This window comes from Erpetoichthys calabaricus, chromosome 18 (assembly GCF_900747795.2).
Source record: "Erpetoichthys calabaricus chromosome 18, fErpCal1.3, whole genome shotgun sequence".
Lineage (NCBI taxonomy): Eukaryota > Metazoa > Chordata > Cladistia > Polypteriformes > Polypteridae > Erpetoichthys > Erpetoichthys calabaricus.
This window is the reverse complement of record NC_041411.2, coordinates 14,986,920-15,059,008: the sequence shown is the minus strand read 5'-3', so window position 1 is coordinate 15,059,008 and position 72,089 is coordinate 14,986,920. Positions and strand designations below refer to the sequence as shown.

Genomic DNA, 72,089 nt, shown 5'->3' with positions numbered 1-72,089 from the left:
TTTCAGGAAATGAATGAATGAAATTGAGGTAAATAAGTGATTTATGATGGGATATTCTAGACTTTGCCATATTTTGGAAAAAGAAGGGTACAGAAAAATGAATGAATGGATGAATGAAATTAACAGACATGAAGAAACTAAGCCATACAAAAACAGCAAGGCATGAGAGAAGGTTTTTGGGCATTGAAACAATGAAGAGGTGCATGAAGTGTGGTTATGTTGTCATGTATAAAGAGGAAACTTAAACAGAGTTACTTCAACATGTGGGATTAGGACTGTGATGGAACTGCTGTACCTCCAAATGAAAGCAGTGCCAGCATGAGGGTAGGCTTGGCTGGTGCTCCTCATAATATTTTGTTCACAACATTTTGTTATCTCAATGGATGCTCATCATGTCATCATTTGCTCTAGCGCTTTATACAGGAACAGGATGTGGTAGAGTCTTACCCACTTGACCTTCTGTCATCTAAATGAATGCTCATGAATTGCTTTAGGGTTCAATATAGGTGGGGGTGGTGCGGTGAGGGTCTACCCACTTCTTGACATTTTGTCACCTAAATCAATAGCTGTAATATGTTCTAGTGCTCTGGATAGCTATGGGGCCACAAAGACATGTTTGGTCCCCATTTTGCAATCTAAATGAAAGCCTATGGATCAACAGAACAACTCTGTTATTGCTAATGGAGTGGACTAGGAGCTGGGTATTCTCAGTAGTATTGTGCTGGATTGACAGATGAACCAAATTGCCTAGGCACTTTTCCAGACTATTCCATCCCACTTTATCTCCTACCTATAACCAATGAATCAAAAATGTCTCTCAAATTTCCCCCCAATTCAGGTGATGTGCTGCAGAAGATGTTACAGTTGTTTTTTGAAGTCCACTTTTGTGCAGTGGGATTAAATTTACAACTTCCTGTGTGTCTTGGCAATATGCTCAACAATTAATCCGCAGACATGTCTAACAAAATTAACAATGTTTGTTAGGCAGATGGGAAGATCTGGCTGTTATGGAATCTGCCCAATAAGGAAGAGCCAATAAACATTTTCTGCTTTCTTGAGTCAATGTTAGACAGTAATACACTATACATGAATCAATAAATAAATACATACATACATACACTCTGAGGCAACAAGAATCAGGAGAAGTTTAGGGGATTGCATTTTAGATCATTACATCATCCTTAGCAAGACATTAGTAACCAGTTAGTGCTTCTGTTTTGGGTGGACATTATTTTTAGCCAAACAGAACTTGCTATGAGAAATCATGTGAAAATATAAAGAAGAGAAAAAGTAAGAAGAACCGGATGAGGTTAAATAATAGAAAGCAATGCAGGCTCAGCTAACCCTTGTGGGATTTGATCTTTTGCAGCTAAATTAAACATGACACAAGCAACCCCATCCAGACAGTGAAGGATATTGCAACAGTTTAAATGTCAGAAGCACTGCTTCTTTCCAGAGGTGGAGCTAATATATTTTAGATGAAAGACAGCCCATTAATGACGCATTTGTTCAAAATTACTGCATAAAAAAGGTCTACCTGCCTGCCTTTGGGATTCCTCCTATTGTACCTCTGCTTTGAGGTTTTATTTGAGGAAAACTGAGGGCTAATGTTTAATGGTTAGGAAGAAAGATTTCAAAGATTCAGTAAGTTCAGAATTACCATGATCCTCTTGGAAAAAAGTATGGTCTCCAGCTCCTGGAAAATGGGTCAGAATTCCACTCTAATTACTGTCTGTGTCCACGTGGTTTTCTGTCCGGGCAGTCTGGTTTTTCTATCACATTACAAAGATCTGCAGATTAGGTTCATTTCTAACTCTCAATTGACCACGAATGAGTGAATGTGAATTGTGACAGACTAGTGTTCTCTTCAGAACCGGTTCTTGCCTTACACTAAATGCTATTTGAATATGTACATGGGTCTGAAAATGGATTACTGAATGGATGGAATCAGAGACCTCTTGGGGTGAAGAATGGAGACTGAAACACAGCCAACTTACAGCCAAATTCAACATATATATCGATTAATTAGTTTTCTCTAACCCACTTTTCTACTTAGAGTCACGATAATCAAGTATATTCTGATGTACAAATTTGCTTTCATTCTTTCACCCATTTCAGATCCTTAGTTTTCTGATTATTTCATGATTTTTACTCTAATTTTGTCTGGTGCCTTCTGTTCATTTCAGAGTTGTTGCTTAAATCTGTTTGCCAAGTTTTTTTTTCATTAACATTTTTTTACCAACAAGCTGTACTACTGAGCTCAGCAAAATGAAGTTAAAAATATTTAACCTCAGAAGAAACTCATTTAAGAAGAAAAATCAATTACATGAAAAAAAAAAGTTTTGATTGGATGCGCTTCACAGGCATTAGTTCTTGTAAGAAGAAAATTAATTCAATTCTTATCTGGCACTTTATTCAATGAAGGTGCAGAATGACCAAATCTGTGTTATTTTAAATATGAACAGTATCCATGATTATAATTTAATTATTGCAAACATTTTAATTTTTCTACATTACTATATTTACAAATATTCCCGATAGATAGATAGATAGATAGATAGATAGATAGATAGATAGATAGATAGATAGATAGATAGATAGATAGATATTAAATGATACACTACTGGACCCTGGCTGACATGATTCAAGCCCATTTACCCGTCTGTCAGTAGCTTTAAGTGTGGACTTTCATTTCTTTTAAATCCAATTGCTTCCTTTCAGACCAGCATATGCCACTGAATGTCTCTTTCTACTGGATGACCTGCCTCATTTTGCAGATTTCTTGTGGTTTTATTCAACAATCCCACCTTTATGTACCCAGAAGTGCATTTACAGTCTTACTGTCTAACATTATAGCTCATTCTCATGTTAAAAGTCTGCTTTCTTAATAGTTTCATTTTTTCCTTAACCAAGTAATGACAAGAGATAGACAGGCCCTGCTCTCCTGGGGCCTCATGTATAAATGGTGCGTACGCACAAAAATGTTGCATAAGAACGTTTCCACGTACAAATCACGATGTATAAAACCTAAACTTGGCGTAAAGCCATGCACATTTCCATGGTAGCTCATACCCTGTCGTACGCAAGTTCTCCGCTTGGTTTTGCAGACTGGCGGCACCCAGCATCAAGCAGTGCTATTGTTCCTGTGTGGTTATCCTTTCTTTTTTAGATCCACATTCCTGACGCGGCCATATAAATACACTGAAATTAACCGCATATTGTTTATTAGTTTAAGGCATCTGATTGTAATTAACCTGTAACAATATAATGGTCCACAGAATCATCAAACTATTCCAAATACCATAACTGCTTTAGCGTTGTTACTCTCACTGCACCTTCTTCTTCTTCTTTCAGCTGCTCCCATTAGGTTTTGCCACATCGGATCATCTTTTTCCATATTACTCTCACTGCACAACTCAGAGTATTTATATCACTGTATCTGAGTGTGAATCACAGCCGTACAGCAGCTGATCGGAAAGAGAATTATTAGTATACAGCATCAAGCACACGCTGCCTCAGCCATGCTGTCTATTGAACTGCTCTCATATGACAAATGCTTCAGAGCCTTTCCTGTACGGACCTCGCAGTTCAGAAACAGTTTCATCCCAAGAACTCTAAACGTACTCAATCAGTCCATCAAATGCTCCATGTAGAAATGTTTGTACTTATAAGTACAATTACCTCACTGTAAACTTGCAATACAGTTATAATATTGCACAACCTGAGCCACTTTATAAAGCACGTATTTACATATGATGATGATATCATTTTTAAGGTGAAATGCAGCAAAATACTGTATATTTATTATATTATACAGATAAAACGTTAACTACACTGTGCAGCAGCGGTAGCGAGCCGCTGGCGCTCCGTTCACAGATTGTTCCTGCCTCGCGCTGTATTCTTGCTGGTGCTGGCGCGACACTGGAAAGAAAGATGGATAGAATAATTAAACACATACTATGAAGATATTTCCTTAAAAGTTTTGATGAATCAGCGTTCTAAGCTTACAGATGGCTTAACGTCTATTACAGAGCTGATTGTGTGGCGATTGGGTATTTAGAGAAAGAAAAGTAAGGACAGGAATTGGAGGTTAGTATGTTTGAAAGAGACAGTACTGCTACAACAAAGTATTTCATCGAAGGTCTCACACGGCGCAGCAAGCATCTTGCGTGAGACATGAGTAAACACTGCGCCATTGTGTTCCCATGTTTAATAGCATGCTTTAACTCCTGTCATCATGAAAATGATATCACATACACATCTCAGTATTTTAATTATTCAGAGAGTTGTAATATCACAAATGTAATGGATTCTGTGTCCTGTCGGAGGAAGAGAAAGACCGGAAGCACGTAGTGATTCACACACATAGATCACATAGAAGATCAAATACAAAACAAAGCATTTAACATGCTACTTTAGTTACAATGGGATTGAGAAACTAGTAGATTAAACGATTTTAAAGATGAAGTTTATGATGTTCTACTTTAATGACAAAATAAACTACATGACTAAAGTGGAAATTTAGAGATTAAAGTTGACATTTCATGCTTTTTCCCCACTGTGTGCCTTTTTTTTTCTCTGTACCTTAATAAGCTTTCATATGACATTCAGGCGGTGGGCTACGACTCGCCTTTTCACGGCGACTTTGATATGTGACAACTTCTTTTTTATTTCAGGCACTGTGCGACTTTGTGAACGTGAGCTTTCGAGTTTCTCCGACACGCTATGTCACTCGATCAACTTCCTTTTGTTGTTTATACCACTGTTTAAACCAACAAATAGTAAGTTTTTCCTTCCCTCCACTTGGTATTCGCTGAAATTCTTCTATTTTACCTCTTGCTTTTGCCATTGCCTTTTCACAGAAGGCTGAACTTAAGGGCTATTTATATTGATTTGCATATTCAAAGAGACATAATTCTGGGAGAAGTTAGGGCGGGACAGAAGGCGCGTGCACATGTGTTATTTTTTATGCTGACCGGGATTAATGGAGTGGAAGAACATGGAAGTTGGCGTTCACACAGATTTATGCATCTGGATTTTTTTGTGCGTAAGCACATTTTCGCTTTTGTCCGTATGCCATGTTGTAGTGCGAATTCTATGCACGGCGTTATGCATGAGGCCCCTGCTCTGGATAAGTGGGTTGGGGAAAGGGATGGATAGGATGCACTGTATGTCCAGACAAATAGAATTTATAAATATGGAGTACAAAAACAGACAGAGCGAATATCTAAGCCTCAAATTACAGCTGGCAGTGCAAGACTCATAATACATGATTATTATTATTTTTGTATCTTTTGTTTTTATTGCAGTGGAACAGTTTTGCATACTCAGTGAAATGTTATGGGTAGAAGTGTTGTTTGAACCAATGGATAAGCCAGTCAGGTCCTTGCTATACTTACTGTTCTTATTTTGTATTCCTGATACAGTTGAAAATTTTTCATTAGCCTGGATTTGAGGTAACAGAAAAAAAAGTAAAAAAAAAAACTCCTTTGTTCCGTGACATTAATTTTATACTCTCCCTTGGGCCGTTTCCAAGTAAAGCTTTATGTCCTGTGATTACACAAGGTGAATTGCGTTCTATCTGTTTAATGAAATAAATTCTGTGCTTGATGATTCCCGTGGGATTCAGTTACAGCGAACTGCATAATCAGGCATCTGGTCTTGTGCATCCAGAAGAGGAGCAGCGCGGGAGGAATAGGAATTAGGACCTCTGGGCGTCGTTACTGTGGTCCTTCGGTAATTATTGAAATCTTAAGGGGATGCGGTCTGAAAATACCAAAGTCATCTGAGTTCCCATTTTTGGATTTCACTCATCAGGCATCAGTTTTTATCTTTTATTTTATTTTGTGGTTGAGGTGGGTGGGGGTTAGCAGAACGTTTTTTTTCCACATTTTATCTGTTGTTCTAAAAGCCTAAGAAAGCTGATGGAAAGGGGTTGCAAATTATAAAGTCAAGTTAATGTAGAGTGTATAGCTTGTATATGAAAAGAAGTGAACTGTTGAAATAAAACAAATGTCATTATAGAGAAGAATATTGCATTTTATAAAATGGCATACATAGTGAATGCTGCAAATATGCCCATTCACCATATTCGTGGGCTGGAGCTTAGTCCCAGTCTAAAGCAGGAGTCCCACACAACACCATATTAAATTCTTATGAATATGACACACCGGGCCAGTCCTTCTGGTCTCATTGTTGTGACTTGTTTCATGACTACTGACTTCATAAAAAGGTCATTCTACAGTTCCCATACTCACTTCTCCATGCTCTGTTGGCATACCAGGTGACCAATGCCCTGGATTTTCTTGTTAATATCAATTGTCATTTATCTGTTTCTAATACCATTTGACTCACGTAGCTGATAGTGGGTGATGATCACAATGTTTAATGAAGAAAATTAATTCACCATCTGAAGATGTTCTCAGTAACAACTGCATTATGGAGACATAACATAATGCAAAAATAAAAGATTATGGTATAATAAAAAATAAATAATCAATTCATTTTGTGATGTGAATATATACATGCCATTATTTCAAAGCCAGACAGGTCTTAAATATGAACCATTCAATTTTTTTTAGAAATTACCACTATGACTTGAAAATAGTTTATTGTAATACCTACAGTTATGAATGGTACAATGTAATAAACCAAGGAAATTGTTAGTTAGCCACGCAACAGCAGAGTGATCAGCACTCTTGCTTCACAACTCTTGAAGACTGGGTTCAAATGCTGACCTTGTCAAAGAATGTATAAAGGTTGAATGATCTGTGTTACCTGTGTACTCCTAAAAAATATGTGTGTTAGATAAACTGGTGTCTGTGATCTGGCTGGGTAAGTGTGTCCTGTAATCAACTGTGATATCCTATCCATCGTTGGTTTCTGGACTGTCATTTGAATTAACTCGGTTCAACTAATTTAGCATCTTGTCTTGTATGGAACTGATTTAGAACCTTATGGAAATTTTTCATTAGGTATTTTGATAATTTAGTACATGAAAGAAAAAATATTTAATGTAAAAAACAGTTTTGCATCGCATCTCTTGAGTGTGTGTGTTTAGGCCTTAAGATGGACTGACTGGTGCCCTGTTCAGAGTTGTTTTCTGGTTTGTGCACAAAATGGTCCTGAGACACGCTCTGGTCACCAGTTACTGTATTTGGATCAAACTTTTTTATGAATTTTATGTTATTTTATTATACAAGGTCTCAAAATACTTAGAAAGTGAATATGTTGTCTAAAACATTTTTAATAACACGGACACTATTTAAACTAAGTCCAGGAACCAGCTTACCACATGTGATCTTAGTATCTCCTAAAAACTAATTTACAAAATTATACAAATGATTCATTGTGATTAGGATACACTTATGCATGGGGAACAAGATAAAATTATTTTTAAAAAAAATACAGTGACTGTGGCTCTACTCCAAAAAACCAAACAACGCTCTGCTTGTTCCTATGGTGAGTTTCTTGCCTTCAGACTACTAAAATTGTAGAAGATCATCAAGTAAATGTGCCATTGGTATACTTCATTTGTGCTCTTAATCACCACTTACGAGTTTTTTTTTTACTTCAGTCTTTTCCTTTATTTATTTCCTCAGATTTTGATTAGCATTTTATTTAACAGGCAACCAACTGTACCTAAAGAGTCTTTAGTGTAATGTTCTGACTGCTTCGTGCTTCATAAATTCTGCTCCCGTAGTTCTATAAACTCACACCTCAAATCTGGTCAACATGCTTTACATATTTTTCCAAGGTGGGGTGTGGATGGGGGCAGAATTTACATCCTATAAGTAACCCACCAGTTATTATTCCTGACAGTGATATATGGAGGTCTCACTTCATAGCTTTTAAGAATTTAATAACAGAAATCTTATGGGTGTTAGTCTGCAGTGATTTACAGTAATAACTGCAAAGGAATAATGTTGGCCTATTCACAAGCCAGCTCCATCAAGAGGAACTGAAGGCCACAGGATAAAAAAAAGAGTTTCCTACTGAAAAATATGAACTCTTTCCAGGTTCAAACTAAAGCAGCACCAAAGACATTTCACTGATCTTTACCTTTCTTGCTTTATCTTACTTAATGTTAATGCACTATACGTCTACATTATTATTATTATTTCTCCGGATGATATGGTTGTGAATTTGCCCCATTCCCCCAGACTATACTTAAAAATTGTGGCCAGTTACTATCCCCACGTGTTACATAACTAGTTGTACTGCAGTTGTTAAAACACATAAGGAAAGTGTTATGTGTCTGTGCTATATAGGCACTAGATAAATACAAGCTGTTGTTAGTTTTGTGACCCCATGTTCTCCCCATGTTCATGTGAGTTAACTTTGGATATTAACCTAGAAGCAAAGCCATTTCACATTTAAAGCAAAGTTACTGACTGATATTTGCCTTCTGACTGACTACTTCAGGTGTGTAGTCTTGAGAATTGTTTTCCTATGTTTCAGCCTTTGGACCTGGTGAGTGAAAGCTGCTCCTTGCTGGTTTTATTTGGGCAACCCAGGGATATTAATCTTCTGGTGACAAGTTATTTTAACAAGCAGCCAATTTTTCTTCATAAATATTTATTAAGGTGCAATACCAGGCAAAACAATAGGCAGGAAAAGTGCACTTGCATCCACAGTACAATTAACAGCAGCTGCCAAAGCTGATATGCCAGTTTTTACTAGAAGAAGAAAAAACAAGATGAGGCTGGTGTCAGGAATTAGCCTGGCTTAGCTGTTAAATCCTGCCTTCTTCTTCTTTTTTTATCCTGTAAGACGTAAAGAAAAGGCACCTTTTTAAGGTATCGATGTTCAGCATTCTTCTAACTCCTGCTGGAAGGATGTGTCATTTCTCTTTTGAGGCAAAGTATTACACATCCCACATTTCCCAACCCTGCTCCAACTATTTATGCACCCAGATCATTTTTGCTGCTATTCCCTTGGTAGATGTGCTTGATGGATTAGTGTAAAGGATGTTATAATGACTGTCTTGATTTTATTCATCAGTTCATTTTTCGTCTCTACATTTTCATTGTCTTGGGCAGCATCAGGTATAGGTACCAACAGTACAGTATCTATCTATTATACAATAAAACACTAAGGTCTGTCTCTTAGAGAATTCTGACTGGTCAGTTTTACTTTGATGATTTAACTGAAAGAGGGAGTGTGAGACACACAATGAGGAGAAAAGGCATAGGAGGTCTGAGAGAGTGGCCTGTAAAGACAAGAAGTTTAAAAGCAGTTGCCACCGCAAAAATAATGTCCGAGTCTGACAAGCAGGCTTTACAGAACCGTGCTCAAGAGAGGGAGTGCTGGTCAAGAGAAGTGCAAATACACTCAGATCGCAACAGCAACAGATAGAAAAATTTGAAAATATTTGCTATCACCGGTCTTTCAAACAGAAGGCATGGTTTGTAAACAGTAAACTACAAAGCGTTACAACATTGGCATACATAAACACGCACATCAAGGTGACCAAATGATAAATCAGTAATGGATCTCATTAATTACAAATGAATAAAGTAATGATATTATTAATCCATGTTAAATGCTTTCATATTTGTGAGACCAACACACAAGTTTTTAAGGCATTTCTGCTATGCCAAGGCACCACAACCTGACCCTTTCCAGTTACTACCTAATTATGGACAGTTCATTGAGTGGGCCTCTATTGGGGACAAAGACCTTAGCAAACATTCCATTTAAACTTAATGAGCCCTTTTCATAATTCTGCATTCTTTCTTCTGGGAGGCATCATCAACAGGTAAACTCACTTCTGACTAACCAAATCAATAGCAGAATCGTGAAAGAAGAGCTTCTGTGATATTTGTCAATGTTCAAATTCTAAACATAACCATCTTTGCCAGAATTTCAACAGCTTTTCCACTGTTGAAATATTGTACAGATAACAGATCCAAACAATCAAAAGCGATAACAAACCAAATTTTGTATATGCCTTTGCAGCACTTTAAATCTGCTGAGTACATAAAGTTTACATGTTGCCTTTAGATTGATGCTGTGCCTTTTTAACTAGAACAACTTTAGTGTTGTATTGACATGGGAATTGGATTTTGAAAGGGCAAATGTATGTCTTGAAGTCAACATGTGAGAGTCCATGCTGATAGAAAACAGCACAGCAGGTGTCGATGTAACACAACCATGCAACGGCAAATGCTCCTAATCAGTATACATGAGTACATCCTAATGTTATCAAATTATTTATCTCTGACTAACAATATGAACCATATGTTTAAATGCTGTATGTCTGCGTATTTCACGTCAGGAATTTAATAACTCGCATACAACAAACATGACAAAATGTTTATACAACTTCAGAGATTAATGGTCACTAGGAAATCATAGATCAAATATAGTTAATTTAAAAAATTACACCTAATTTACCTTGTTTATTCTATATTACAATATACTGACATCTCTCAAAATTGAGCAAGTTAATGTTAAATATAAAAAAGGTAACCAGAAACTGTTAGCAAACTGACATAAGACAGTTAATAGACTTACCTTAGTGATTTTAAAAGAATTTCTCAACTGAATTTTTTATCACCTCTGTGCAGATTTGACACTTTTGTTATGTAGTGCTTTTCAATAATACTTTACATTAAAAAAACAATTATTGGGCTGTCAAAGTAACTGGAAGTTGATTTACCTATCAAGGCACCAATTCTAAATTTTTTGAAAAACGATAATTGAATGCATATATAACAATAATGGTCATATCCAATATTCATACAAAATGGACTACAGGTTCCAAAACTCTTAGAAATCTGCACTGTCTAACAAGCTAAAGGAATAAAGTAACTGCCAAAAGGGCATCTCATTCCCAAAAGTAAACAGAACTGGACACAATAACTCATAAGCATACCCTTTTCTGATATTTATGTATAGAAAAGAAATATTTTTTTTGTGAGAACATTTGGAAGACATTTTGTAATTAAATGCAATGTGCCCCCACCTTGTAGTTAAGGAATTTCGATGAAAAGGACAAAGTCGCCATCACAAAACCTGACTATCTACTCTCTTCTTTTAAATCTTTCACTGCCTCTTTGGTAGGAACAGAAAAAGAACTAAATTTCCCAAATTGTCTTCTGTGTTCTAAAGGCTGTGACAAACTCAAGCCTCTTTGTGAATTTGATACAGAACAAATTACTCCCACTATTAGAAAATTCTACAATTTCAGATAGAGAGCGGAGGGAAGCCATCTAATTAACTGAGCATTCAATTCTCAAATCTGACTGCCGTTAGGCTAAGAAATTGACTAGAATGAAAGCCATCAGCCTCTAAAGCCCCGTGAGGGAGACAGAAATCCACTGCATTATAGCAACAAATCAGATACATTTATGACCAATATTTTGTACAGTCTCGTCAACAGATAATAATTATCAATCCACTCATTTGCTAAACCCGCTCATTCGAAGCTGCGGCCCATTAGTTAATAATTATTTATTTAATAAATACTAGGGGGGTTTGCCTCCTGCTTGCTTTGCTCGCCAACTCCCATGCTTGCGCTATGCACTAGCCTCTTTGTGGTTCTGCCGCTCGCGTATGGGGATGCAGATGTATAATTTACTAACTATTTTACATTAGAGCGAGTAATTAACCATATTAAAAAATATTAAAACGTAACAATTTGAATGTAAATTACGTTTCATGTTGCATTAGAGTTATTTGTTGCATAATACGATTTTGTTCTATTTGGCTTTGAAATTAATACACAAAAACTTCTTAAACTTACACTTTTACTGTAAAACTTAAGTAAAAACTATTTTTTGAATTAAATCAAAATCGCAATGAATTGTGATTCTGTGTTTGGCCACGTATAACTGCAAGTGATTAATTTAGTTTCTTTCTCTCTATTAAATAAAATGACTTTTTTGAATGTTTGGCTCTGAGATTTGTAAATTGTCTTTGCAAAAGCTATTCTAACAGGAAACTGTTAACATTTTAATACGAATGACATATCAAAATCTCTTTTGTTGTTTAATGTTATCCCCTGAAGATGTACTACATTATCGTTTTGGATACATCCTTTTTTCTACAGTAATTTGTGTGGAGGAAGACCGGACAGTGTTAACAGTTGTAGTTATTCTTCGGAATATTGTAAATTGATGTTTTCATCTTCTGCACGATCACCACCAACAGTTACAGCATAGTCTATTGATACGCATTATACCAATTTGCAGTGTAACCGATCGAAAATTTTGTCATTAATTTGTTTGACTTCATCATTTCTCGGTGCTAGGATTGCTCGTGTACGCATTTTTACTGTTGATAACCCTTCGTGATGAAATGTCTCATCCTGTGTGCGTGGTTTTCTATGGTTGAGAAGAGGGTGTGACTTGAAACCATCTCAAGGCCAAAGTCTCGATTTGCGGGACTTGAAAAATCTTCCAAAAAGTCTCGTTTCCAAAAAAGTCGCTTCATCTCAAGATTTTTTTTTATTATAATAGAGAGATAACATAAAAAGAAATGCATAATTAACATATTGCAAAGAATGCCAACATAAAACACATATAAATAAAAAGCTAAATAAAAGAGACAATTCAAACGCTACATCATGAAGCGCTTCTCATGCTTTTTTGTTTGTAGGCTGCAAACACATGCTGCTCCCTTGTCACAGTGTCTCTTTTGTTTTCTAATTGTGAGGCAGCTGAAGTGTTTTCTCAGCTTTCCATCACAGCATTCTTCCATTAGATGTGTATTTGAGTGCTCACTGCCTGAAAGGGTCACTGGCAAATACTGCCAAAAGAGATTGTTGCCTTGATGACAGTGTTCGGGGAACTGCCTGAAATACATTTCTCTGAAACACGTTGTCATGATTTGGTTTTATTCTGAGTAGGTACCAGGGAGGAGAGGCAGGCATCCTGGACTGGGATAAAGGAAGGATTCATGTCCAGCCAGGAGGCCATAATGGAAGGTGCAGTTAATTTCCTCAAACGACAGGAGGCATTATTCCACGTGGCTGGACCTGTTTAAGGCACTCACAGGGTAGCATGGGAGTTGGAGTCCAGAAACGCAGCTCTGTAGGGGTCTTTGGGGACCACCAGAGGGTGCTGCCAGGGGAGGATTGCTTTGGTTTTTGTAAGACCCAGAAGTGCTTCAGGGGACTTGAATAGGAGACTGGAAGCAGTTCCCAGGTCTAGCTTAAAAGAAAGCCTGCTGCCTCATTTAGATTGAGTCAGATTCGGAAGGCAGTGGGCAATGCTCTTTTGGAGGAAGAAGGAGGATTGTGAATGGTTTATTTGTACCAGTGTTTGTATGAAGAAAGTGTTTTGGCAAATAAAAATCATTTTTTGAACCTGGACTTGTGTTGGGTATTGCTGTGTCTTTGGTTTGAGGTTCATGGCTCCCTCTAGTGGTTACAGCTGAGTTGGAATTTGTAATTGTATTGGGGGTTTTTGATGTCAAGGATTCTGTTCCTTTTATTAATTGGTTGGAATTTGCAATGGTTTAGATTCTGTGTTTTGTTTTGCAACATTTTGAACGCCATTTTGTGTCTTCAATTGCCGGCAGTTTTCTTGCATTTCTAGGGTCATACATAGCTTCTTAGGTTGTGGCCTGTGCTTAACTGATGCAACATGATAAAAAGACAGATAAGAATTAGTTACCCTGTCTGATCTGCAGATACCAAAATTCTCACAAAAGCCTGGTTCAATCTCTACTTGCATGTTACTTTCAGTTTCAAACTCTTTCTTATTCTCTATCAACTTCAAATTAGTCTCTTGTTTTGACTATGGTTTCCTTTTGTTCTTAAACATATTTTTGTTTTTCTATGCACATCTTTCATTCATGCTCAACAAACTTATCTGCCAGTTCCATGACAAAATACACATGAACTAATATTTACTAAACTCAGGCCTGACAATGGCAGTCTTAAAAGTGGCAGAGCAGAACCTCTCTGCTGTAATGTAATGGCATACTATTTACTGCAGTGTCGCTGACTAAAAGTGATGCTAAGTGTAAATAGTCAAGGAAGGTAAAGGCATCTACATAATACTGTACTTTAAAATATGATATACAGCATTTATAGAAACTGCAGTACCTATGATTCTAAAGGTTATATCAGATTAAAGATTCATTTTGAATTAAAAGCAATTAATTAAAAATGCTGCCGCAAGAAACATTACAAGAACTACGAAGTATGATCACATCACTCTTGTTCTAAAGACTTTACACTGGCTCCCAGTTATGCTTAAGGCTGATTTTAAAATCCTCCTTCTTACCTCATAAAGCCTTAAATGGCCACAGCCCTACTTACTTACCTGCACTTATTATTACTTACAAACCAAAGCACACATTAAAATCAAGATGGTGGCCTACTAAACATTCCAAGAAATTATAAAATAACAGTGGGAAGCTGAGCCTTTAGTTACAGGACTCAAAGATGTAGACTGACCAGCCAGTATAAGAGATGCCCCTTTAGTCTCAGCTTTAAAATACAGGCTAAAGACTCACGACTTTAGTGTAACAAATGCGGACGAGAGCTGCTGATTAACTGTGCATATGGTATCGCTTAGCCATTTGTACAAAAATATAAGCATTATAATAATTATGAACTGTTACTAACCTTCCTTTATTCTGCTTCTCTTCTTAGTATCCTGCTGGAGCACTGGTCCATTCCCAAGGTATTTTCTTGCCCATGGAAAGACATCTGAGATACTGGAAGCCCTGCAATCAACAGATATAAAGTTTCTGTTATCAGATTGGAAGGCCCAGCACACATCCTACAATGCCCAGGATGAACATCTGTCTGACTTTGTCTATTATTTTCACTGTTATAATTCACAGTGGACCCTCCAGAGGTGGATTTTCTCCAGGAATGCTGCTGAGTGGAGTTTTTGTTTTCCCCTCCTCTGATGTCAGCTGGACACATTTTAAAATTCAATTAATTGACAGAAAGTGCTGGACTACATTTATGTTATTCAGTTCAGACTTTGTGTCTTAATGTACTTGTTAAAATTAGTAAACTTTGTATTTGCATTCTACCTGTGAACTTGTCATAATGCTTTGTGCCCGCAGTGAAGAGCGCCATACAAAAATAAATTGAACTGATTTAAATTGTATAGGGTCTTTATTATTACATGTACAGAGTGCTAATCAACATGCAACAGGATGTTCTTCAGCTCCCGTGATCAGTATGTATAACAACTTTAACTCAAAATTACTTACCTGAAAAATGTTATTGTCTGCTGAAAAATCAGTCAATGTCTTTGCTGCATTTTACTACCTTGCACCAGAGCCTGTTTTTCTGTATTTAAAGAAATTCTATACCTATCTGCAATCCACTCTCTGAATCCCCGGCACTTTCAATCTACTGATTAATCTTGCAAAGGTCTAGGGATGTTAATGATTAACTCTTGTGTGACTAACTTACCTAAAAAGTTTAAATAGAATATTCTTATTGATTATACAAGTAATTAAAATTTGTATTGATCAGTTTAACTGCTTTGCTGCAGTACAATGCCTAATAGACCTATTTTGATTCATATTGTTCATTTACATAGACACAATGACAATACTGAAGCTACATGTCAGATTGCATTACATCAGAATACATGCATTATAGTTTCCTCCACTTTCACAGAATACACACTTCTAATCAACATCTTTCTAAATATAAATATGTTAATCAATAAAATGTGTTCAGCAAAAATGGAGTGTGCTAAACACAGCTCGGTTTGGGAGCATTTCAAATTACAAGGTGGTAAAGTTTGCTGAAAACTGTGTTATAGTTTACTGAAATACAAAAGCAGCTAATCAATTATTTTGAGTAACACTTTCAGTCACCAAAAAAAAAAAACAACCTGTAACCAAGGATATGTTGAGTGGTTAAATGTATTCACAACAGTGCGCAAAACACTATGGCTACTAATTTATCCATCCCCTGAACTCAAATGTAGTAATATGTTGCATTAGTACACTGTAAGTCACAGTCAATGAACAATTCAATATGTATATTAACCGTGGAGAAAGGCTTCCTGAGAAAGTCAATAACCTTCATTCAGTCAAAGCTGGGTGAGCTTCCTGAAAGCTTTGTCATGCTAAGAACATCATAAACTCTGCCTTAAGACTGATTGTTAATTTATAAATGTTATCCAATTCCATGGTAATTAAAATAGCAAGCTAAATCCTTTGTAATCTACATGCTTACTGACCCACTCATTAATTGATTCTTAAACTGCTTACATCTTGCACCAATTGTACCAACAGACCATGCTCGCCAAACACAATCACAATCATCCAGAGAGCTATCTATGGCCCTCTGTGTTCACTTCACATGTGCTGCAAATGACACATATAAACTCTGTCAAGGAACAACAGAAATGTAGACATGCAAGCAAAATGCCAACCAGTTAATCCCTGAAAGGATGACCAATTGCATCACATGTAGATGGTCAGATTTCATAGCAAGTTATTCTATGTTATTTTTTTGGGTTCTCTTACTTACTGTATTCTTGCTGTGCTCCCTGCCTGTTACTACAGATAGTGCTATGGCTGTACTGCCAGAGTCTTGAACTCACTAGCAAGCACAGGCACTTGTGCCCGATTGTGTCCAGCGTGCCAACGCTAATTTAGCTTCATGTTCATGATGATACCTTGTCTGCACTTACAGGTTTGTTACTCGTAAGATTTATGCTTTGTGCATTTTTTTGTGAGTTTATTTTGTGCCCCACAGGTGCAAGCCTAATTCTTGTAGAGGTTCATTTCAGGCTCCTGCAGAGCCCTCTGAACAAAATAAGTCCTTACAATCTTGTCCAAACAGTTGCTGCTTTTGCTTCTTCCTGCAGACTATCAAGCAGGTCTGACCGAATGTACAAAATGAGCAGTTTTCCTGCTTCACCTCCTTGTCACTTTTTTTTTCGGGAACACTCAGTGGCACATTCCATTTTTCCAGCAAACAATATTTTAACATCAAGCCTGTCACATTCTCAGTGCAATTCTTTTTGACGCGCCCTCTGCCCTCTCTTTTTGGCCAGCCTGTTACACACAATACATTTTTTTTCTTCATTATTGTTCCATCAACCTTCCATTTAGATACTTGGCTCTAGGGCACATATGCCTATATATTATACGTATTTTTCCTTAACTCTAAAGAAGAAAAAATAAGTGAACTTAATCAGTCATTTCTATTCATGGCTAATCTTCAAGTGACTTTACATAGAACAAATACAGTAAATTGATTCATCACTCTAAACTGTATCCATTTCTGTCATGTCTCTTCTCTTGGTGAATAAACGGACTTTGTATTGATCCATCCCATGTCAGGATCAATGGTCAAATTGTCTTCTGCTTTTTAGATGGCAATTTTTTATCGATTCAGAAGATATGAGTGTGGCCATAATGCTAGAAAATTCTTGGATTGCCTCTGTTAGATGTCAGTACAGCCACACTTTTTGATGTATTTTATATTTAGGTTCCTGAAAAAACAAGTTTTATGTCAGATGGAGGAATGGCGTGAGGGGTATACATAGAACTTCATGTTCTGCTATAAATCAGCTATCAAGTACAGAAGAAATTCATTAGCAAGAAAATATTAAAAGACTGAAAGGTTATGGGGCAATGCAATGGCCGAGGGGAAACACTCTAAACCAAAAGGATTTGGCTTATTTGGGAAGCCTATGCAATAAAAAAAGTGAAATGATCTCTCCATCCATCCATCCATTGTCTGCAACAACAACAACAACATTTATTTATATAGCACATTTTCATACAAAAAGTAGCTCAAAGTGCTACTGAACCAGAAAATTGAGAGCCTACTCATTCAGTAATATCGGCATCAGATTTTCTGGTATCTACCTAAAATGCTGAAATAGAATATTAGGAAATGGCCCCATGTATAGTTCCAAGGCCTTAGGCTGTACCGTATCCAGTCTCCTTAACCATGAACCTGAGGCTGGTCCATATAAACGTCCCTACAATCTACAAGTGACCTTATTATTGCTCCATATATTCAAAAAAAAGTATCACTTCCTTAGTACCTCCCAGTTTGCTCTGATATGCCTCTTATTAACATGAACATATTTTACACTTATTAATAATACTATTAATGTGAATATTTCATATGCATTTGTCATCAAATATCATTAATATTCTTTTCCCTGCTGGCCAGTTGGAATTATAACTTCATATTTTCTTTGGTTTGGAAAGTTACCTGTTTTACATACTCTGTTAAAAAAATGTGTTTCAACTGCTTTAAAAATTATAATAAATTCCATCTTTTCCCAGATCATTCTTTTAGTTTGTTCCAACTTAAAGGGTTATTATGTGCTTCTACCAAGCCTTTAAATCTGTTGTCATTATTTCTAAACCTTTCCAATAACATTTTCTTTGTATTAATCATCATATTTCATTAGTATTAATTTTCACAGAACATTGTACAAGAACATCTGCTTTCTATTTGTCAGTTAAAGCAGCCCTCTATTCCCATAAAAAAAAGAAATACAGGATTAATTATAAAATCTACTAGCTGTTCAGATTTTCTTCAAAACATGAGCCACTGCTGTATTATTATTTATTCGACTACAACATTTCTTCCAGTGATGAGGTTTAGCATTTTAATTATTTGTGTAGCAATTGCTTTCTTTTTATACTCCATTCTATCTGAAATGAACAGAGGCTCTCATCTTATCTTTGATGATTATGCTGCATTTGTTATTCCACTAAGGTACAACTCTCTTCCCTGTGTCCATTTTTGTTTCATAAATACACTGCTCAACATATTTTAAAATGCCTTCACCTATTCTATTCTTTCATCTTCTTATCCAAATTAAATGAAATAACAATAAATAAGCATTAAACTAAGAGTTAAACCACACTTTATATGCATACTTCCTACAGTTATCCATCCATCCATTTTCCAACCCGCTGAATCCGAACACAGGGTCACGGGGGTCTGCTGGAGCCAATCCCAGCCAACACAGTGCACAAGGCAGGAACCAATCCCGGGCAGGGTGCCAACCCGCCGCAGGGCACACACACACACACATACACACACACACACACACACACACACACACACACACACACACACACGCACAAACCAAGCACACACTAGGGACAATTTAGGATTGGCAAAGCACCTAACCTGCATGTCTTTGGACTGTGGGAGGAAACCCACGCAGACATGGGAAGAACATGCAAACTCCATGTAAGGAGGACCCAGGAAGCAAACCCAGGTCTCCTTACTGCAAGGCAGCAGCACTACCACTATGCACCCGTGCTGCCCAGTTTAAAAAGTTTCATAGATATATTATTCTAAATACACAATTGTTTGACAAATTATCTCTAGTAATAGAAAAGTATATTATTTTGGTAAAGTGCAACTAAGATCTGCCCCCTTTGTTGCATTAAAGTCTACAATAAGCCAACATGCAACATATCAAGATTTACATTTATCGTAAAAGCAGACAAGAACAGATGTTTAATGACAGAGGTAAACTGGACTCAAGAGATACGGTATGAAACCATCCAAAAGGAGGGGGTTTGTTTATAGATTTAACTGATTAGTTTAAATGGCATACATCCATATAATACAATTACATCATTTTGCTGATTACTCTCTGTAAAAACAGACAATATACTCTCTATTGCATATTGCTCAAAATGTGTTCCTAATTACTGTATATCTGAAATATATTTAAAGAAAATGCATTTAGAAGCAAATATATTTTAGAATATTTTAACTGCCCACTCAACGTATTTTTCACTTTACTACAGCATATTTTATTGGGGTTGTTTTTTTTTTCTTGTCATCACCACATGCAAGACCTCTGTAGCTAGTCTCATACCACCTCCCAATAATCACAAAAATTAACCAATATCTCTTATTCTACATGAAAAAGTCTGAAAATGTCAGAGAGACAAAGGAAATCTACAATTATTTAGTTTAATGAACGCAGTGGAATATTAAGAGAGATTTCAAAATGTCCCATTGTGTATCTACTGTATAATACTACCAAAGCTGTGTTCCAATCTTATTTACCATTACTGTGTTTTTTAAATGAGCTCTGTGTTCATACGAAGGACACCACTGCTTATCGTGTCTCCCTAGCAGATGCAGCCTGTAAAACACAAGGATGTCATTTCAGTCCCCACCATATAGTCACTTGGCAGCACTAACTAAGCCAGTGAATCTGCTATTACTCCCATTATAACACTACAAAAAACTTACTAACTGTAGTAAATGGTTCTTACTCTTTAGTTAATGCTACTGCTTAACACTATTATTATATCTTTGATTTTCTAATGCCCAAATCGGAGATGACTGCTTTAGCAGACACTCAAATAGTTGTTTAGCTGGAATTCCAAACATTGCTTCCTTTCTGGGTAGCCATGTTGTGTTTAAAGCGTCTAGTGTCTTCTTGAAAATCTAATTAGAAGACTAACTTTGAAGCAGTAAGATTTCCTGCTGCATTTTTCGATGCGTGGGTGAACAGGATCTTCTCTCATCGGTTTCCCAAGAGAGGTTCTATTCAGGCTTTTATAATGCTGTCCTAGACAAAACTGTAAATGGCGCCTCTAAACCCCATGCTCAACTGTATGATTCTTTCTATGATATACATTTAGTAAACGTAGGATGATTTCCATTTTACCTTTTGATACAATGCCACCTATGTAACATTTTGTTTGAAATCTGGTACTTTAAATGGATTATGAAGTTACAGTGTATTTATGTATTCACATTCATGTGAAAACAAAAAAGAAGTGGAAAGAAAAATATATGTACATATCCAAAATCTGCATCAAAGCAAAGTTGAAACAAGGATAGAAAATCTGCAGAAGAAAACTCACTGAAAGGAAACAACACTAAAACACATGCACCTGAACAAAATAAGGGTACAAAGATGTTGAGCATAAAGAAAGCCCTTGTGAAGCGGAGTGCAGTGCATTCTGACATTTGGAATCCCACCTGTAAAGGGCTCATCAGATCTTAACACCAAACATCACTAGTAGGCAGAAATAATATAAAACAATATACACGGTGGCGCAGTGGGTAGCACTGCTGCCTCGCAGTTGGGAGATCTGGGGACCTGGGTTCGCTTCCTGGGTCCTCCCTGCGTGGAGTTTGCATGTTCTCCCCGTGTCTGCGTGGGTTTCCTCCGGGCGCTCTGGTTTCCTCCCACAGTCCAAAGACATGCAGGTTAGGTGGATTGGTGATTCTAAATTGTCCCTAGTGTGTGCTTGGTGTGTGGGTGTGTTTGTGTGTGTCCTGCGGTGGGTTGGCACCCTGCCCGGGATTGGTTCCTGCCTTGCGCCCTGTGTTGGCTGGGATTGGCTCCAGCAGACCCCTGTGACCCTGTGTTCGGATTCAGCGGGTTGGAAAATGGATGGATGGATGGATAATAGCATTGACGCCAGTCAGATAGATGGGTTCATAAGTCAGGGTTTGCAGTGTTTCAAAAAAATGTTGCCATACAAATTGCCCAGTTCACCTAAATGGTTGGGTTGGCTCTGGCTGTAAGGTGTTAGAGCTTCCAGCAGGTCAAGCCTGATTCTTCAGCCAGAAGTGGCCAAGGATGATGAGAAACCAAACCTCCAGTCCTGATTACTTCTACAACCATGTCCAAGTCATATTTAAGACAATACAGCCTTCTGATTTATCCGATAATCAGACCTGATTGTTATTATGACCTCTTCACCAAATGTAGAGAAATACTGGCATTAAAAAGGAACTGGTGAATGGCATAACTCAACTAAACATAGACAACCAATATGAACACAAACCAGTGTAGTTTATATGAAGATCAATAGCATATGCACAATGTATACAAAACAATACATTGCATATGCAATCGCAAAAGCATTTGGATGCAAACAAATAAAAACACATGCACACATACGTATAATAAAATTATGCTATAAGCAGAAAAATGCTCTACTCCTTGTGGAAGAGTGCATTTAGGGGAGGCGAACAGGATAGCAACATTATGTCTTGTCCGAGCCTCTGTAGTTTACTATTACCAGAAACTTCACTAAAACAAATGTTGGGATCTCATTTTTAAGATTTACACATTTCAATTGGATGATAAATTTCCATCAAACTCAATCAAGTAATCTTGAAATACTTTTTTTCTATGATTTATACAATTGAAATAAGATACTGTAGATACTAAAGTTTAAGAAACATAGCCATATAAAGCATAATACCTTAGAAAGACTGGTTGTACTTGATGTATTTTTTAATTAACTTTAAAATGTTCAGATATGTGAATCTTATTTATTTTTTTGGCATTTGGTACACTGTACTAAGGGAAAATTGTCTTTTCACATGCCCCTTGGCTGTCAAAGTACTGGTTCAGTCATTCTACAGTCCCCTGGGGCAATTTTCAAGGTAAGGGCCTTGCTCAAGGGCTCAATAGAGGAGGATCACTTCTGGCAGTGAGAGGATGTGAACTAGCAACATTCCAGATTACCATTTCCTCATTTAAAGAAATATTTGGGTCCTTTTTGATAGATTTACATGTTTCAACTGAATGGAAAATATGCATTAAAGTGCATCATGTAATCATCCATCCATCCATTATCCAACCTGCTATATCCTAACACAGGGTCATGGGGGTCTGCTGGAGCCAATCCCAGCCAGCACAGGGCGCAAGGCAGGAACAAATCCCAGGCAGGGATTAGATTAAAACCATTAACTTAATTTCTTGTTTTCCCATTATCTTTTTCTGTTGATTGTGTTTGTTCTGTTTACGTTCTGTTTCTGTCTTAAATGTAGTTAATGTTTTGTGCTCACATTCTTGGTTAATTTTGTTTGTTTAGTTGTTCTACATTTCTTTCTGTTGCTTCCTTATTTTGATTATTGGTTCTTGTTGAGTTACATGTTCTTGGTGAGTTTTATGATGTTTGCATTATTCTTAACGTATACGTATACTGCTTCACCACACATGAGCCCAAATGCCCTGTTAGATCCCAGTGAATGCCTGGCTAGTTTTCTTTTCCCACAACAGGGAAGTTTCTTTACCACCATAGAACTCACCAGTTCTTCTGTCTAAAAAGGTATATATAAAATTATTTTTTTTCCTTAATCCTTTACTTTAGAGCCATCTAGGATTTACTGTTTGTTTTTAAATCTTGTTAAATAAAAAGTCCTCCATACCACATAGACTACTAAGAATAAAGCAAATGTTAAACAAGTGACACATATTGTCATATAGTCAGTCAGTCAGTCATTGTCCAACCCGCTATATCCTAACACAGGGTCACGGGGGTCTGCTGGAGCCAATCCCAACCAGCACAGGGCGCAAGGCAGGAACAAACCCCGGGCAGGGCGCCAGCCCACCGCAGGGCACACACACACACACACACACACCAAGCACACACTAGGGACAATTTAGGATTGCCAATGCACCTAACCTGCATGTCTTTGGACTGTGGGAAACCGGCGCACCCGGAGACACAGGGAAAACATGCAAACTCCACGCAGGGAGGACCCTAGAAGTGAACCCAGGTCTCCTAACTGCGAGGCAGCAGCGCTACCACTGCGCCACTGTGCCGCCCCTAATGTTTTTTTTTCTGATTTACACAATTGATAATCCTTAAATACGTATGTTTAAGAAGATTTATTTGATTTTTATGTAAATCTTATGTGAATAAATTTTATATGATAAAAATCAGAAATTATATCATTCAATGGACTTTATGCCACACATTTCCATTCAATTAACAATAGTGACAATATTCAAATGATTTATACTGTATCAATACAAACATAATATATGGAAGATTATTTCCTTTCATATTTATTTTGGGATGAATGTACATTCTGTGTAGTTTTCATATTGTTAACTTTGTAATATAGAGCAAAAGAAAAAGATACTTTTGTGATGTAGGGTGGGAAGCAAATTTGTCAGTGTATATAAAAAAGAATCATAAATCAGCTTCTACAACCACACAAAACATTTGGAATTTGAAAAAAAAATCAATTTAGTAACGTCTTTAACTTTGTTTCCAATGGTATGGGGATTCTTTGGACCACAACTGCAACAAAAGGGGCGGATCTTTATGCAAATATAGGGTAGTCACGTGCATAAGCGTGTTTATTTTAAGTAAAATCAACAATCAATTCAGCAGTGTATTAGTGCGCATACCATGTTTTGAGTCTTTGAAAAGTGCTAATCTTGAGTAAGATTAATTTAAAAAAGTAGGTAAAGACAATAATCCCTGATGCTGATTACAGGTTTTGTTTAATCATGATTTAATTGTGTTACAGTACCATCTACAAGACTTCTGGTAACATAACTAGAAAATGCAATGTAATATCAACAAACATTATTTTTTAAGTTATGTTAAAACCGGTTGGTTTATTTTTGAGTGCTTTAAAATGAAAAGTGCAGGCGCACTCTGGCAGTACTTCACTTCTTAATCTTTAATAGAAAAATATTCGTGTAGTTTCTGCACTATTGTCTATTGAATTCTCCACAAATAAATGTATTTCCAAAGTCTTATAGATTTTCGTATACCATTTAATTGTAATGCCGTGTGTATGGTAAAAAAATGAAAAGCATTTACATAAACGTCATTAAAATTATGCCTTTGAAAAGTCGTGAGCGATTTCATACGTTTAAATTGATCTAGGTTTCTAAGAGTAAAGGCACACACTTTCGCTTTGGATTTATTAGAACTAATTTAATACTCCGTGAAAGTTGACCATTTTTAAATAAGTATACAGGTAATATAAAATGTCTATTTACATTTTAACACTTTTTGGAGTGTATCCTTAGTCGCAGAACTTGCTCGTTCCAGATGCCTGGCGGGGAAATGTTTAAATGTCTTTTAAAGGGGAAGAGGGTCGTTATGATTATGGCTTCTGATGAATGGATATACGTATGTCTGTATGTATACGGGCACGCGAGTGTCTTCAGAAGATTTCAAATTCTAAGACATCTGTAGCTGTCTGGGCACTGCCCATTGAGGGGAGCTGCTGTAGATAAAAGAGCCCCCCTACACCTGTGACTAAAGAGGACGAGGCTCTGCACGAGGTCCACTTCATTGGCTCTATTCCAGGAGAGAGTGCTTTTGCACGTTAGTCCTTTGCATTCTTGTGTCCTGTCAAATTCCCTAATAAACCGTAAAAATGAACAATAACGGATCCCCAAGACTTACTACACTCATTAGAGTTAAATGGGAAATTTGTCTCCCGCATAAGCGCTTCCTGTGGACGGGCGCAGTGACGAAATATGGAAAATCTTGGCTTCATTAAAAGCTCATTATACAGAGAAAAAAAGTTGCGTCCCGATTACAATTTGGGAATACTGTACTTGTTGGGATCATTTGCAGATGCAACATTAAAGCCGTGCAAAAAGGGACACAGACCCTCGTCTAGGATTTTCACGGACTGAGTGACCCTTTTTTTCACCAGGACCTTGGGAATTTTTCACAGGACGAAACCGCCGGCTTGTTCTGCAGATAAAAGAAGGTGCAAATAACTTAAAAAGACATTTTTTGTCGGAATTTTATTGACGCTTGAAGAGGTTTGCAAGGCGCACGACACTGGCGGCAATCCAATGGATAGTTTATGAGACGGAATAGGGAGCGTTTAATGCATACGACAGAACATATTTAATGTTTTATTGCCTCTTACAATTTGAAGACTTCGGTTTGTTTTGCGCTTACAAAGGGAACGTCTCGTTACAATCTTTTCACGTGAATATTCGGTTGGATGGAACTTTGCAGCCAAAATTAAAACAATATTTTAAATTAGATGAACGTTAATCCGATGGGTGACTCAGAATTGGCAGATGTGGGTAAACATGCCCCTCGTTGAAGTTTGGTGCGCCGTGCCCTGTGTTATTCCGACTAGTGGTTAAGAAAGTAAGGAAACGGAAGGGTGCGTGTTAAGCGTAAGGCAGACAAACCTTACATAAATTACATATCCAACATAAAAAAATCCATCTGACCCAGTAAAGCGCAAAAACTGTATACCTATTGCATTTTTGGGCTTCTTATGGGCTCAACTTCAAAATAATTTTCTTTAAAAATAACACAATTTTCTTCTGTGTGGGTTTCCTCCAGAGGATAAATGGGTCAGGAAGATGGATGGATGGCTACATTTACAGAGCTGCTGTTCAGCAACAAACACATGGGGCACAGATGAAAACTAGTTTTATAAAACTGTTATACAACTATTGCTGTACATAAAAGCCCTAAATAAATATAATGAAGCACCATGTAGCACAGTGAAAACAAGCTGCTTGCAAAGCTTACCATCTTGGCTGAAGAACATTTTAGAAATACCACGTAAGCAGAAGCTGAGAAGCTATACTTGTTATGATGCAATGTAGGCATTTAATAAAACAGTAACTGCTGTACAGGAATGTTAGCACATATGTAGGTAGGCAGTTTATATGGATCTTAGGGTTTGGTAGTAGCTGAGTCCAGGAAGGTGGGTGGCCGAAGTGTAGATGTTGCATTGAAGAAAGTGCTGGAAAAATAAACAAACTGGATCTGCAGAAGGCTGTGACAACAAAATAAAACGCCAATCTTATTTATGTGTTTACAATTGAATGTACTAATTGGGTCTGATGGCCAGAACCTATTTTTTCTTAACCATTCATAGTGTTAAGCTAAGACCTCCTAAGACAATATCTCTCTGAACTGACTGTGCAGCTACCTGTCTGTGCTCTGGGTTTCCAAAACTCTTTTTTAAAATAATGAAGCTTGTTTAAGTAGCTGTTTTGGCTTTTAATGATCAGAGTACTGCTGATTTAGTGGCGTTCAACAGGTTCAGATACCCACCTGGCAACAGTCTATGCGGTGTTTAAATGTATGTCTGCAGTTACTCTGTTCCTCTCCCAGAACCAAAGACCTGCAGCCGGCAGCACTGAACTGGTCTGGGAGTGTACTTTGCGATTAACTTGTTCATCCCAGTTTCAATAAATTTGCCATAATCAATGCATAATTTGCATTGATAGACCAAATGTAAACTTAAAAGTGCATGAACCAAAATGATTGGACCTACTCTCATTTAAGCATCTGTTTATCTATCGTACAATGGATAGCACTGCTGTCACGTACAAGTCTAAAACGTTGTATGTCTGTATGGAATTTACACATTTTATCAGCAGGTACTTCAGGATTTCCCTTCATACCTAAAGCATAGGCAGGTTAGGTTGGTTGGTGATACTACACAGGCTGGGTGTTAAAATATGCATGAAAGCGCTCTGATGTGGATGAGCAAACCATCCAAGATTATATGCAAGCTTCAGTCCCCACGACCTTTAGAAAATGGAAGGATTAATTATTATGAATTGATCAAGGATGCATGAGGAGTTTCTGGTGTAACACAATCATTTACATGTGACAGGGGAGTCACCATAATTCTGCATGGAAAGTTTCTTCTGCATTCTTATGTTACATCTGGGCTAAACTGTGAAGACTACTGACTTTGAATTAACTAGACAAAAGTTTAACAACTGTCTTCTGCCTGGGTACTTTCATGAACATTTACTTTAAGAATGTAGGGGTCAGTTCTACTGGGAAAAAAAAAACAGTCAAAAAAAAAGAACATTGTAATGGCTGAATTTTGTTTCATATTATAAAGTAAAGTCAGATTAAATCCTGGAACTTTCTTTGTTTTTTCTTTTGACAGAAAACCAGTGAATAACATGGAGACTATCGACTATGATAAGGAATTGAGTTCATATGAACTCAACACATATTCTTATGAAGATTCTACAGACTCCACTCCCCACTAACAACAAAAGAGTCCAACTTAAAATATCTGCAAATTGTGGTATATTGCATAATTTTCATATTTGGCACATTTCTCAATGGCTTTATTATCTTTCGAGTCTGTTTTCTGCGCAACACAGCAAACAGCATTTTCTTCTCAAATCTAGCTATCATTCATCTACTCTCCAGTCTTTTCCTTTCCTTCAATGTTATCTCATCCTGGCAGAATTATCAGTGGTCTTTTGGTCTTATTTTGTGCAAGGCAAACTCCTTCCTACATTTTCTCAACATGTTTTTCACTGCTTCCTTTATTACGGTGGTGGCAGGCTACCGCTTTGTTAGACTGATGACCCCTCGTTTTGCTCAGAGGTGCCACTCTGTGGGAACAATTTGTTGCTCCCTTGTAGTAATATGGAAGGGCTCGACTATTTGAAAATAAAGAGATAGATGGTAATTAAAATATAAAACAGCTTCATTATGATGTATGACAATATATTGCCAATGAAATACCATTAACAAGTTGATTATCTTCCAAGTATACTTATTGCAATGCAGAGTCAAAGGGAGAGGTAGACCGATCTGAGCAGCAATGAGCACAATGTAGGAATGAAGCCTGAATTAAGCACCTTCTGATCACAGGGTAAATACACACACACACACACACACACACACACACACACACGCACTCACTCTTACTGTGCCACTTTAGCAATGACAATCAACCTGATATGCACATCTATGGAATGTCAGAAAAAAATCAACATGGATACAGGGAGAATGGAAAAACTGAAAATGGACAGTGACTGAAACTTTAAGGCAGCAGTGCTAATCACTATGGCATCATACTGCCCATTCACACTAACATAAACAAACAGAAAATCAATACAAAAGTGATACATAGTGTATTTTTGTCTATTTTTTATTATAAAAATATTATGGAACATGTATTATCTTGAGGACTAATGTAATAAAACTTTTTATGTCAGCATTCTTATCCTCTGTCTTGTTTTATATGAGCTCCTGGCTTCATATCAGTGTTTAATGCATCCTGCAGAATTTTAAATGGCACTGATTATGCTTCATTTACGAATCCTCCTAGAGTTAGTACACTTTTTACAATTTGTGGTTTCTGCTTAAACTTTCATTCATTAATAGTGAAAGAGATAAGCAGTGCTTTTAACTATCACTGTAAGACAAAGGTATGGTGGTTGGAAGGAGCAGATGAGTATCGTGCCATTTCACTAATTTGATCCAGTCACACTGCAGCTTTGTCATCATTTTCTTTCCTCTGCTATGACTTAACTTATTGCCATCTTGTCAGTATTTTTAGGGAAGAAGCTGCCATTTAGACTCTACTCCTTTGGAGAAACATGTGTAAAGACCTCAAAGAACTGTATATTAACATGCATGATTAGGTTTCCTTGTTTGAAGCCAGGTGGAGAGCTCCTAAATGTAAAGGATGCATTATTGCCCTTGCTAGTGAATCCTGGATGCCAACTGTGGCTGCAGATTTCTTTCTAACCAAGTCACGTTTCTAATTGGTGTCCCACCTTAATCAAGAAAGCAGTCGTCTCCCAGTTTCTGTGTTTTGGTGTCAATCCAAAAACAACAAAACCGGGTTTCTAACCTTTTATTGGAAAGTGTCAAATATTTAAGTATGTTAAATGGGGATAATAAACTTCATTTGTAAGAATTCCATCATTATGTTTTCATTCAATTTTTCCACTTGCTCTAAGTGCTAAAGAGCTTATTTGTGTAAGTAACAATGAAATAAGTAGCTGCAGCCTTTAATTATTCAATGTCATTTGCCTTTGCGCCTACTCCGCTTTTCATTAATTGTCATTATATAAATAAAGAAAAAAATCCACAGGAAAAAGGAAAATGAATAGGGAAACAACAAAACTAAGTGTGTAAAAGTAAGAATATTTCTGAACTTATTATAAATTTAAATCTCACGACTGCACTTCTGTGAATACTAAATAAGAGAAGGTCAGGTTCAGGAGCAGGCACTGGTACAGCGCTTTGCTGCACCCACCATACAAGAAAAAAGCTTGGGATCCTGGTTGGCAACCATCCAGGCAGACACATGGTCCAGTCCCTCCCTCTGGAAATGACCCTCTATCTGCAACAACAATGAGGATCCTACGTGCCAGATCACCCTCAGGGAAACACACCACATGGCCGCAGTGTTGTAACTGACACTCCTTCACAATTCAGGTCATGTGCCTCATTCAGGACTCCGTGAGCAACACAAATTCAAACCAATGGTACCCAAGGATTCTCCGGAGAGACACAGTACTGACGGAGTCCAGTCTTCATCTTAGGTCACTGGATAGCTTCCATGTCTCACAACCATACAGCAAGACAAGAAGCACCAGGACTCTAAAGACTTGGACCTTCGTCCTTTTGCATAGATATCGGGAGCGCCACACACCCCTTTCCAGCGACCTCATGACCCTCCCATGCTCTCCCAACACGTCTACTGACTTCATAGGAAGAGTCACCAGAGACATGAATGTCACTACCAAGGTAAGTAAACCTCTCGATGAGGTCAACACTCTCTCCACAGACAGACACACTGCTGATGGCCGTGCCCAAGAGGTCATTAAAGGCCTCCATCTTGGTTATTATCCAGGACACTTGCAAGCCCAGACACTCAGACTCCTCACTCAGTCTCTCAAAAGCCCCGATCAGAGCCTCCATTGACTTTGTGAAATCACAGTATCGTCAACAAAGTCAAGATCAGTGAATCTTTCTTCACCAACAGATGCCCCACTGCCGCTGGGTGCCACGACCTTGCCCAACACCCAGTCCATGCAAGCATTGAACAGAGTAGGAGCAGAACACACCACTGACGAACACCAGAATAAACTGGGAAAAACACAGAGGGTCTGCCTCCACTCTGCACAGCACTCACAGTACCAGTGTACAGGCCGGCCATAATATCCAGCAACCTTGAGGGGATACTGCGAAGTCTCAGGATGTCCCAACGGGCAGCACAATCAACTGAGTTGAATGCTTTACGAAAAGCAACAAAGGCTGCAAAAAAACTCTGTTGATATTCATGTTTGCGCTCCATGAGAACCCTCAGTGCCAGGATACAGTCAATTGTAGACATCATAAAACCAGACTGCGCCGGTCGCTGGTAGGTGAGCAAGTGATGACAGATCCTATTCAGGATGACCCTAGCAAGGACCTTACCCGGCACCAAAAACCGGGTTATCCCCCTGTAGTTGCCGCAATCCAGGCAATGACCCTTTCCTTTCCAGATAGGGACGACAAGTCCCATTTTTCAGTCAGTTGGGATGATGATTACTTCCAATGCCAGGAGGACAGCCTTACCACCAGCCTGGAGAGGTTCACCCCGGATCACTGCAGCATTCCCTACCTTCAGCTGGTTCACCATCTGTTCAATCTCAATGAGACTGGGTGGTTCACAGCCAATTGGAGGATCAGTGTAAAGAACTGTGGACCCGAAGAGGTCCAACAACCTAACAGGAGGATCAACTCTAAACAGCTGGTCAAAGTAGCCAGCCCAGCGAGTCACAACTGCAATGTCTTCCGTAAAGACCGTTAGTTACATCAGCTGCCCTAACTGCGACTCTCTGAGAGAAGAAAAAAAAAACAGAAGAGTTACTTAAACCATGAGAATAATTAGAGACAAAATGTTTAGCTGATTCTGAAACTCATTGGAACAAAAACTCTGCAGAGCAAACGGTCAACAGAGCAGATAACCAAGATGGGAGCCAGTACTCATCAATAGTGCTGGTAGTCAACAGCAAGAAACAACACTTGCTAACTATTGAGCTTTGCATCTTCTTGGACTTTCTTTTTCTGCTTCACAGCATGATCATGTCTCTTTTTTTGCATAAAGCACACTCTCAGCACAGTGCAGAACATGTAAGTTAGCATAATGTTAATAAATAGCAACAAATAAAAAAATATAAGTCGATTAATGCTCTTTTTTGTATAACATCACCAAATTACAGTCAAATCCGTCACAGCATTTTTTGAGATTTGGGGTATTTAAAGTTTATGTTGCAGGGTTTTACCTGAAAATATTGATATACTGAAATGTCCTTTCTCAGCAGATACCTACTGCCCTAGATGTACCATCCTGCCAAATTTCAGCTTTTTAACTAAACAGGAAATAGTGCTTTTGTTGATGAGCTAGTGAGTGAGTCAACTTTTCATTATATATATTATATATTAGCTTGTACTATGAAAATCATACTAGTTAACAAGACAAAGACCTCTACAAAAAGTGACAGAACTGAATGTCAACTGAATAACCAAGACTTATCTCTATTGTTTTGGCAATATAAAACTTTTTACATATAATACATAGTGCAGCTAACAAATCCAGCTTCCCACTGCTTAAATGTCAGTCATGATGGTTTAACATCTGAGTGCTGTCTTGATTCAATTTATTAAGCCATCCAGCCTTTGGGCATTTATTTTTCTTCAAACTGAAGTGAAGAGCTGAAGACTGCAACTATGGATAACAAGTTGTCCCATAATCCCGTTTCTCAAGATGTTCTTTCTTCCTGTGCTTTGACAGCTGTTTGTGTCATGTTTTTCATGCTAAGTTTGACTATTTATCTAATGGCTAAAAAATAAGAGGGTCATTTTCATAAAGTGTCTGTCCCTTACAAAATATAGCAACAAATATATAATGGCAGGGTGGTGCTTCTTCTCAATGGTAGAAAATGTGTGTCCCATTTGTAGTAAAGGATTAGTTCTGAAGAAACTTTGACTTGTAAATTTCAATCAAATTGTGACCGAAATAAAGTTTTACCTTTACCACATCCCTTGGCTCTTCTACTAAATTGAACTGAAAAATGGCAACTAGCCTTAAAGGTCTTCATCGAACTGACTGCTATAAAGAGATCTTCTGCAACACATACTGCTGCCACTACACTACAATAGGCTTACACTATCCCCTCTTAAATTCATTTCTCCTTGGAGATTATCTATCCTAATCTAAAGTAAAATCGAGATCATTCATAGCACTGTCTGCAACTCATGGAATTGGTACCTACTGGTGGCACTATCAGCTCCAAAGAGTAGGAGTGGACATGTAAGCGATATTACCTATTCTAACTGCAAGCCTGTTTTGCTACAGTGATGACAATCTAGATGATAATAATTGTAATTGTCCAGACTACACAAGACGGTATAGTTCAGATATGCTGTTTTTGCAGGAATGTCATATGACTCTCATGACAGGGTCAGAGTTTGACTTCTGGTAAGGGACAAGCTATCATGGGCACGAAGGGCAAATCTATTCTTGCTCTTGAAAATAGTCATCTTACATCAAGTTAGTCATATTTTGTACATGTAAACTTGGGGGAGAGGTTATCTGGTCTTGGGAAACTGTGACTTTAATTTGAATGGATATCTAAAAACAAAATACATGCAGAAATGTTGACAAAGAGACAGCTTCTCTAGAAATTATTGTGAAAGGAAAAGGAGAAGATATACATAGGATAGAAGTGTTGTGTGGGACTGGTCAAGGTCAAAACCGGAGCGATCGTTGGAACAAAGTAAACAAAAAACAAGGACAAATCGAAATTTTTGTCAGGTGCAGAAAAGAATTCAAAACTGTTACACAACCAACTGCTTGGCCTACACAGAAAATAAGCCAATCATGGTAAAGATATCAGATGTTTTTATCCACTGCAGGGTGAAACTGCATGGCACCGCAACCATATTTAAATGACTCCTGCTGATGCCACTAATGCATCGATCATGGTCATGTGACACATCTCGACAAAACACGGTATAGCAATTACAGATATGAAAACCAAAGTAGTTCAAATAAGATGAGTGAAAATTGCAATTTATATATTATATATATATGTATATATAATATATATAGTATGTATATATATATTAATATATATGTATATATATAATATATACTATATATATAGTATATATATATATATATATATATATATATATATATTATATACTATATATATATAAAAGAAAACTAGCATTTAAGAAGATTTCAGTAAAGCACATAAAGCTGATATTGTAACCGGAGTGCATTTAGCAGGGATAGGTGTTTGCTCACATTCAGCATGCGGAAAATCAGAGAGAGAGAATACACTGCAAAAAAACCTGAGAAAAAAATCTTTAAACGTGAGGAAAAATCTGCCAAAGAAGTAACAAAATTTACTTGACAAGATTTCTTAAAGTAAATTTAATGCCATGATTTAAATGCTTTCATGTTACTTAGGTTTCATTTTTGCAGTGTAGTGGGATTTCATAAAAGTATCAAGAAGCATAACTGAAACAAGCATAAGAAAATTAGGAATGGGAAAAGTGCAAGCATATGGGAATTGGAAAAGTATTGTAAGTAGAATTTGGATAATAAAATGTAGGAGAGTGTTGAAAGAGTTCACTCAATTCAAATACTTATGCTTCATGTTAGACCCTACTGAAGAACAATTTGAGTCATATTTGCTGAGTTTGCTGAGTAAAACAGCCTTGAGAGAGGAGTAGGAGGTAAGCCTTAAAAAAAAATGTAAGCGATAAAAAATTTGTGAGTATACCGTACAGACTATGTGTGTATGTGTCTATGTATGTATTTATGTGGGAAAAGAATATAATCATATATGACAAAAAGCAACATGTATCGTATTCAGTTCTGAAGGTACCTGGGGCATGGTGACGTTTCTGTGTGTCTGTGCTGAACTTATTCAGTGTGTGTGTGTGTGTGTGTGTGTCCCACATGCAGCTGTGCCCTTTGTGTAAAGTCATTTTTAAACTGTATCTTTTCACTGGGGCTGTGGGAACTGAAAGTAGATTTTTCAAACTGTGAGCTTGGACAGGGCAATGGAGCAGTATGTGTGTATATGAATCATGGAGACCTCTGGGTAATGTAGTTCAATTGAAATATCCTGAAACTATATTGTGCACATAAATTCTCAAAGGTCGGATATAACTTTCCAGAGCTCTGAGCTAATTTGGGTTAAAATGAGTTTTGAATATATGTTATATTTGATAAAATGAAAACGTCTCCACTTTTGATTATAGAAATGTTTATAAATGTGCAAAGCATCTTTCCTTCAGATCCTGATCAAGTCTTAGGGAAAGATGTTCTTTTAATAAGTATAAAATATAGGGGAGGCAATTTCTTTCAATTTCCTTTCTTTTCTTTTCTTTCTTGTTCCTGATGTGTGTGTGTGTGTGTGACTGTGAGAGTGCGAGGTTGTGTGTTTTGGGAACAATTACAGTGAAGTGTGTGGTGGCACAGTGGTTAGCACTCTTGCCCAGCAAAGGGAAGTGAAGGTTTTGAGTTGGTGTATTCACTGCACCTATACAGCTTCATCTGGGAGTGCTTTCCTGCGGTGGTATTGTACTGCGTGGTTTCTTGATAGTTGGATTTGTCCTTGTGGCTGCAGAATCGGATCACCACTTAAGGTTTTTCCTTTTTGTCTCTGACTCAGTTCGCCAACAGAGGCTCCTTGATCTGGAGACCAGTGCTGTATAGAGCTGAGTTGGATAGTGTTGTGTTCCCTGTTTGATGATGTTTAACACCAGCTAGCATCGTGAGAAGTTGATTGATGTTTGCATGTCCTGATCAGTGAGGTAAGTGAGAGCGGAACTTGCTCTTCTTCAGAGTTCACTTCTTTCTGTTTCCTTGAGTGAATAGATGTCAATGTGTGGTGAATTGAGAGAGGGCAAATAATAGGCCTGAGAAATTAAAGGTTTGTTAATGCTTTAAATAATAGTAATACTGACTAAAATGAAGATGGACTGTCTTTTCTACAAGAGCCAATAATAAACATCTGGAAAATATCAGTGAAAGAGCTTATAAGATCAACTAGCTTTGGCAGGAGGTTATGCGGAGAAGAAATCAATGTTATTTAACAAATACCTTTAGAATACTGTATTTTCTTAGGTTAAGATTCTATGAAGATTAACTGACAAAGGAGCAGACTCCCCATTCTTAATATGGGTGGGTATATGCTAATTTCCTAGAGGGAATTAAAAAAAAAAATATATACACACATACGATTTTGTATTACAAGGGATTTTGATCTAGTGATTTCTTTTCTCATCCCCTTCTTGTGTTATAGGTGACTGACATATTTTAAATGTGAAACAGAATGGAATGCTGGTGTTTGTATGACTACAAAGCTGGTGACAGGTTCACTTCTATAATTTGATGCTTTAATGAAACATTCCAGACATTTTTCATTAAGATTCTAAAGCCTAAGGTAGAAATGTATGTGGTACTTTAATTAGTAAAATAATTATTGAAGAAAGAGAAAATAAATTATATTTTGGGATATATGTAAAGAAACTTTAAGTTTTTAGATGGCAGGTTATGAGGTGTTAATAGATGGGATTCCAAGATCATTTTTGCTGATCTAAGTGATCTATGAATTAATTTAAAGGACTTTGAGTTGGAAGGAATAAAGTATTTTATACCATTTACCTTGTTAATCTTAGATATAGTCAAATATAAACTTCTGTGTCAAAGGAAAAATATTTTTAAGCCTTGACATATTTGGACAATGTCTTATAATCAGAGATGTGTGAAAGTAAATGTGGAGCATAACTGTTCTGGTTATATTTTAAACTCATGTCCAAAAACAATAATTAAGAATTTATCCGTCCAGACTGTGGATTACTTTCTTGACCTCTGCTTGCTATGCTGACTGAAACAGCATTGCAAGCATTGCCATCCATTTAGGGGAACTGTACAGTGAACACTAAGACAAATTTGTAGTTTGGAATAACTGGCTGAACATTTTCTTGCTTTTTACAGGGACCTCCACAGAACACGGCTCTAATAACAATCTGCCTTCTCTTTACTTTTGTTTGTTTTCCATTCCTGGATGCATTTGTATTCTCTGTAAGAGAGTTACAACATTTGGCTTTTATTAAGTTGTTATATATTGGTTTCAGGGTTTTTGCTGTCCGATACCCTCTTGCTTCATATCTTATCTAATAGTTAGATAATAATATCAATATTGACACAAATGTCAATAAGGGGGGAATGGTTGTTATAGTAAATTTTAATTTTTGAAGCCATTTTTCAGTTATGTGCCAATAATATGAATTATTATTATGGGACCAATGCCCATAATTTGAATATTATGCCAACACTATTATGAGACCAGGTTTTATAATGATTAATTATTGAATACTTTTCCCCTAGTATATATTAAGACTGACTTTATTTTTATAATGACTTACTTGTCAGCAACGTTTTTCAAAAAGGATTTGAACCATGAAGTTATGGAATGTACAGAAGGAAAAGCTAATTTATCTGCAAGGACAGTGGGACAAAGGAACTCTACATAAGCAACATGTATTCATTGAATATTTGTATTAATGGGAATACTACGCAATTATAAATTTAAAGTGGCTGGTATAGCAATTTGGATAATATAATTAAAAAAATGTGATTAGCATGACATGTTCATCACCTGATGCATAAGTAAATGTGTAAAAGTAAATATTTTTAGATAAGTATTTTTATGTGCTCATTGATACTTAGTATGAGAAGATAAGTTACCTTTAAGGACCGATGATGTATGTAATCTGGAGCTAATCAAAATCTGATCTAACACAATATAAAATGTCTATTTGGGATTACGTCAAGTGAATATCATTGCAGAGGCCTGTTCATTGATTTTAATATTGTAACAAATAAAATAGCTTAACATTTGGGGACAGAAGAATAATAGTAAACTTATAGAATGGTATATATATGTATGCATATATACAGTTTAGGCTAACATGTTGATGGTGATACAGGACAAATGACTAATATTATAGCTTACTGAGCATAATTATTATAAAAGATAGCAAAGCAAAGTAATAATTTGGCCTTAGTGAACTTCAAACAGGGGTGAAATATAGAAAAGTATATTCTTAAAGTCGATGATTTACATATATTCAAAGAGAATCATAAGCATGTATGAAAATAAGGATTGTATTGTGATGCACGTTAGTATAGCAAGGGTTAAGTCACAAAAAGGCTTGTGCCTGTGTAATTTTTATTTTTCTTAGTAAGCTGGAAACCACCAATATTTCATGAGTCAAGGTCAGGTGTGTAGACAGAGACTAACAAGCAAGCCCCCCTCTTCTCCAGGTGGCAATCGGGAACTGGACGGATTCAAGGTGGGGAGAGGGCCTGCCAGGTGGCCATGATGGATAAGACACAGTGCTACACTCATTAGGCTGGGAAATACTGGTGGAACTAATTAGAGGTAGGACCAAGGCAACAGGAAATTGGAGTCAGGAAGGAGTGTCAAACAAACTGAGTGAGGTAAACTTTTCATGAGGACTGTAATAAATGGAAGGTAGCCGAGTTGCTAATTGCTCAATTCATCTGAACTGAGACCGTGTGTATATCATGCAATAAAGCTTGATTCTGCCTGCACATCCTGAGATCTCTGAGTGTCTTTTTTGAGCAGCGTGTTTCTGCCGCAACAAATGCTGCTGTCTGGGCTTGAGAGTACACTGCTGTGGACTAAATTGTTTTTTCTGACTTTGTCTCTGTTACTATGTTGTACTTGCAAAGACAGCAGTAAACATCACTAAAGAAAAATTCTTTATTATTTTTTTTCCCTCAACACATAACCCATATTTATTTACTACATACTTTCATATGTTTAAGTCAACTTTTTTGGCAGATCTTCTTTCTTGTTGAGGACTCAATTTGACATCTGTCTGTGTGACAAGCAATAGGTACAAAGCAATAAATACAGTATTTATCAGTTATCAGTAATGTGTATGTGTTTTGGCTTAACGAAACAGTGGCCATATGAAAAACTGATGCAGCATACAAGTGTGGTAAATGCTAGAGTTTGTTATCACTAACAAAGGGGGTGCTTTGTGGCTTAAAAAACACAGTAGTTAAAAAAAAAGGAAGTACAATATACTATATGTGTTTTACAAAGTCTGGTACTTTCTCAGAATTTGAATACTGCACTCAGCTAAGGCAGATTACTTCTGGTAAGTAGCTCTGAACATTTTTGCTCAGGCCCTCTCTTATGGAAACAGCATATGGGTAGGAAAATGATGTTCAAGGGGATCAACACTCCGTCAAAAAGTATTTCGCTTTGACTTCAGAACACTGCACTAGTGGTTGGGCACCTGCCACAATCTCATCTAGGGGGCCCCCATTGGGGTCTTAGTCAGCAGATGATAAATGCCTGTAAACTGCATTATTAGATAACGGAGTACGGAGAAAGACCTGTGCTTTCTTTCATCACTTTTAGTACACAGGAGGCCACCGCCTACGTCCTCTTATTTTTTACTTGATTTAACCATTTTTTTATGATTTGGTGATGAAGTGGTTTTGAGGTAAGGCAAACAGGACATTTCAATCAAGCATCTGTCACCCTGTTCAAGTGAGTATTTCCATTGAAAAATACAGTTAAAATTATAAACTTTTATATTCATTGATTTAACTTATTGTCTTGTTATAGGTATTGTAAAGATGTGTTTCAAAGGCAAGAAAGACTTCATTAATCAGATTTTTTAATATCATATTTCACTATAACTGTATATTTACACGGTGGCACAGTGGTAGCGCTGCTGCCTCGCAGTTAGGAGACCCGGGTTCGCTTCCCAGGTCATCCCTGCGTGGAGTTTGCATGTTCTCCCCGTATCTGTGTGGGTTTCCTCCCACAGTCCAAAGACATGCAGGTTAGGTGGATTGGCGATTCTAAATTGGCCCTAGTGTGTGCTTGGTGTGTGGGTGTGTTTGTGTGAGTCCTGCGGTGAGTTGGCACCCTGCCCAGGATTGGTTCCTGCCTTGTGCCCTGTGTTGGCTGGGATTGGCTCCAGCAGATCCCTGTGTTCGGATTCAGCGGGTTGGAAAATGGATGGATGTATATTTACAGTACAATGAAACATAGGAATAACATTATAAATTCAAACAGGTACCAGAGAGTACAAAACTAAGACTGTATCTACCAAAGGGACAAAGTGACTAAAAAATGGACGTTTTTAGCACTTCTTCCAAGAAATTATGATTACAAACAATGGGGGGGGGGGGGGGTTTGAGCCTTTCAATCATATGTGCTGGAACTGTACGGCTGTCTCTGTGGACTCCTAAAAAAACAGTCAAAAACGTTCTTGTTTAGCCCGACTTTTGCTTAGAGTCTTATTGTTATTAATTTTTATTTTTTATTTCATTTCTTTCATTTTATTTTAATTTACTTAATGTGTTTGTTTGGTTTTACTCTATTGTGTATCTTAATATGTCTATGTCTTGCCAAGCATCTTTTTCTTTATTTTTTTTCTTTTATTGTGCTTTGTGACTTCCTGTCTGTGTAAGGGTACTTTATAAATAAATTTTACTTACTTACTAAATAAAAAAATACAAAATGTTATCTTTTGCAATCATTAAATCTTTCAATCTGTCTTTGCTCACACAGTGTCAACGCATCGATTTATATCAGTTTTGTTAAACACTAAAAAAGGTCAACTTTTGCAAAGGTGTTTTTATTGTTAGTATGTTTTAAGAGGAGCTGGCCTGGTGGTGTAGTGGTTAGCAGTCCTGCCTCATAGATCCAACGAGTTACATTCAAACGCTGTGCCTGGCTGCTCACTGTCGGTGTGCACTTTCACATTCTTCCTGTGTCTGTGGAAGGTCCTTCACCTGGTGCTCCAGTTTTTACCCACACATGAGGGTTATGCTAATTGAAGACTCAGTTCTGGGCCGTGTACTGCAGTGGTGAGCGTGTGTGTGGTAACAGATGAGACGGGGTCACAAGTCGGGCCCTCACACTATAAAAAGGGTATGACATTTCATTTGTATGGTCTGCCTTTTTTTTTTACTTTTTAATTATAAACATAATAAAATAATTTAAATAATAATAATAGTTTCTTCTTCTGTAGCAATTCCCATTTTTATATGGGGCTACTATTTTTTACTGCTATTATTTTTCAATTTATTAGTAATTAACAATCTGGGGCGGCACGGTGGCGCAGTGGGTAGCGCTGCTGCCTCGCAGTTGGGAGATCTGGGGACCTGGGTTCGATTCCCGGGTCCTCCCTGCGTGGAGTTTGCATGTTCTCCCCGTGTCTGCGTGGGTTTCCTCCGGGCGCTCCGGTTTCCTCCCACAGTCCAAAGACATGCAGGTTAGGTGGATTGGCGATTCTAAATAGTGTGTGCTTGGTGTGTGGGTGTGTTTGTGTGTGTGTGTGCCCTGCGGTGGGTTGGCACCCTGCCCGGGATTGGTTCCTGCCTTGTGCCCTGTGTTGGCTGGGATTGGCTCCAGCAGACCCCCGCGACCCTGTGTTCGGATTCAGCGGGTTGGAAACTGGATGGATGGATTAATAATCTGAATAATAATAATTGATACTTTAATAAGTGTGAATAATAATAATAGCAGTAATTGATCATTTAATAAGTAATCTAGCAAGCACTAATAATTATTTATATAAGAAGTAAATGTTTAAATTATAATAAAAGTAATCATTAATTGGGGGGGGGTAAATGTTAAAATTATACAAATTTATTGTCTGTCTGTATGCCTGCATTGTTATCACTCTTTAATTTAATATTGTTCTTTATCAGTATGCTGCTGCTGCTGTATGTGAATTTCCCCTTGGGATTAATAAAGTATCTATCTTATCTAATCTAATAATATTTTTAATGCATTAGAGCAATCTAGACGACAACAGGCCATTCAGCCCAACAAAGCTCACCAGTCCTATCCACTTAATAGTTTTAAAAAAGCATCAAGTCCAGTTTTGAAAGTCCCTGAAGTCCTACCACACTACTTGGTGTCTTATTCCAAATTAAATAATAATGTAACAGCATTGAAAACTTGCATCAGCCTGGGAATGAATCACCAAAGGAGTGAACTGGCATTCCATCATTCAAATGTACGGCTTCAATGCCAATCGTTTAGGAGAAAAAGGGGAAGCCTGCCAAAGCAGAATAAGAATATCAGCTAGTGCGGCAACTACGAGTGATTCTTCCAAGAAGGGCGTGCTGCCTAAAAGAGTGCTATAAAAACGGCAAGAATCCACCGGCACTGGTGAGTACCGCAAATAATAATTAATAATGAATATAATAATAATTAATAACAACCAATATAACCAATAACTGAAATATTAGTAACTTGTTGTTTGAATAATAACAGCAACAAATAAATAATAATTAAATTGCCAAAAAGAGAAAAATACATGAAGCATGAACATCCAGCATCATCCTAACTCCACCCACTTCTGACGCCACGCCCACCCACTTTTGAAAGTTTTCAGCGAATTTAACAGACACAACTAAGCACACGGGCGGCCCCGCCCCCGAGACGTCTCACTGGTCAACTTTTTTTTTTTGTAGACTAGCCGTACTGAAAGTGTTTCTTTCATGACCCAAAACAGTGGCTTACCTGTGACACACGATGAACTGAATGCTGCACTGCATACGGCTTTGTCTTGGCGGCCGGCATTGAGCCTTGTAGCTGGCGCGTGGCGACACACGGCGGCATGTGGCGTTTTTCCCGCGCGCGGTATTTGACGGCCACGTGTCTCACAGTAGACGCGATTTTGCCCGCAGCTCCGGACGGTTTTACGTCGCACTGAGACCTTCGTCGGTTGTTTTCGAAGGAGTTTATTATCCATTTTGCAGCTGCTGAAAGAATAACTGAGAATTTCAAAAGACAGGTCAGTTACCGGGTGTCGCGGGGCACTATACATTGGTCAGTTTTGTGTTGTAAAATGCATACCCCTGGTTTCCTTTATGATACTGTGCTTATTGCTTATTTACTGTTTCATACACATTCATGTTGCTTCTCGAACCGTGTTTTGCAATTCTCTTCTGACGAGGCTGGTGAACGATTGTGTGAAGTTTATTTTATGCAGCTGAATCAGGATTTGTGCGTTGATTTCGCGACTCTTCGTGCATTTTGTAACCCGCTTTTCCAGTTCGGTTCAGGGAGCCACTGGGCGAACCATTCAGAGCAGCCCTGCGCGGGGTGCCACCTACACCCGCACCCAGATCCCTTTACCCAAAGTTTGGGGCCTCTGTTACTAGACCGAACCAACCTGGACAATGCATGTATGTAATTTTTAAAAAGCACAGATTGTTGGGGGTTATCTCGGTTTTTAATCTAAAACTAGGTGTCTTCTGAAGGGCTGCTGGATTTGAAGAAGTAATTACGAGGTGTATGCACACCAAAAAAAAATCAACAAGTGGTTATTTGGGCTGAAGTGAAATCACTTACATGATCAGTACTATGTTTAAAAACCCAAATCTTTGCAAATTTTCAGACTTGAGGGAATCAAGAATCCCAATATAAGCAAGTACATTTCTCTTTTTTCATATTTTAGAGTTTTAAGATTTGTTTCAGAGTTGTTTCTTCTGATTACTTTATTGGTTTTATAAGTTGGCTTATAATGAGTGTGTTACTATAAATCTTTAGACGTACAGGCAGACTAAATATTTTGAACTCCAGTCTACCAAATAAACATACCTTTTATCCCTAAATGTACAAAGTCTGCATTTGTGTAATTCACAGTGTTCATAAGAAATGTAATGCAGTATACCCCATGTGGTAGAAGTACAGTACATAATAAACAAGGATAGTTGGGTCAGATATTTGAAATATCAAAATGTGTGCTTCAATTTTAAATGTTTAAAATGTAAAGTTTCTTGATTGTAATTGAAATTCGATCTTTTAAAGCTTTAAATACAGGTCCATAGGATCAAAATTACCATCATATTTATAATAAATTCTATAGTGATACAAGAAATGTATATGTTTTAAGTTTGTCATTTGTAAACTTCTAGGAGTGGAAGTTTTAGGGCTGGTACAACCATTAAAGGATAAGATATAAAAAATTGTATTATCCTATTCATGATCAGCAGCCTTGAAATAGCATGAAACGACTTCTCCCTAATCTGTTTTTTTCTAAGTTTTGTAAAAAGAAGTAATTTTGATTCCATGTATGCAATTAGTGGATGAACCCAAGGGGTTGGCGGTTGTGGCATGCACAAGTTCATCCATCCATCCATCCATTTTCCAACCCGCTGAATCCGAACACAGGGTCACGGGGGTCTGCCGGAGCCAATCCCAGCCAACACAGGGCACAAGGCAGGGAACCAATCCCGGGCAGGGTGCCAACCCACCGCAGGACACACACAAACACACCCACACACCAAGCACACACTAGGGCCAATTTAGAATCGCCAATCCACCTAACCAGCATGTCTTTGGACTGTGGGAGGAAACCGGAGCGCCCGGAGGAAACCCACGCAGACACGGGGAGAACATGCAAACTCCACGCAGGGTGGACCCGGGAAGCGAACCCGGGTCTCCTAACTGCGAGGCAGCAGCGCTACCCACTGCGCCACCGTGCCGCCTGCACAAGTTCAAGTCCTTCTTATCTTTTTTGCTGGAGATCACTATTGGTTTACTCTTCATCATATGGGAGTAATTTCTTGAAGAAAATGTGTTTCAAAATGGCATAAAAATTAAGATTTTTCAAGTCTAGAGGGCAAAAATTATGGCCGAAGCCCAAAAAGCTCAAAGTTCTGCCTAACTAGACATCAAGACAAGTTGAGCGGTATATGTGGGGGTTTTCTCATACCATCAAGTCAGGAGGTGCCTGACAAAAAAAAACTGAAGTGGTTTCGAAGTGTTCCTAAGTAATTTTTATGAACTTAACACATAGCTCATTTATATATACTTATTAGGTGACAGCATTAAGTGCAGTGAATTGATAGCTCAGTAAATGCAGCCTGCTGACCTCTCCTTAGGCATCACATTCTTAGAAAACATTACATGGGAATGGGAGATGGAAGTGTGGCACGATCTTGCATAGCAGTAATCAGAACAGCATAACGGATAAGAAATTGGACTCTGGGCAGGTAGATCTCGGTAACAGTAACCTACTTTTTCACCCTGTTTGTTTTCTAATTGTAAAACAGTTGTAGATTGTTTCTGTTCTTGAAAAATGTCTTGAGATGGTTTTTGCTGTCTAGAGGCACTATATAAAATAAATGGTGCTTCTTTGTTTACCGAATAGAATTTTTTTTTTGAAAAGAAGTAACTTTTTTGCTCTTATGAATGATGAATACAATTCATAAACCTATTTAATTTAATTCATGGGCACCGAGGACTAGATCCTGACCTGGAGCACTAAGCAGATATGGGTCCTGGAAACAACTGTAGCATCAAGAGCTGCACTGCGAGTCCCACTAGAGATAGATATTAATGTAAACATTAAGAGAAGAACTGGTTAACACTTGCATTTCTATCAGAAAAGATTAAGCAAGTCAGTAGATGGATAAATGTATGTGAAACATAGATTATATTTTATAAACATATAAGAAAAGCGTGGCCCCATGTGAAGGGGCTTTCTATTTGTGGGCTACTTCATTTTCCAGAGGTATTTATTTGCCACTGTTTCAGCACAACTTGGTGTCTGTGTGTGTGTGTGTATGTGTGTGTGTGTGTGTGTGTGTGTGTGTCTGTGTGTGTGTGTGTGTGTGCCCTGCGGTGGGCTGGCGCTCTGACCGGGATTTGTTCCTGCCTTGCGCCTTGTGTTGGCTGGGATTGGCTCCAGCAGACCCCTGTGATCCTGTGTTAGGATATAGCGGGTTGGATAATGACTGACTGTTTCAGCACAAACTGCATTCATTTGCACATTGTGAGCATACAGCCGGATGACTGGAGATGTTAATTATGCAGCATGAGTAACAGGAGATGTTTTTCATTGACGTTTTTGATATCCTTTTGTATGTCCATACCTGGTCATCACAGGCTTACATTCCATCAGAAACATTGTTATCTATTGTTATATAATTTCTCTTTGGAGTATTACTTTAAATACCTTGCTCTGACATGAAAAATACCCTTGACCAATGAAGTAAAGAGTGAAGACAGAAATTCACTTCTTATTAGAGAAGTGGTTGGAGTGAAATGTTTTTTCAGTTTTGGGAGTTATTCTTAACACAAACACAAGCCTATCTATTTTCTGATACTGCATGTCCTATTGTTCTTACATACATGTTATCTGTAGTTGTTTAAGCACAGTGGTGGATTTTACCTGACAGGTGCAAAGTCATCTTTTAAATGGAAAGCAAAGGGATAGTGAAGAGCTGCACTTAAAACTTCAGAATTTGAGTTCATTAAACCTTGTATTGAAAAGCCACAAAGAATATCCCATTTTGCAAAAAGAAAGAAACATACAATTGCTCATCGTTTCCTTTAATGGTCTGGTGTCCTATTCAAGATTGTGTCCTGCCTTTCACTGTGTGTTGCCAGGGCAGGTTTTGATTACAATGGAATTAATGAGTATATGTAGGAGCTTTAAGTATGTGTGATAAGTGAAATTATCAATATGCAGGAGGGGGCAATGGGCAGCGTCACCATATTTTATTTATAAATCCCTTCGCAGAGCATGCTTAAAGCAATCCATTTTATAAAGCATGAGTGCGGTTCAAAGTAGCAAGATAAAGAACAGCACAGATAAAAAAGATTCTGCATCATCAGGAAGATGGAGGTCATTTGCATTGCACTCAAGTCATGTCCAAGTGCAAAAGCCAGACTAGTCAGATTGAAAGAGGTTCTTATCAGTTAAGTGTAAAATTAGATGAATGTAGAAGATGTTCTAGAGTTTCTGACATTAAAACAAAAGATTTAAAGTAAAGTTAAGCATTGGTTTCATCATAACAAGGGTTTTTGTGTAAGCTTGGGTGTAACAGCTGGTGAAATGATGGTGGAGGTTAGAAATTTTACATGGAAGTGGGTCAAAAAGTAAGGAAAAGAGTAGGAGCCTTAACAATTGTCATATTAATACGGTGAGAAGCTATGGAAGGGGAAGCATTAAGTGGATTGATTCAGTCTTTAAAGAAATAGGCAAAATGTTTTCAATTTAAATAGGATGAAATATCTGATTTTTTCCAAAATGAAAGGATCTAGTCAATATTTTTGACAAAGAGAGTAGAACAGCCTTGTCTTCTTTTGATCACCTGAACTACGTAAGCACTTCAGTCTAGATTCAACAGTCTTGTTTGTAATGCCAGAGTGGTGAATCCCAGATTTCCTAATGGAGAGCTCAAATGACCACCATTTGAAATCTAGCCTTTTACCAAGTGTTTTGAGCTTCAGTGGTTTCTCACTTTACTGAGAATGTGAGCCATTCGTAGGAAGGAATGTAGTCTTCACAGTAACAGAATATGTGATTTGGGTCAATTTGGATATGTATGTCTGCAGTAGATGGAAAGGAGTAGGCACATTTAAGTAAATGATATGAGGCGTGGAGTGTTTGGTACTGAGTTGTCTTTTGGGATGGTGTTTCACCAGACAAATAGAAGAAACAGCAAAACAATACCAATGAAGATGCAGAAAGGTTCAGAGAGGGTAGAGTCTTTGTGGAAGCATAACAGAGATAATTTGCTAAATCCAAAATTCTACCACCTCATGAGTAGAAGAGTGAAACAACTCATTGAGGTGGAAATGGTTAAATACCTTTTGAATATTACACGTTGATATAAATAACTAGACAAAAACAGAGAGAAGCAGGAAACTTTGTAGCAACATGATCAAATGATCTGCAAGAAGGAATAGGAAGAGAAGTGAACAGCTCAGAGAGATGTTTAAAATAACAGCACACAAGTAGCTAGCTAGTGAAATGATAAATGTAAAAGAGGTTGGGTGGCAAGGTGAAAACAGTATAGTTATGATTAGGGGGTATGTTTCCTGCAAGACAGCGTTAGTCAATGTCAAATGTGGTGGATATTTAGACAGGTGGAAACAGGAACTGAGAATGAAAGATCATCGAGGTTTAGACAGAGAAGTGAAATTTAGCAAGGGTATGTTAACTACACTATATATGTGTAATACAAAGCTGTCATGTGTATGAGAAATCAGAGTAGGTTTGGGAATATGGTCACAGTTATCATGCTAATGTATCTGGATTGTGCCATTAGGTACAAGACACCATACTTTGCATTTGTTCTTTTTGCTCATTTTCTGGGCAGAAATGCTTTTTTTTTATGAAGAGTTTATACAACTTGATGTATATTGCAGAATATTGTTCTTTCCTTGCTCTGGCCCTCAACATACCTGTATTTGAATAAATATGTAATGGAAAAAATGGTCAGAAAATTAAAGGATGTGTGGATTTTGTGAAAGAATGGCATGAGTTGGATTGTGTTACAATAATTCTTTAAAAAAGTAAAAAATAAACATTTCTGTGTTAAATGGATGAATAATATAGTTAAAGTAGGTCCATTTATTATTTATCTGACTTATTTCAGAATAGGGTTTTCCCAGCAGCATTGCCCACAATTAAGAATCAACTAGAACAGAATGCCAGTTTAATCAAAATATGAGAAGTTATATGTAGTACCTAATGCAATACACAATACCATGTTCACAAACTGTACAAGACAATTTGTGGAAGTGCAAAACACAGCAAATACACACTGGTCATACCTCATTTAACTGTATATTAAATTAAGGAAGACAGAAGTTTTAAGATTTCAAGGTAAGGTAGTTCTCATTAATGATGGCACTAGAGAGAGGTGGCATATTACATGTTGATTAACACATGCAAGTAAGAATTTCACTATACTCTGAGCTTGTGGCAATAATGGCCATATAAACTCTAAAAACCTGACAAATGGAAAGTAGTAAATGTATGTAAGGAATCTCATTTTTTAAATCATGCATGTGGCAAATATTTTCTAAAGGCCTTGCATCCTACTTTACATGTATAAAATGTATCTCTTACTCACTCTCTCTATCTCTGAGTATGTATATTCAAAACTGCCTTTATAAGACTGATGACTTTGGAAACTTCAAAAAAGATACCATTAGAGTTACTTCTGATTTAAAAAAAATATAAATCATATCAGTTTCCATCGACAGATTTTGTTCAAAATCGTTGGAGTCTTAACATTGTTGGATTGTAATGAAAATGTCAGACTGTTCATGAGTCATATGCCACAGGCTTGCACACGAAAAGGTGACATAAACCGACACATAAGCAGACATCAAACCAATTGTGGTCATGTTTAGGTTTGCCTAAAATAAGAGTGGCAATGGTTTGCATGTTGATCAGCACAAGTAAGAATTTCACTGTACTCTGTACATGTGATAATAGTGACACTACAAACTATAAAGCCCCACTTCAGTACAATGTCTAGAGAAAGTAAAAAAGAGATCATGTTTAAAAAAATAAATGACCTCAGTATCAGTAAAGGTACTAAGGAAACATCAGTAACAAATGTTTGTTCAGAAACCTACCTTATTGTATCAGTATGCTGCTGCTGGATAATGTGAATTTCCCATTGGAATTAATAAAGTATCTATCTATCTATCTATCTATCTATCTATCTATCTATCTATCTATCTATCTATCTATCTATCTATCTATCTATCTATCTATCTATCTATCTATGTTATCTCAAATATAAATTCTTGGTCAAAATCAAATATTTAAAACTGCAGCTTTCAATTATTACACAAACATGCTTTTAATTAATATGTTACATTTTTGGAAGTGATTAAAGTTAGGGATGGGTTAGATTTAGTCAATAAAGCTAGCATCTTTCATTTTGAATGGTTTGTAAAGGGTCATTATTAATATGTTTTAGATGAATAAATAAAATGTTTCATAATTTCCTTTTACTTGCTTGTACTTTTAAAACGTAACTGTTACAAAATAGTGAAATGCAATCCCATCTTTAAATTGCTTTCCCATCACTGTGTAAGACATTTTACGTTTAAATATGTCTCATATGTTTTAAATTGATCCATGTATCCAATGTAAGTTGCATTTCTGCTTATTTGTTGCCTAGCATGTCAGTCCCAAGGGTGTTATTTAATGGTGCATATTGAAACAAATATCACAATTTATTTGCAAATATCAACAACACAGGTTTTTAGGTAGCATACTGTTTTCATAAAAGAAAACTGATCCTTTTTTGCCAAAGGCATACCATGTTTCATATCTGCTTCACAGTCTTTGGAAAGAAGAATGTAGCTGATTCTTGGTTTTCTGTTCACAGGGAAAAACAATGAGTGATTATGAGGATGCCTACAATGACAGTTATATGTCGTATGAGAATTATTCGCATTATGATGAAAAGGGGAAAGTACACGACTTTCCTCTAGACAAGGTAGACCAATTCGGTATAATTGTAGCTGTGCTATATACCATCATCTTTCTATTGGGAGTCTCAGGAAATATTTTGGTCATCTGGATTGCGGGATTCAAGATGAAGAAGACCGTCAATACCACCTGGTTTCTGAGTTTGGCCGCTGCAGATTTCCTCTTCTGCTTATTCATTCCTTTTAATGCTGTATATATGGCCTCTGGCCACTGGCATTTTGGACTAGCTCTTTGCAAGGTGATCTCATTTGTAATGTTTATCAACATGTTTTCCAGCATTTTCACCCTGACAATCATCAGCATCGATCGCTTCATCTCAGTCATCTTCCCTGTGTGGGCCCAAAATTATCGTGCTCCAAAAACAGCCTTTGTGGTTGTGGTCATTATTTGGTGTGTTTCCTTTCTTTTAAGTATTCCTTCTCTTGTGTTTCGCCAAACTATTTCTAAACGTGAAAAAATAAGCTGCTTCAACAATTATGGGGAAAATAAGCAGAAAGAAAAGAACATGATGATTGTCCTTATGATCCGTTTCATCTGTGGCTTTGTAATTCCTTTTCTACTTATAACTTTTTGCTATGTTGTTATTATATTCAAACTGAAAAAGAACCACATTGCAAAATCTTCTAAGCCTTTCAAAATTATGGGAGCCATTATCTGTTCTTTTTTTGTTTGTTGGGTTCCTTATCATATTTTCACCATCATAGAAATTGATCATCCAAAGTACAATATGAACATACTAAATATTGGAATACAATGTTCTGTACTTCTTGCTTCCAGCAACAGTTTCCTCAACCCTCTTCTCTACGTCTTTATGGGCAAAGATTTCAAGCACAAATTGCGACTGTCAGTTATCTCCAAGATGGAAAATGCAATGAGTGAAGATACGCATACCATGAGCAGGAAGTTTTCAAAAGCAACACTTTCATCTTATGATAAAGCATCTACTGCCATTTAAATGTTGAACCTAGACACTTTTACAAAAATTTCATGTGATAGGCTTTATAACTTACGTTTTTATTTTTATAAACTGTTTGGCCGTAGGTTTTCAGGAGTGAAAAAGCTTTCAAGAACCTGCCCTTCTATGCATTCAGCTGGTTACATAATTTTTTCTATCACATAGATAGAAAAAAATGAATTATATTGTACAACAGGTAGAAAGGCAATAATTGAAATGGGCAGATGTCCCTTCCTTTTCATACCAGGAATATATGTATATTCTGCAAATACTGAATGACACATAAATAAAATGCTGTTATGCTGATTAGGTGTACCAGACTATGTTTAATAAGCATGCTTAGTACTAAAAACACAGTCAGATATTTCATTGTGCACTACTTTGCATACTGTTCTGATGGAGTAAGAGCTAACTTTTTGTCATTTTGAGTGCATTGCATTATGTTGGCAATATAATCAGAAGGGACACAGTGTCCGTATACTACAGAAATAGATGATGCCCATTCAGTAGGGCTTTCACTACTTCACTAGCATTGACACTGCTGGCCAGTTTTCCAAACGACAGTGGAGTTCCAAGTATAGTAAACCTTGTTTTCAGTGTGATCCGAAATCTATGATGCCATCAGATATGTCATCACTTAGTGCATCTATCCTTGTATGTTGCAGTATTAAAGTCATGTACAGAGACACCTCTAGTACTGACACAGCCTAGAACCTAGAATAATGCACCCAGTACCAAAATGAAAACGCAGAATCTATGTTTTGTATCCTCTTAACTTAATCATGCTGTAACTGTGTGAGAAAACAATGCTGGTAGGTACATAAATGGATGTGACCAGTGTTTGGTTTGCAAACGTCAGTGGTTATAAAGAGGAGCCCACAAACATCAACAAGGCAAAGTCAACCAAGACAGCTGTCAGAAACTTATGGCATCAACCATTTCAAAAGAATGATCAGACCATACAACTAGCTGTAATAAGATAGTCACTCAAACCATAACAGCACTCAAAAAGTGGCCTTTTGAAAAATACAACAGTGACATTTGATTTTCAGAATTTTTCTGCATATTTTATACTTTACTGTACACTTAGCCTGATTTATTTAGAGGTCCCGGGTTAATGCATCTAGCACTGGTCAATGTGTCTTTGTGACAGTATTACCTGTTGGTGTAGAGGCTCAGTAGTCAGTCATTGATAGCACTTGTAATCATGCATGAAATGCCTTTGAAACCATTGTTATGTTGTACCAATCTTTGTAATGTTCGTGTTAGCCATTTCAGTTGAATAATTTGTACCTTGTTGTAAATTAGCAATAGAATATTTGTCCCATATATCGCTGGCTGTCATTGACTTGCTGTCAATTACATAACAACTGGTTATTTAGAATAAAATGTAGTGACATATTGCAGAGTCCTTGAGGAAATATGCACAGAAATGGAGAGAAAATGTGCACAATCTCAGAGAAGAAGTGACCAAGTCAGGATTTAATCCCAAATCAAAGGAACTATTACAGCAACAGACTGAATCACTGCTCCTTCAATCCATCCTATATTCCAGCACAAAAAATGTAATACCCATTTCATTATCTAATACAGGTTTAAATTAAATAACATAAAATTGTCTAACATTGCTGCCTATTTATATTTCTACCTTGTTTGTTTTTATTTGCAAGTTTTGTACATGTGTAGTTCTATTTCAATAAAAGCTTATTACAACAAACAATAGTTTAACATAACATTCATAAACATGCTTAATCTCATTTAAGGTTCGGAAATGGAACCTAAAAGTAACACATGAGTTTTCTTTAAGCTTTTTGGTTACAATGTGCTGGGTTTGGTAATAATAGGCAATCATTTTTCCTCAAATCTTCCAAATAAGCACTGTATTAATTCCCTGGAGCTTTTTGTCAACAAATGGAAAAAAGAATGATAGTAATTTGTCTCACCTGATTGTGTTTTAAAATTATTAATCATATTGTGGCCTATGAAAGGCACATGAAATGAAGATTCTATGATTCACTTTCATGCTGAATGGCATTTTGAAATTACTATTCTTCTGCATTTTGAGTGTATGAATGTATACAAATAAAAACATATGAATGAATCCATCCATCCATCCATCCCCTTACTTTCAGTCTTTTTTGTTAGTTTATATTCTAAAATGAATTTCAAAGTATGTGTTCTAGAAGCAACCTCCTGCTACTCTGAACCCCAGATGGACACAGAGATCTCAGAATTCTTTAAACACTGTATTATTAACTTGGCAACTAAGAACACATATAGCACTTAAATAGTGGAAGCCTGGAGAAGGACGGTCCAGCTGACAAGAAGATCCCATGGGCAAGAGCACATCATTGTGAAAAGGAACAGAGGGAAGACGTGCCTGATTCTACTACATGTTTGAACCTGATTTGGCAGGAGTCATGTGAAGGGTTACTAAGGTAGCCAGGATCAAAGGCGAGTGTAGCAGAATACATCTTCAAATGAGTAAGAACCACTCTGGCAGTGACAAAGAACCCCCATATGTTAGTGTAGGAAAGCAGGGTCCACTTTTGAGTAGCAAACTGTCATGCTGGAGTCTTGAAAGTGAAATATGTCGGTTCAGTGGTGTAAGACACGGAGAGAGGCACTTTGGGAGGAAACACAAAGAATGAAAGAGAGGGAGCAATCCTTCAGATGTCACAGGTGTGTGTTTGTCTGCTAAGAAGCAAAAATAAGGAAAAAGAGACCACTGAAGTATGATGAAAAATCACAGAATATCCTGGCCCAAGAACTGGCAGCCCAAGGTTCAATAACTTGGATCAGATTGCTCAAGTCCTTTCCCGTTAGCCAAAGAAGGACAGTCCCTGATCTTAGAATTTATTGTAGAGTTTAGCTGGATGTGATACCAGGAGAGAGTTTAAGTTGCCTATGTGCAGAAGATTGACAGAACCTAGAATATGGAGGGTGTTTGGACCAGAGGCACACTAACAATTGGAGTGCAAGGAGGAAGGATAAGGTTCAACAGAGATATAGAAATCGAGAGATGAGAGGTATGCAATTAGGAAAGTCATCTCACTTGAGAGTAAGTACTGTAACTGAAATTGGAACTGTAATTTTGTGTGACTGTCTTTTTTGTTCTTCACTTGCATTTTATTCTGCTTTTATATTTTTGCTTCATTTCATTGTCTATTCTTTGTTATATTTGAATTATTTGCAAGTGCCCAGGTCCAATTCCCCACTGCTGCTTGTTTACAAAGTACAGTGAAATTCTTACTTGCATGTTTTTAGGGCCCCCAGGTGCAATTAAAAATTTCTTTAGAGCCATATGTAAGATACCTTAGCTTCTCTGTTTTGGTGCATCTGACGATTTAGTTTTACCACTTTCAGATTAAGGAACCTTGGCTTTCTTTGTGAGGATTTTGCAATTTTTACTTTTGAATTACTTCACAATCAATTCAGGATCCATAAATGAAATTAAAAATAAAAGTATTGAACAAATTAAAAATCAGTCAAATGGTACCAGCATGTTAGTGGATGAATAGTGTGGAGTGGGGTGACAAAAAATAGTGAAATCAAATGACCAAAAATTAATTCAACAAAATGACTCCAATATATTACACACAAGATTCTGAGAGCAGTAATCGAGGAGCGAAAGGAAATTTTTAAATCATTATAATAAGTTAACATCTATGTGTATCAAAAACCTAAACTCTGAAAACACTTTAGAAAGACATTTGTAGCTTCCTTACTCCCTTAATATTAAAAGGGGCTTCTGTTTGACAACCAGAAGCATCAAGAGAAGCAAGAAGACAGCATAACATATTGCTGTTCTTGGGATAGACTTGTGCTTTTTAAAGCTCTGAAATGGTCATGTTGCTTGTGGATTAGCATGTTTAAGCAAGAATTTTGTATTACTGTTTAAATGTGACCACAATGACCCAATGAAACTATAATAAGGATATGAGAAAATGATGGATGGATAAAGTCAGTTATATGAATTCTCTGTTGTTGCAGAACTATGTCTGTAAGAAAAGTTCTTAAGACAGCCACCTGCAATTTCATTTTATAGTGGTCATAGATTTAGTGCATTATTATTCATCTTTGGTTGACTTTCTTTTGCCCACTCACTTCCTGTTCTTCTTTCAGCTGCTCCCGTTACGGGTTGCCACAGCGGATCACTGAACTTGACTTTATATCTGCTTCTCTTGGTAAGGATTACAGAAGCATCATACTGGTTTGAAACCATCCTGGTAGCTCTTAAGAATTACCAAAGGTGTGCAAACCAGCTGAGAGATATTAATGTCCATGGCTGATCCCAGAATGGTAGCCAGTGAAAGTACCACTCTGCTCTGCTCCATGGGTTTGAGGTGGGGACTGGAGGGTCTGATCTGTGTATTGGCTTGAACTTGCTTTACATAGTGGGATTATAAAAGTAGAGTTGCTTGTCCTTTCTGAGTTTCAGTAATATAAATGTCTCTTTGGTGCTGGCAGTGGGATTAGTCATACCGTAGATTATGTTAAAAGCAAAATTTGCCTTTTCACTGGAAGAAAAAGGTTTCTTGCTAGGCAAATATATGAGAAGCTGAACGAGTATGAAGATTTAGCAAAACTGACTTTTTTTTTTTTCTTGAAAAGTAGGAACATCCCTTTGCTTTTATCATCCTAGATTAGAGAGGTAGGACGGAGCTTATTGAAAAATGAGATGGGGGTGGGGGGGGACAGAGCAAGTTAAAGAGAGTTGTGTCGGAAATGGCCCATTATCAATCAAGAATAGCTGGCTGACCTGCATGCACCCCCATGTTATCAATATGTGAGAGAAACATAGAGGTGTGAACCAAGTTTATTGGTTAACCCCTGGATTTTGTATACAATGCTAAGCCCAGTAACTGTGTGGAGTGTGCAATCTGGCACCAAGTTAATTTTCTGTATAATTTTTTTTCACAAATCAAACATATATTTTATGTGGGCAAATTTGATTTATCCAAGGGTGAGTGAGTGCATATAAACAGAAAGGCATCCTGTGATTACTACTTTGTGCTCAGTGTTATCAGGAGAGACTTTGGGTTTCCTTGATCCTGTTCAGAAAAAAGATCCAGAAACTTAATAGTTGGCTGTTTTCATAGTGATTTCTAGCAATGACGTAAAAACAAGGATTTTTATGATCTATGCATGTTTAATTATAACTTAAGAAGTTATTGGCAACCCAAATGAACATTTAAAAAGATTTCTGTAGATGGACATTAAAGGTACTATAAATTACTGTAGACAGACAGTAAAAAGAAAGGACACATAAACCAAAAATATTTAGTCTCCTAGATGGGGAAACACCTGTTTAATTATGGGTAATAATAAGGATAGGGATGCAGCCTTCAATGTTCAACTCCCTCCATCGTGTGTTCATCATGTATTCTCATGACACAAAAGAATGAGCATCATTTGATATTTTATAGTCCTGTGGCTGAAAGAGGCAAGAGGATCGGTGGAGCTTTGCTAAAGTAACGGTAACCCACATTCCTTTTAAATTGTTCCTCATAAAGATAGTTGAATGATTCATGTTGGATTATACAGATCTGTGTACACCATACGTCATTTTGAAACACATGACAAGCAATGAAACCATAAACAAAATTACTGTGCTTTTTCAGAACAGCACATTGTGACTGAGTGAACTGGGCACCCATGCTACATTAACTCAAACTTGGTCAATACATTTATTATTTATGTTGGCTGAACCTTGATTTGTTCATTTGTCTATGAGTGGAGTGTCTAATCCACCAACTACAATTCTTCTTCTGTTTGATGCTAAACACATCTGCAATCCATCAGTAGTTAGGCTTTGCTTTTAATAGGACATTATGCAATAATAATAATAATATAATATTTTTTGCATTTATATAGCGCTTTTCTCACTACTCAAAGCGCTCAGCAATTGGCAGAGGAGAGTATACACTGAAAATGACCAACTTATTTTTCTTTCCACACAGGTTATCTATTAATTGGTTGGTGTAGCCTTTTGAAATATACCAGTGTCAAACCATTGCTTAGGGTCCAGAACTGTGTAGTTGGTGTTATAAAAATGCTTAAATTTGAACAACCTTACTGTATGGTTCTTATACTGCCCGTGAATTGTTAAAAGATGTGCACAATGTTGATTGAGTCACATTTAACATGAGGAGAGTGCCACTCCTGTATTCTCCAGCAAGTAAATTTCAATTTGCCCCGTTTCAATTCATTAAACATTAACCCAGAGTTTTCTAGCCCAAACTCACCATCCATTTCCATCATTCACAAGAGAGACTTTGCCAGCCACTGGGTCAACGTGCTCATGTGTTACCTCCACATTTTACACAGGAGGGTAATTTCTCGGGTTACAAATTGTTGTAATCACATTTGTCATCTGAATGTTGCAAATCACACTTTGGGAAAATTTATTTCTCACTCCATGTGTTCTGGCAGGGAAAGGTCAAACTTAATCAGTAAGCCAATGAAACGCTTAATATTTTAATAGGAAGAAACCGTTCTTGTTGAAATCTTGCATGCAAGGCATTCGAGTTACAGTGCTGTTTGATGACAGTCACATCCATCAAAGTTTTTATCTGGTGAAATGTGGGAAAAATTGCGAGAAGCTGAAGTTAAATGAAACAAGTAATAGCCAGCAATTACACAAAAAGGTAAGCTCTTACTCACCTATGCAAAAAACACAAATGTCCAGATTAGAAATGGGGAGGAGTGATACTGATGGACTGAGTCGCTTTCCATAGCTTTTGATTTGCATTCTGTCTGTGTACTATCTATGCTGTGCTTTTATATTATCTATAAAGAGATGACAGCCCCTTCTGTATGACACGCATATGTTCTACCCCATGCTAATAATAATCTGCTAGGTTAACTAAATGGGTCGGTTGTAAGTACACATCTGTTTCATCCAGGCCTGAGCCTAGTCTTGTGGCCATTGTTGCTGTGTTGGTCTGAATGCAGATAAATCTTTACCTTTTTAAATGTTTCCAGAATAATTACAGTTTCACGTGTTTTTTTGGCTCAAATTAGATTTAGTTCCTTGCAGTGGTCTGCTACTGCATTATCTTAACACAGAGAACTGCAGAATTCAATGATTTAATACAGCACTGCACCAGTAGGGGAAATGCTTTGGAACAATGCAAGGACTTAAGTGGGATCTATTTTCTTATTCTCTAATGCCATTATCAAAGATGATACACTATGAATAGAGTGTGCACCTTTCAGAGTATGGTAATTACGGAGCATTTCTGAGTACTAAACATTTGTGTTCTGGTTGCTGAGATATTTGTGCATTTTCTGTCCCGCCAGTACTACTAACATACCACCCAAGATAATCCTATATCAAATAGGCATTAAAGCAGAGAAATACCCATTCATTCAACATTTCATTTGCCATGATACTGAGGAAGAAAAGGCCTATGTGACATTCATTGCAATGAAAGTTAAAGAGCATATAGCAGACAATCATTCTGTACCATTTTTTTTCTGGGCAGTTAGTGACATAGCTCATCTGTCAGCACCTTGAGTGAAGCTACTTTTTGTATTTGTTCTTCCATCACCAGGATAAAATTGTGCAATTTTATGAGTTGTGCATTATGCACCAGGGTCATCATAAAATCTTTAGTCAGGGGCAAAATAAACATCTAACTTTGCTAAAATACTGTATATTGGATGCATACTGGTTTTATAATGCTGGCTTATACAGTAGCCTGTTGAGATTGAAGATTGAAAGGCACCTCATTTATAACTGGTAGCAACTGCTGGAGAAAGATAAAATCAAGTGCCAGAGGTTTAGAAATCACTAGTCAGGAGTCGAGAAGGTCAAACAAAGCCAGGTATCATAAATGGGGCTGAGACAAATCACTGTTTCAAGAACAAGGTGTAGTTGTAAAACTGTTATTTATTTGTTTTTATATTTGTTAACGTGTCTTTCATTTAATGTTCAATAAATTTGAGAATTGGAGCATCTGTTATTCTCACCCTTCAATAAGTTGTCAACTGCTCTGTTGAATTTTATAGTAACACCACACACAATGTGTCCTTGGAGATAAGTGCAACACTGACTTGAATGACAGTCTTTCTAGTGCATTGCATTGTCTAATCATTGCATCCCTTGATTTATATTTAGAATAATCTGGTTTCCTTCCACATCCCAAAGAAAGACTGATTAATGACTCATAATTGAGCTTTACCCAGTCCTGGCAATAATGGTCCTGTATACATAGTTTTGAAAATGAAAGATTGAGTGAATCAATCTACAAGTATGAGTGCATTTACATGCACTTTAATAATCTGGTTACCCACAGAAACCTGGTTTCAAAAATGCCATGTATAACCTTATTCCGGTTAGAGAAACTGGGGTTATGTGACTAGGTGTCACATGGGAGAAGGGCTGGGTTCATTTAGTTCTTTAAACTTGGCTCTAAGAGCCAACAACATCTCTTTTTCCCTTTTTATATTTACATACTGTAGCTGAGGTGTCATCTATCACAACATATTATTGATGAAGGAGAACATATTAAATCTAAATTTGCTTTTTTCTACCACACATGAACCATTTAATCTTTATTGTACAAAGTGTGATGAAAATAATTTTAATAGTTTTTATCTCTGGACTGATTGTAAATTTAAGATTGAAGAGTTGCACTAAAAATATTTAAAAGTTCTATATTTGCCATCTAAATTAAAAAACTGTTAGGTTATGGTTTTGTACTGTGTTATAATTAATTCACACTTTGACAGCTGCGATTCTGTGGGAAGGCAGTACTGGAAAAGTTACATCAGCAAATGGAAATTCCAGAACTATGATACTTGTGAAGTCTTATTTTGTCTTATTAAAGTTTAAAACTCAGTGAATGTATTGAAAGAATTTATCGAGTTGAATGGTGCCAGGAAATGACTCCACACCAACGTGTATTTGGCCTTTCATGACATAACTTTCTCATAATGACTTAATCCAGTTCAGGATGAAAGTGGGCCTGGAGCCATCACAGCAATATTGCGGGCAAGCTAGGAAACTACCTTGGTGAAAGTGCCAGCCCATTGTTGTGCCCACTAGCATGAATTTGGGTTTATTTGGAATCCCCAGTTAACCTAACTAGTAATGGGACATGTTTCCCTGTTAAATGTGGCAGGAGCATAACTCTTTGCTGTAGGCCTGAATTACTTTAATTTATAAACCCACATAAGAATTCATTATTACTCTGAAGGTAGTCAAACAAATCTGTCCGGTTCTTCAAAATTCTCCAAAGTATCATAAACATTGACCCAATTGGAGTGGTCTATGTAACAAGTGAATCAAGGACTGATTTGTCTTGTGCTGGATTGCTTAATAGTAACTGTTTGGTTAAGGTGCTCCATCATTTCCAGTTCTTGTATATTTTATCATGCTTTTCTTTGTTTGTGGGCACTGTATGAGTTATACTTCTGGCTGAGTACTCGTTGGTTCTCAACTCTTGCACACACAGGTGCCAGCCCCTACAACCTGTGACAAAATCAAATCTGTTACAAAGTGCATCATCATTATCTATATTACTAAACGACAGTTAATTTATGCACGGTGGACGCGGCGGATGCACCGAAGCGCATGCGCACTGCGGCGCGGCACCCCAGAGTCAAATGTCAACTTTACCATGCCTACGACCTGTGAACTAAACCTGAGGTAAAGCGTGCATGCCAGGTTCTACAGCCGCCCGGACACGACCGCCCACACCACCGCATATACTACGACACAGCCATAAAAAAACAAAAACGAGACTGCATGAAGAAACACAGTAACAGAAGCGTGTTGAAATGAACTGACCCAGGACGCACCCACTCTCCATGATATTTCATCACACAGTGGCTTCCCACCGAGGCGCATACGTACTGCGCCGTGGCGCACGCCCCAGAGTCAAACGCAGTGGCTTCCCAGAGTCAGTAGGTGGTGCCCACACAACACAACCTGTACACTACACTTGCTCTAATCCACTGTGCCAGTAATATAGATCACATGAGGGTCACAGACTCAAACCCAGCGGCTTCCCAGACTCAGTGGCTGGCACACGAACACCACAACCTGTAAACTGAACTTGCTGTGCTCCACTCTGCCAGCAGTCGGTGTCAGCTAAGGCAATGGAATCACGTCTGCACAAAACGAAACCGCCTTAGTACAGATATGCTTATTTAATTAAATGACATTTCCCCAGACGTACCCACCCTCCATGATATGTCATTCATCCAAATATCGGACGGAACACAAACTGATTGCCATTCTTGGATTTACGATTCTCTAGAGAATCGTGGGCTTACTTGTAATTAATTATGGTTCTGCAGCATTAATGTAAAAAAATAAAGCTTGTGGTAACAGTTATAATAAAGTCAATGTTCTTATTTTCTGGGTTAACGGGCGGCCCATTTGCTGCTGGTCATTCTACATTCATCCTCATAAGTGGCCAAATGTTTTGAGAATGACACAAATACTGGTTTTCACAAAGTTTGCTGCTTCAGTGTTTTTTAGATATTTTTGTCAGATACTTCATTACACCACAGAAACATAATTGCAAGCATTTTATGTTTCAAAGACTTAAGCTTATGCAAAGAGTCAATATTTGCAGTGTTGGCCCTTCTTTCTTTTTCAAGACCTCTGCAATTCGCCTTGGCATGCCGTCAATCAACTTTTGGGCCAACTCCTGACTGATGGCAGCCCATTCTTTAATAATCAATGCTTGGAGTTTGTCAGAATTGGTGGGTTTTTGTTTGTCCACCCACCTCTTGAGAATTGACCACAAGTTCTCAATGGGATTAAGGTCTGGGAAGTTTTCTGGCCATGGACCCCAAATTTTGATGATTTGTTCCACGAGCCACTTAGTTATCACTTTTGCCTTATAGCCCGGTGTTCCATCATGCTGGAGAAGGCATTGTTGGTCCCAAACCGTTCTTGGATGGTTGGGAGAAGTTGCTCCCGGAGGATGTTTTGGTACCATTGTTTATTCATGGCTGTGTTCGTAGGCAAATGTATGAGTGGGCCCACTCCCTTGGCTGAGAAGCAACCCCACACATGAATGGTTTCAGGATGCTTTACTGTTGGCATGACATAGGACTGATGGCAGCGCTCACCTTTTCTTCTCCAGACAATCTTTTTTCCAGATGCCCCAAACAATCGGAAAGGGGATTCATCAGAGAAAATGACTTTACCCCAGTCCGCAGCAGTCCAATCCCTGTACCTTTTGCAGAATATCAGTCTGACCCAGATGTTTTTCTTGGAGAGAAGTGGCATCTTTGCTGCCCTTCTTGACACCAAGACAGCCTCCAAACTTCTTCGCCTCACTGTGCATGCAGATACACTCACATCTCCCTGCTGCCATTTCTGAGCAAGCTCTGCACTGGTAGTGCCCGGATGCTGAGCCATGACTAAAGAATTATACTAAAACATCCTCCGAGAGGAAATATGTGACAAAAAGATCTAAAAACACGGAAACAACAAATTTTGTGAATATCAATACTTGTATCAAGTTTTGTGTTCTCAAAACTTTTGGCCTCGACTGTACATGCTTACCTCAGATAAGAAGCAGATGCAATCTTTTTGTCATTGAACACTAGTACTCCTAATATCTTAAGTTTCACAATCCATGGCCAGGAGTAGGAGCTGAGAATAAGATGTATGTCAAGATAGAGCACCCCCAGGCCTTCTAATAAAACTGGGATTATCTGGAGCTGTACCCCTCAGCCTTTCTTTGCATCATGCATAGTCTGAAGCCTCATCTCCTATCTGTTACTATATGGCAGGAATTGTCTAGAGACCCTCATCCCTAGGCCTACTGGTAAAGCAGGGATTGTTTGAAGCCCCATCTCTAGATTTGCCTTTATTTCAATATTGACTACAATAATGACTATTAACTTTAAATAAAAATGGATATGAGAATAACATGAAACAATCTTGTCAGCAAATCTAAGAGTTGTACGCTGTGCTTAAGAAAGGTCTTGTAAGCCTTGATTTAAATTCAGGTATTGCTGAGGCCTCTTCAATACTGATAGGTAGATCACTCCAGAGTTTTGGTGCTTTATAGCTAAAAGTCTTGCCTCCTAGATTGGGAGCTTGTGCTGTTTACAGTGCATTGCTGCACCCACCAACACTTTTATTTATTCTCTGACTTTTAAGGATGTCTGTATCTTGAAATCATAAAGCATGTTTTAAAGCACTGGCAATAATACATTAGAAAAATAAAAATGGGCCAAGCAATAAATGCCTTCATATGTGAGTGTCAAAAGTATATGACTCATTTATTTCCTGCATTAGTCTACTGTATATTTGTAATGCTTTATTAATTTGGATTATTGATTACTTACATTTTTATCATTATTTTAATGGTGGTGTTTTCATTGTGTGTGCTTTGACAAATAGAGGAGACCATTCAGAAGAAAATAAAACTTTGTAGCCAAAAATGACAGACTTTCAAAGTGCAAAACAGTAGAGTAGCTGATAAGCAGTCTGGGTTTTGAGAATGTTAACACCGGAAAACCAAATACCAAAACTTGATGTCCAGAACAAAACATAAGAAAAACTTTAACTGGCTAATATTTGTGCAAATCTGTTAGCTGTTTTTTAGTGTTCTGTCTAAAGGTGGGCTATCTTTTATAGTGGTAATAGTAATATTGCCTTGTGTACAATATAGTAGCAATGGTTGTTGTTACTGCTAATATGGTGGCACGATGCAAAATTAGTAATAAATATAAATAACAATAAAATACTCATAATAATACTGTAAAATATAAAGGAAAATTATTCATGCAGATACTGTACTAAATGAGTTCTTAATTGTTTTGTCACCACTTTATGTATTTGTTTTTTGTGGATGCTGTCATTTTATGTTTCTAAATTTCATGGGCTCCACTGTTTATTTGTTTGGATATTATGAAGTTTCATGGCCACTAGGCATGCAACTCATGTGCCATGTGACCTATGAGATCATGGCATCAATGAAATACTATGCAAGATGTCTACTCTCATGAAATAGTGCCTGAACATCAAGCCATTAAAGAAATGACTTTGTGAGAGACAAATCCTTGAGCAGACTATTAAAGGAAAATATTCCAGCCTTGACTTTAATTTATTTGTGATTTTGTTCTGTGGTTTAGTCCTTTGTATGTTGGTGAACATTCAAGCTACTTGTGAATCGACTTTAGCAAATGTCTGTGATGGTATTTTTGAAAACCCTAAAAGAAAACCTCAGTTAACATCTATCACTCGATATTAAAAAATGTTCCTATAACAACAACAGCAACATAAATAGAAAGGAGATTTTAAAACAGAAAGGCAGTGAAGCGATTTAAATCTAGCGTTACATGTGCGTACTAATTTTAGTTATGATGCTGGTTCTCATGCTTTAAAAGTAATTCAAGTGTTTAGTATTAAGTGAGCTATTTGAACAGCCTGACTATAAAGCATTACAATGGTCAATTCTAGTCATTACAATAACTGGAAGAGGTTTCAGAAGCAATACATTCATGTGTTTAGAAAATATGCTGAATGTTAGTAGCTCATGAATTAAATTGGGGCTAGACGAACAGGTTTGTGTGTCTTTCATTAAACTCCTCTGATTATCTAGAAAACAGATTTGGGTTTCACATAAACAAGTGTCCCTCTGTTTATTTGATCATTCCAGTTTTCCTTCCTTAAAAGATTCATTGATAGCAGGAAATATGAAGGTCCTCTAAAACATATGCCATTTTTAAAATAAACTATGAGACCAAAATATAACCTGAACCGGTACTGCAAACCAACTCTGACACTTTCTTGTAATGTTGAAAAGACCATTGTGAAATCTGGACATAAGTAATATTGATTTTGTTTAGCCCTCTTTGATTTGTTACATTTGCATTTTAGAAATTAATATATATTTAAAAAAAAAGTGGATTTGGAAAACAGTTGGATGGATGTATGACAAAAAAAACGGACCTTGACCTGGAATAAGAGGGGTAGATGATAGATGAATGGATTGAAGTATTGCATTTTTTTTTCTGTCATCATTTTTTTAGTAAACAAACCCTACTTTAGAAGATCAGAGACACTTTGATGACTAATAAACCACAGAGCAGTGTTATTAGGCACCATTACAGAATATTACTAGCAACCTATAAAAGCATACTTGAGTTATTCAGAGTAATTATGGCGACAAGAACTGACTATAATGTTTCATTAGTGTGTTTTTCTTTTTTTTTTTCTTTTTTTTTTACCTCCAACCTCCTGAAAGGTGTCTTTCTTAATGGCTACTTCTATTGCATGTCTTAATTAAATCTTAGCTTCAGAGTTGGTGATTAGGCTAAACATCAAAATCCATTTGCGTTTTGCTCATACCAGTCTTTTTCTGTTTAGCCATTATTGACAGGAGAGGGCAGCAATTTCTAATCTTAGATAAATAATTTTGCAGTTTAAGTAGACCTTTCATTTTCAATATTCACCTTTCTTCTATTTTTTACTTCATCAGACAGTTTGAAAAATTATTTTCAAATAGGAGAGTGTTGTTACTGGTCATCTCTCCTTACAAAGCTTGCATACCAAGGAATAGGTTCCTCTTGAAAATAATTACACTATAAATAAAGACATTCCCTTCAAAAGAAAATATTGCAGGCATTTAATTAAATTATTCACTTTTTCCCCCACTGTATGATTGCTTGGATCACAAAAAAATGGTTGTGATTTCTGTTAGATTGTGGATCATTAAGAGAAGTCTGAAAGGAAAACACTGATTTCCAAGGCATTCTGGAGGCTTGTGGCGTCTGAATCATTAATTTGAAGGCAAAATGAAACAGCCGTAGTCAGGGAGGCTTGCAGTCAAGCCATTTTCATGACATTCTGTGCTATCTGTACTTTTACACCACAGCTTCAGTTAAAAATACAAGTGCACTTTTTCAGAATTATTTTAAAAAACTGCACAAAGACAGAAGCACACAAGCTCTCTCTGTCAAAAGATGGCTTATTACCCTTTTCTGTTTTAAGCACATTTTCATATGTTGCACTATCACTGCAATGATACTTGCTCTTTCTAAACTGCTCCTGTACTCAGTATATTTTTCTTTGTGGCTTGCTATTATATTCTGGGGTTTGTAACCTGCAGAATTCCATTTAACTTTAATTTTCTTCTCGGTTTTGATTGAAAATTTGTTAATTTAACTTACTATCATGTTTTAAAAATCTGGAGAAGAAAAGGAAAACCTTGCAGCAGATATGCTTTATAGATATACTCTGCTGTCTATACTATATGTTTTAAAAAAAATAGACAATGAACTTATTTTCTTTTACCCTGGTAGGGGCATCAGTTTTAAGTCAGAAATCAGAAAAGCAGAAAGAAGCCTTGAAACAGAAGAAATAAATGTTCTCCTTTTCAGCAGCTTGTTTTTGGAACAACTTGAATGACTTACTGTAAATAGTCACATTTCACTGAAGAGTGTCTTTCCATTATCCTAAGTTCTGAACAAACACTTAGGGTGGTTATCATCTCTCTGCCCTTGGTGACATTGTAAATTAATGCCAGCTGAAGTCTGAAGTGAATTTCATGCTCTCCAAGTGGTTCAGTTTTTATCTATCTTGACAGTGGTGGTTTAATCAGCCAGTTGTAATTCCAATTCAAGTTATCAGAATACTACTTCTCATGTCAGATTGGTTCCTCAGCTAGAATCCCTGATACAGCATATCAGAAGGTATCATTTTTCTGTGCTAGGTAAAATAAAGTTAAAAGATTACCCATTATGAATAGAGATCAGATGACATGATTTTCCTAAGATGGTCAGACAGTCTGAAGATCTGAGCTGTTTATGCTAGACCTTGCGAGTAAAGTGATCCTGGTAATCCATGGTTAAAAACTGAGAAACGTTAAAGAGCTAAGATTCTGAAAAAAGAAGCACATGTCAAAATTCACTGGCCATCCGTGCTATGTGTACTAGACAAAAGAAATATCAAGTGGAGACCAGCAGGGTTATATTGGACCACACAGCCACTCTGCTAGATGACAGGCCTGTAGCCACCATAGAACACAGGAAAGAAGGAAAACATTGTCATTTCATATGCATCATGAGCCAAGTTAACAATAAACATGCCTCTGGATACAAATCTATAAACCTGGAAAATATTAAAAATAACAGTGTCTGGCTAATAGTAACACTGCTGGAAATGAAATAATTCCTTTTGGCTAACAAAAGCTATGAAAAGCAGACAATTAAGGGCCTGAAACCTTCATTAAAAAATAAATGAACAAACACAAGTAAGAGGCATTGAAAGTTTGTGAATTCAAGTTGTGAACAGCAAAGGAGGGAGATTGAAAATTGGAATGCTGATGTTTATTTAGAAATTCGTGTGCAGGGAAAAAAACTTTCATACAGAGCCTACAGTATCTGTAATGTATAGTATGTAATTCAGTCTTTTTGTAACATTGTTCATATGGTTTGTTTGAAAAAATGTGATGTGTCCAGCACTTGAATTTCCATGCGTAATTATGTGATTTTAGCTCTAAGTGTTACAAGTCATCATTCACAATAACCGTTCAAGCGTCTGTCTTCTTTAGATCATAAACTATGGGAGTGATTGTATTCTAAATCAATGGGTTTTTCACATTTTACATTGCTATTCGCCATGCCAAGTTTCTTTTTGGTTGACAGACACATTTTTGAGTTGCTATATTCATAGGCACATGACTCTATAAGTGGTTATATTGTGGTCAGAGATGTTTAAAATGTGTAATTCTGTTCAAAGCTGAAACTAAAAATTTTAACCCTTTCTATCTCTGTATATATGGACTGAACTTGAGAACCACAGGTATGCAGTTTTGTGAAAATGTCTTAGAACACCCTAGAAGATTATTTTTAAGGCTGGGCAGTGTGTTTGCTGGTGAACCATTATGTAACATTAGAATAAATGCAAATGAACATTAATACAAAAAAATGAACAATTTAGTTTTTTCTAAAAATGTATTGATATTTTATGAGACGGCTAGAACAATTCCAGCTCATTCCTGGGGCTGTCCTTGAAGTTCCCTAGCTATTCCATGCAGCTGTATGTGCTGAATTTTACCAGTGGCATATCTGAGTCATGTGCATTGGGTGGTAACCACAAAATACTGAGGTACCTCAAGGAGAAGTTTGGTAATGGCTAAGCTAACAACGTACTTTGATAGGTTTAAGTCATACTTTGTATCAACATAACTATAGTTAGAAAACAAGAAACAGAACACCTATAGCAAGAGCCAATGGCAGAAAGTCTTATAAAGTAATGAGGCCAAATTTGGAATATGTGGGTCACAAAATACTAAATTGCCTGAAAAGGAAATGGCAAGATGTACATTAATGTCTGACTGCATAAAACTGGTGTCACACATAGTGAAAGTTTGATGTCACACAGCGGAAATTTGAGTAAGTGTTATAGAGAGAAGGCTTAAGGAAGAGTCCACCATAGGGGAATAGCAGTTTGGTTTTATGCCAGGGAGAAGAACAAGTGATGCAGTCTTTGTATTAAGACAGCTCATAGAGAAGCATCAAGATACACAGAAAGGTGTGCATATAGTGTTTATTTAATTGGAGAAAGTGCCACATCAAGGGGTCTGGAGGCACATGAGAGAGAAAGGAGTACCAAAGAAGTATGTGAGGATTGTCCAGGATATACAGTATATGAGGGGGTGAGGACTTTGGTTAAAAGCAGTGTTGGGGTAACAGATAAGATCCTAGTTAGAGGAGGTCTGCAAAAGGGGTCTTTAAGTCCTTACCTCATTGATCTGCTTATGAATGTGGTGAGTTATGGGATAAAAGACAAATTGCTTGTTTTTTTCCTGATAACACTGATTTGTGTAGCACTAGAAAAGAGGAAGTGGAGAAGAAGTTTGAAGTGTGGAGAAGGGGTTTGGACGATAGAGGGTTGAAGATAAACAGGAAGAAGACAGAATATATAACATTTAATAATGATCATAATTCAGTAGTTACCCTGCAGGGAAAACTATTTAAATTTAAATATCTAGGATCATTGGTAGCTCAAGATGGAGAACTGAATGCAGAGATAACCCATAGAGTGTAGTGTGGATGGAACAATTGGTAGAAGGTATGAGGAGTATTGTGAAATCAAAGAATTGAGGCAAGGGTTAAAGGCAGTGTGTTTAGGACAGTCGTAAGACCTGCAATGATGTATGGAGTGGGTACTAAAGGGAGTGTAGGAGAAGACGTTAGATGTGGCAGAAATGAGAATATTGAGATGGATGTGTGGAGTTACACAAAAGGACAGAATATGAAACGAGACAATCAGAGGTATAATAAAAGTGGGAGAGATGTCTTAAAGTCCAGGAAAGTAGGGTGAAGTGGTATGGACATGTGATGAGGAGACACCATGAATATGTGGGGAACAGAGTGATGGGAATGGAACTACAGGGGAGGAAAAAGTGAGGGAGGCCAAAGCAGAGGAGGGATAAAGTAAAAGAAAATCTTATGGAAAAGGAACTAACTTGCAAAGGGAACTGTTTGAAGATGCTTCACACACAGGGTTCCCCACATAGAAGTGGGAATAGAGGAAGAAGTAAACGAAGAAGACTACATTAATGCCTGTCTGCTGCCTTCTTGGAAGCATGGTGGTGCATTTCAGCAAACAAGATAGGGGATCTGGTTCAAATTGAGGGATGCGTGAATGCATAGAAACAAACAGATTTTGATTCACCATGGAGTTCAGTAAAACCATATTTGCAAAAATGTACAACTTTCAGCAAGATTACAACCTGAAACACACTGTAAAAACAACTGAGACCTACTTGGAACAAATGTCTGCCGATGAGACAGTGCTGGTATTGGACTGACCACATTGGAGCCCCAGTTTCAACATAACTGAGGCAGTGTGGGATCACTTGGGACAAGGAAAAGAACAGAAAAGTTAAAGGAAGAGTTATGGCAAATCCTAAAAGAAGCCTGGAAGAGATGGCCACAGGATTATTTTGAAGAAAAAAAATCACAACAGTGTGCCAAAGTGAATTGATGTAGTTTGCATTGTAAGTGAGTTCATTCAAAATAGTAATTTGATTTATAAAGATATACTTGTTACTTTTATAGATGATTGCTTGTAATGATTCTAATAATTTCACAAGTAAAAACTTGCTGCCCAAATACCTAGCTTTTAAAAATATTTAACTCTGGCACTGTATTGTATTCTAGGGAATATTGTAGTAATGTGATGTGTCAAGCACATGACCTTTTATAAATAAAAATATACTTTTGAAATGTTGACTCTATCACAGTATTTTCATAGTATGCAGAACTCTAAATTAAACATTGGGAAAGTAACAAAAAGTTGAGTGCATTACACTTCCTGTTATGATTTATGTCCTGATTAAAGATGACCTCCTGCCTTTTCTCTTACTGCAGAGGTTAAAACATCTTTAAAACAAAGAACATCATAGGCAGTGCACTTATATGCATAGTCAGCATATAACTGCAAAATGATTCTGCAGGTTTTACTTGTGGGTGAGAAAGTTTTACTGGCTTCTCTTTCTTTTGAGTTATATGCATTTTAACACTTTTTCATCTGTTCAACATTCTGTCTTTAATTATGCTAGATAGTGGAAGTTGGGGGGTGCATGTGACTTATTGAGCTGGCTGTGTACAAAAGGCAAACGTACTAAGTGGAGTGTGTCTTGTTATGTTATATGAGCCCATTATGGCACCTGAAGGACTAATGTTCCTAGCCCAGTCCATTTTATTTGCTTTGCTTCTTCAAAATGATGCATTTTGATAAGCTTGTCTACTGGTCCTGCTTCTCTTAGGAGCTCATTCAACCTCCAAACCCTCCTTCCAAAATTTATCAACACACCGGGTTCCGGTGCATGGCTGTAAGAGCCCTGCAATTTAAGTATCAGCTTGACGTTTATTGTTATATTATTTTAACATAAAATAAAAAGTCTTACAGTGGCATAGAGCTTGGTGCAGCCTCATTGACCTTGCATCCTGAGTTGTTGTTCTATTTATTTGGGGGGTGCTTCTGTTTGTCTGCCTTGTCCTCATAGATGTGCATGTTACTTTAACTGGGCAGTTCCAGATTGTCTGCAGTCTGAGTATGAGACTGGGGGCCTTCAGTGGACTGGCACCCTGATCACTTTTGCCTCAAGCCTTATACTAAGTGCTGCTGGGATAGGCTTCAAACCTTTGCCATATTCATTTTATTTAGCTCTCGATAACTCAGTCTAGTCTGTTGGGAGTCTTTTATCACTTTATCCTTTAATCTGTTTGTGTTACCTCCAATTTTCTGTAACTTACCGTAATCCATTTGTCTGTTGTTTGTCCTTTCACTTTATTATTTTGAGCCAGCTGTGGTTCCATTGCTTTTGAACTGTGCAATTTCTGACTTCTGGTCCATGTAAATTCCTTTGGCAGCACGATAGAATAGTTGATTTATTGGCCAATAAGTCGCATTGTTTCCTGGATTAATCATTTTTCCATTGCTTTATTTTCCTTTTGGTCCATGACCGGTATTTTTGCTACTTTAAATTTGAAAAACCTTTCCCATCCATCCTTTACTGTGTTCCTCATTTCCTTCATAAATTTCATTTAACTACAACTTACAGATTCTGTTTCTTGTCATTTACTCTCAGGGATTCAACATCATTTATTACTTTACTTTTGAACAGTTCCAGTTTTGTTAATAGTGCCTAGTGTATACTCTTTACCTCGCACTAGGTCTGAATGTTTATTTAATTCTCATCTCAGTAGTTCTCAAACTCTTTTACAGTGTGACCACATTTTAAAGAAAAAAGGCAACCTCCATCATCTTATTTTTTGCTGCAGACTCCTAATTGCAGTATATGATGCTATGACTTAATGAATGTTGTCACATGCAGGAACGATATAGTGGTAACAGCAGGCAAGGATCTACAGAATTACACTGTCACTTACCAGTTTGTTTTTTCATTCTGAAGTTTTAAGGACAATGACTTAAAGAAGCTGTGTTTCACTTTTATCATGCTCCATTTAAATGTAATGTTTTTTCTGTTTCGATTGTGGGAGCTGCCATGTTCAGACAGTTGAGTGGTTCATTGTCATAAAGTGTTTCGTACAAACCTGTGCAATCTGTGATGTCAACTATGAGACTGTATAAAGGTCAGGCATGGTCAGTGCATCCACACTATATGATAATGGATAAAAACCCAGGAATTATTGGTGATCATTTCTTCAGTTGTTTCTGGTTATGTTTTCTTTTCTGAATTTTGATTTTTTGATTTGTCATTTGGCTAAATGAATGATAGACTTGAATTCCGTTTGGCGATCTTGGCATAGCTTTTGTTTATGTCTCCTCTCCTCATCTTTCCTGTCTCTTTGAGATAGTACAATAGTGATCCCA

The 72,089-nt window shown here is 37.2% G+C and overlaps 1 protein-coding gene across 1 annotated transcript; it reads left to right on the top strand.

The window, feature by feature from the left end:
- The first annotated feature begins 38,907 nt into the window (after positions 1–38,907).
- Positions 38,908–51,124, top strand: LOC114668580 (chemerin-like receptor 1). The gene is made up of 2 exons (XM_028824381.2): positions 38,908–39,071; positions 49,700–51,124. Exon 2 carries the CDS (start codon positions 49,709–49,711, stop codon positions 50,756–50,758), a length of 1,050 nt encoding a protein of 349 aa, XP_028680214.1. The 5' UTR covers positions 38,908–39,071; positions 49,700–49,708; the 3' UTR covers positions 50,759–51,124.
- The last annotated feature ends 20,965 nt before the right edge of the window (positions 51,125–72,089 follow it).

Bases quoted from the DNA above. Each gene is read 5' to 3' on its own strand.
- LOC114668580 (XM_028824381.2), top strand. From the start codon at position 49,709: ATGAGTGATTATGAGGATGCCTACAATGACAGTTATATGTCGTATGAG.